Raw genomic sequence first — 72089 nt, 5'->3', positions numbered from 1 at the left:
AGCCAGATTCACTTGTCTGTTGCCTATTGTTTCCAATCAATCCTAACCCACTACTTATAGCTCCATTTGAGTATGCAAAAGATTTTTGCTGTAACCCAGATCTCATTCCACTACCCATTTGGCTGCCAAGGTTCTGCATCACATTATTGTTTTGGCCCCCAACATGCTGTTTCTGCTGCTGAGGCTGTGAGACCATTGAGGATTCAACACTGGAAAAGACACCACTATTATCAGAAGATTCTACATTCATGTATGGGTTATTGCTGCTAGTAAATCCAGGAGTGGGAATCATCTGGCTTCCAGCTCTCTGCGCACCCATTGATGACATGGTTCCCCCAGAACCAATTGAATAGCTGGTTGATGATGGCTGATAGCCATTAGACAAAGCTGCAAAAGTAGATCCCATGATGAAAAAAGGTTTCAAAAAAAAAAAAAAAGGAAAAGAAAAGTAAAGCGAAAGGCTAGGTGAAGATTACAACACTTGTACTTACCATCAGATCTACTTAAAGAATTCCCATGCAAACCACCTGTGGGAAACATGCTTCCACTATTGACAGATGGAGATGCCATGCTATTACATCCAGGGGTAACAATCATTGAGGCATCTACAGAAGATGTAGCTGTCATGTTTGAATTCACAACATGTGGCATACCAGGTGTTGGTATCATTGTACCTACTGGAGAAGAGCCAACATGCTGGGGATATTGCTGGCTATGATTATTCATAGATGGCCGTCTGATGCAATTAAGAAGACGGCTCTCTAGGGTATCCAAGTTCAAGTACTCCTCCTGAAAAGGAAAGTCCAGAGATTATCATCCACTAGAAAAACAAGTACATAATTTAAAAATAAATAAATAAAGATGCTGAATAAAAAAAACAATTATTCTTTGTTTTTTGGTGAAATTCAAAAAAACAATTATTTGGAGAAAAGTGCGAATAAGCGGGAGGATCAGATATCCTCTAAATTAGTTAGAGCAACCTTAATATTTGGATCACTAGAAAAGAGTGTATAGGAAAATAAACAGAGAGCAAGACAGAAACCTTGGATGTGGCAGTTTTTAACATGGCTTCCTCCAAGCGTTTAGCAAAATCCTTGTACCTTCTTTTCTGTAATTCTGTTACAGGATGTTGTTGCCGCTGCAGTAAGATCTCATAGCTGGAAGGTAAAGAGCAGCATGTTTATAAGGTGTTCAATGATCTAAAACATACACGCACAGAGTTAAGAGTAGACCAGGGACAGAGCAAGACCAGCATGGCAAGAGATAGGAGGACGTGTGGGAAAATGAGTGGGATTAGATCATTACAATACTGCGGGGAAATACTTGACTTTAGTATTACTTTTTCAAAACTTTTACTCAACCACAGTGGCATTTATTTTTATAATTTTGGGAAGCCATGCAAGTCAGTGTATCCCAATGAGTAACGGGGATGTCAAAAAATTTGCCTCCCACTACAGGAAAAGAAGAGGTAAGGATACCTCATAAAAAACTTTGAATAAGTACCCTAGTTTATGGAAAGTTTTTGTATTCAAATTTAAAATCATGTTGTTTTCATCTATAAAGTTTGAGTTAATTTCCATAAAATTTAGTAAATTTGGGAATCTACATGAGTCATCTCATCCACATGGGAATGTTAGGGGAAAATATGCCTCTGGCAGCAAGAATTGTGGAAGCAAGGAGCCTCTCATCAACAAATGGGATAACATAACCAAGTTAATACAAAGTACAATATTATGAAATATACAATAGAACTGTGAAAGACTAGGTGGTTGCAATCAAATTACATGTATTTCTAGGAACACTATGAAGATGATAATGACGCAAACATGTCAAGACTTATTAAACCACACACGTTATCTTCAGGCTAAAACCTTAACTACGCAGTAAGGCACAATGCAGCATTCCAAACATGGAAGAATATGTAACATCATTTAATGCCCAGAATAACTAAGTCACTTTTCCCATCGTTTTGCGTTGCATAAGTTTAAAGAATCCATTATGAGATCATCTATAGCATCCACGGGCTTTCATGATCAACTTTCCGATGCTTTTGTTCAGAAATTCATTATGATTACCAAAAAAGTTAGCGATTACCCCTATTGATAAAAGTTCCTCACGAGTCAATGGAATCAAGTCACTTGCTGATTGAATACACATAGACGATACACCAAATTTTTAAACAAACAAACAAACAAAACACAAAAAAGAAAGTCTTACATCTTCTCTTGCATAATCGTGCGCGCTCTAAGAAATTCAGGGTCCATATTAATGGTGGAGCGCGGAACACCAGCTAAATTTGGTGTCTGAGGGAGGGCATTTCGATTTGGCTGGGTCAGTCCAGGCAACTGGGATCCTGACTGATTAGGTACCTGACCTGACATCTGCCCGGGAATTGGCGCCTGTAGTTTCATCTACTTTATTCTTCACACTCGCTTTATGAAACAAATATTTCATAACTCAAGATGATCCAGCATTCCAAAATCAGCTAGTAGTTCAGCTGCAGCAAAGCCATCTTATCAGTCCACAACACTAAATAGCCAGGTATCCTAAGTGAACTTCGACAAAGGTAAATATAGTTCTTTGACATTATCCATTGAGCATCATTCATAATGCTTTCTTACATTCAATACCTTATTGGAAGAAACTTCAAATCAACTAGGTTTCATCCGAGTACTTCGCTGACGGAACATAGTTGATTAGAAGTTACACACACAAGAAAGGAATGACAAAGCAAGAAACCATTATGAACTTCAATGCCTATTGAAAACACAAGCGCCATTGAATGGGGAGCTAAGAAGATCCCCAGCTCCTGTGATCTGTAATTGAGTGGTTATATTACGATAATATGAACTCAATTAACAAAAACTACAGCACATAACCCTAGGTGGATGAAAAATCAGACCAGAAATTTGCATTTCAGGAACCAGAAATCCTTTCAAAATTGACAAAATCAACGAGCCTAAACCGGTGAAGAGTCAAGTAGAAGCACAACAGTAGTTCGAAATTTCGAAATGAAATCGAATACGACCTCAAAGCATCGACGACCACCCCGACGACGATCAACGATTCGTTTGCCGTGCAGAAAGAATGAAGGTCGGTGACGCGTCGCGATTCTCTGCTCCGGGGAAAAAGAAGCAGGCGTGTTTTGGTGTTGGAGCCCAGCCGTCCAAGAGATCCTTCGATATCGAATTCGCCACGTGGCAACTTGCCTTACTAACATGCAAGCGAATCCGTACCGTTCATCTTAAAATACTCTCGGCAATCCGTTAATAACCCTTTGACCAAAAAAAATCCGTTGGTATCCCAAACAATGCATCTCCTTTTCAAGATTCCTATTAATTAAAACCCAATGTCCAAAACAACGAAGCCTGGTATTAGAGCCTATAAAAGAACTTACCAAAAAAAATCAGATATGGGGTATGTTTCCCGGAACATTAGAGTTCTTTTTTCTTTTTCTTTTTTTTTTGGTTGGAAGTAAGAGTCAAGTACAGTAAGTGAAATGCATGGACGAAGAAACAAAAGCATGAAGGACTAAAAGGCAAGGAAAGTGATTTGCAACATACACCACGGGATGATTTGTGTGGACCGTGTGACAATAGACCTGAGGATCCCAAGAGCTTTTTGTGGAAGTGAAAATGAAAGTAAAAGTGAGATAATGGAAATGGGATATAATTGTTTGTTAAAATATATATATTTATAGTATGAAAAATATCAAAATGCCCTTCAACCAAAAAAATCCCTTCCACTTCTCCTGCCAACAGATCGCCATCCATGGCCCACCACCACTGTCTCCCAAAAAAAAAACCAAAAAGTGGTAGGACTAAAAGATAATTCATCAATCAAAAACTTATCATTAATCATCCTTGTAAACAATCGAAGAGGGAGAAGGAGAAGATGAAGTGGGAGAAGATCGCAGATCAAAGAGGGAAAAGGGGAAGATGAAGTGGGAGAAGGTCGCAGATCGAAGAGGGAGAAGGAGAAGACAAAGAAGCTGAGTCGCAGCACCCTCAGCAACTCAATCTCCCTCAACGAAGTGTTCTAACGTGACGAGAGGACATTTGCTAAGACATTGATGATGCCATAGCTAAGCAAAGTTGAAATCGAAGATCAAGATGGAGTACATTTAAGAAGCTTTTGAGATCTAGCTCTACAGAGACATTCGTTGGTTAAAGAAGAAGATGGGATGGGGATGACAGAGGTAGGAAGTGATGGAGGTTGGCAGCGATAAAGGTTGAGGGGGAGGACGAAGGATATAGATGTTAGCGGTAGCACCTGCAGCACATGCGGAAAATGATTTATTCGAGTCATGTCCCATGAACACTGTCCTTAAGAGTTATTCTATGACCACTAGTAGATGAGAAAGCAGTATTTTTCAAAATTAAACGAACTCTTTCTGCAACAACAAGGCAAACAGGACAACAGAAGATAAAAACATAAACCCAACTAGGCAGTAAAAGTTTAAGAGGAGGGAGGACGCATGCATGAAAACTCAAGTGCAAGATGCTTAAACCTCATGCAGACTCTACCTTTTATAGGCCATAAACTCAAGAGTCATTGGGCCCTGAATTAATCACATTAAGTGTGATTAAAGTCTTAGTTATGAACGTTTTAGTACTAAATCCGAATAACACATACATTTTGAGTGTTAATGGTAATTAACTGATATGTTTGCAATTAAAAAATCCGTTCTAACGTATCAAAGGAGTGTAAATAACTTAATGGTAAGGCTTTCAAAATTCAAATGTAATAAAATCATGGTTCTCATATGAGCTTTTTTTTTTTTGTTATAAATCATTTTCAGATTTTGCAAAAAGCCTTTGATTAAAAGGTATCCAATTCGCCCTTAACTCGTGCACAGAGGGGGAGTCGCTAGATTTCCACTGCATTTGCCTCCGGTGGCCTATAGTCATGCACGTAAGATCATCCTTCTCCTCTAGACCCATTTACTAGTCCAAGAACACAAGCTAGTATTTATAGACTTGTGCTTCCAAACTCTTGAGTAATATGGGACTTATTCTTTTTGACATATCCACATTATATCTCCAACAATCTCTCATATGTGTCAAAAGGAACACCATTGGATGAGTTACACACACGGATATAGCCATTGTATCTAGTAATCCTTTGGACTATGAACTAGACCTAGACCAATAACGCTTAGTACATTGAAATATCAGTGGTCCTATGGACTATGAACTCACACCTTTTGGGCGTATACTAGAGGCATCATTAGTCAGGTTATACCCCCATATTTTTGCTATTAACAGCGTTTTTGCATTTTAGGACGGCCATGCACATGCCTGGTGCATAACGAATACTCTAGAGATTTTGTCACGATCTCATAGGAGCGGCCCCACTCCACATTCGTGGAGGTCATTTCATTAAGTATACCTGCAATGAGCACATCATCCTATAGGACTATGAAATCATTAAGAGCTTCCGCTTAGCTACACCAAAATATATTCTAACACTTTCTCACACACTATAAGAAGGGACTAACAGTTTATTTAGTACTAGGAAAACTAATAAACAACTTGTTCTTACCCATTAAATCTTCTTCATGGGATCACAATCACAAAGGTTGGGTTGTCATTGTTGTTAATTTTGAAGTGGCTTCAGTCCCATTCCTCTCAATGTTTCATAAATTTGTTTACTCCCCAAAGTTTTCGTTAACGAATCTGCTAGGTTCACTTTTGACTTCACATAATCAATTGAGATTACTCTATCTTTTAGCAGCTACTTTATAATATTATGTCTCAATCGGGTATGTCTACTTTTATCATTGAAGGTTTTATTTTTAGCAGTAGCTATCGCCAATTATCACAGTGTAAAGACACTAATGGTGTTGGTTTTTCACCCAATGGAATATTTGCTAAGAAGTTTTTCAACCACTCAGCCTCAGAACCAGCCAACTCCATTGCAATAAACTCAGAATCCCTTGAGGATTTTGTGAGTATAGTTTGTTTAGCTAACTTAATACACCCCCACCAAGACTGAAAATACAATCATTAGTGGATTTTGTCTCATTTGAGTTTGGAACCCAGCTAGCATCACTGTATCCTTTTAATATAGTAGGAAATCTACTAGATAGTATACCTTAGCTCATGGTACCCCTCAAGTAACTCAACACCCTCAGCAGAGCCTCCCAATGCTTACTGCTCAAGCAATGAGTATACCAACTCAACCTACACATAGCATAAGCTAAGTCCGGCTTGGTATAGTTTATTAAATGTAGCAGACTCCCAATAATCTGTGCATATCTATATTGAGCAACTGGATCTCCTTCATGTTTTGTTAAATGCACGTTGGAATCATAAGGAGTGCTAACAGGAGAAACATCATGATGTTCAAACTTTCTCAAGATTTTCTCAACATAGTGTTCTTGAGAAAGTAGGATACCACGTTCGTTCCTTATGATTTTAACACCCAATATCACATTTGCTTCACCCAGATCTTTCATGTCAAAATTTAAAGTAAGAAAACATTTTGTCTCATGCACAACATTCGTGCTAGTACCAAAAATAAGCATGTCATCCACATGTAAGCAAATAATCACATAATCACCATTTACAAGTTTGGTAGAAACACAACGTTCTACCTCAACAATAGAGAAGCCACCACTCAACAAAACTTGGTCTAGCTTTTTATGCCATTGTTTAGGCACTTGTTTCAAACCATACAAAGACTTAACAAGTTTTGTAAACTTTGTTTCTTGCCCAAGAACTATACACTCCTCAGGTTAGGTCATATAAATTTCTTCTTCTAAATCAACTATTTAAAAAAAGCTGTTTTAACATTCATTTGGTGAAAAAAAAGCTTGTGGATCGAAGCTAAAGGAATCATGATTCTAATAGAAGAAATCCTTTTCATGAGAGAAAATGTATCAAAATAGTCAACGTTTTCTCTTTGAGTAAAACATTTGACTACTAATCTAGCCTCGTATTTATCAATTAACCCGTCTGAAAATTATTTTTTCCTAAAAACCCATTTGCACCCAATAGGTTTTGCTCCTGGAGGCAAATCAACCAAAATACATGTTTTATTTTGATTTAAAGAATATATTCCAACTTTAATAGCTTCTTTCCAAAACTAAAAATCTGGAGAAGAAATGACTTCATAAAAATTTTTGGTTCACCTTATGCCATATAAGTATAGAAATCATCTCCAAAAGAAGTTTCTTTTCTCTACCTTTTACTTCTTCTTAAATTCTCATTCAAACCATTATTTGAAATTTGTTCTAAAGAAGAAGAGTTTCAGTTCTTTTAAGAACACGCTCAACTTTCAAAAGAAATATATTTTCAAAAAATTCTACATCTTTTGTTTCAACAATTGTATTGGGATCCAAAAAATCACTTTTCAAAACCAAAAAATGATAAACAGCACTTTGTTGAGCATAACCAATAAATGTGCAATTAGAAGTTTTGGAACCTATTTTTCTCTTTTTAGAATCAGGCAATAAAACTTTTGCAACACACCCCCACACTTTTAAATATTTGAGATTAGGCACAAATCCTTTCCACAACTCATAGGGTGTCTTTAATTTTCTTATGAGGTATTCTATTTTGCAAAAAACAAGTAGACAATAAAGCCTCTCCTCACAAGCTATCAAGTGTAGCAGAACTCATAAGCATAGCATTTATCATCTCTTTTAGAGTTTTATTTTTCCTTTGTGCAACACCATTAGATTTAGGTGAATAAGGAGGAGTTACTTTAGGGATTATTCCCTCTTTTTCACAAAACTCATTTAAACCTAAATATTCCCCTCCTTTATCTGACATGACCCTTTTAATCCTTTTATTAAGTTGATTTTCTACATCTGATTTATATAGAAGAAACTTTTCAAACGTTTCATCTTTATTCCTCAATAAATATAGCTTACTATATCTTGAAAATCTATAAAGGTAATATAGTATCTTTTACCTCCTCTAGTTTCAACTTGTTTTAAATCTTCTAAATCAGTATAAATTAAGGACAGTAGTTCAGTTTCCCTTTGTATAGAAAAATGTGCCCTCTTGGTTAATTTAGTCTCTACACATACTTCACATTTGTTTTCAGTATCACTTTTCAATTCAAAAATTAGACCAAGGTTCTGCAAACTTTTAATATATGATTTATTAACATGTCCTAATCTAGCATGCCACAAATCAAAAGAGTTACCCAAGTAAGCAGAAAAAGATGCATTTTCATTAATTTCAGCAACACTTAAAACAAATTACAATATCCCTTCCTAATGAGAACATTATTCTTAGTCATGACAACCTTGTCAGACTCAAAGGACAATCTAACTCTAACTTTCCCAAACAGTGCCACGGAGACTAAGTTTGTCCTAACATCAGGACATATAGCACATTGTTCAATGCTAGGTTTTTTGGTGATGTGAGTTTCAGCACCACTTTCCCTTTTCCCTAAAACAAATTACAATATTCCTTCCTGATGAGAACATTATTCTTAGTCATGACAACCTTGTCAAACTCAAAGGACACTCTAACTCTAACTTTCCCAAGCAGCGCCACGGAGACTAAGTTTGCCTTAACATCAGGACATATAGCACATCGTTCAATGCTAGGGTTTTTGGTGATGTGAGTTTCAGCACCACTTTCCCTTTTCCCTAAAACAAATTACAATATTCCTTCCTGATGAGAACATTATTCTTAGTCATGACAACCTTGTCAAACTCAAAGGACACTCTAACTCTAACTTTCCCAAGCAGCGCCACGGAGACTAAGTTTGCCTTAACATCAGGACATATAGCACATCGTTCAATGCTAGGGTTTTTGGTGATGTGAGTTTTAGCACCACTTTCCCTTTTCCCTCAACCTTGGCAATTTGGGAGTTAGCAAGGTAGATTTGGTCTTCCCCTTCTTCAAAGGAGGTAAACACCTCTTTATTTGCACAGATGTGCTTAGTGGCTCCTGAAACCACTACCCATTTCTTCACATCAATCATAATAAGGGCTTGAGAAACCACTGCAACTATGACTTCACCATCACTGCCATCATCTCCTTCAACCAAATTCACATTTGGCTTAAGAAGATTATTACCCTTTTGAGTAGCCCTTTTCCTGCATTGCGCTGCATGGTGTCCTAGCTTGCCACAAACAAAGCAATTGCCTTTCTTTTTGAACTTAAGGTTAGAGTCCTTGGATTTGTAATCAGATTTATTTTTTTTATTATTTTTGTTTTTGGGATCATACCTCTTGGAGCGCAGTTTTACTTCCACCAAGTTTGCTTTGACAGCTATTTCCTTTCCTTTCGCAACTTGTATAGCTTTTTTATTTGTGTCTTTAATTATTATATGGGTAAGTGGATCTGACAAGGACAACTGCTTCTGTTTGTGCTTTAATTATTGTTTGCAGTCACTCCATGTTTCCGATAGCTTTTCGATCAGTATGCTAGCTACGAATTCATCTGGCAGGTTAATCTTCTCAGCACGAAGTTCCTCCAACAATTTGTGGTACTCGTTGATTTAAAGCTTGATATCTTTCTCCTCGGTCATCTCCCATTTATAAGAAGTTCCCCACCATAAATTTCTGCTTCCCAACATCCATAGTAGTGTACCTGAGGATAACTGATTCCCATATCTTGTGTGCTTCCTTATAGACATAGTACACATCAAACAGATCATTAGATAAAGTGCTAATAAGAGTATGTCTACAAACCTTATTAACATGTGTCCAAATATCTCTCTAGGACTGATCGGCATCCAAGGTTGGTTCGAATTGAGTGAGTGCTGCACTACCCCGTGCATGTCAAGGACAGAATAAACTCAATCTTGCATGGCCTGAAGTTCCTTCTGTCAAATGTCTCTATTTTCAAATTGTTAAGGAACAGCCTAGGAATAGGAACTACCATCGGGACAACAGTGATTAGAATAGCATCATTATCATTTTGACCAGCAACATTGCGAGGTTGCTCCATGATGGCAATAGCTCTTAAGATTGTTAGCGGCAACTAGGGCTGCACATGGGCAGGGCTGGGCAGGGCAAGCCCCTTGCCCGATGCCCAGCACGAAAGATGAGCGGGCTGCGTTTTGCAGCCCGTTGCCCGGCCCTGCCCAGTAGAAGCCCTAACCATTTTGGGCAGGGCAAGGGCGGGCTGGGCAGGGCGGGCTTTTCTGCCCAGCGTAATGACACAATGCCCTATGTCATATGTAAAAAAAAAAAATCAATTATCATGTTTTGAGACAAATGAGAGGAAAAAAATTATCACGAATGAGTCTATCACTCATATATATATATATAAGGCCTATGTAGTCTTATTCTTTAGCTTTTGATTTCTTATGGGAGGTAAAAAAAATATATTTAATAATTAGAATATTTAATAATTAAGCTAAATCAGTATTTCAATTTCTTAGTTTATCCATATAGTTGGTGGATTCTTATAATCATGTGAAAGCACAAAATTTGAAAGGTGGTTTTATTTTTTTTTTGTTTTAAAAAATTGGATGTAAGAGAAAAAGAAGAACATTTGACTTGGAGTAATTTAGCATATTGAATCTTATATTTTGATATTTAGCTCTTTTATATAATTATAATTTTTATGTTCCTTTCATTTTTTCTAATTTTACCTATTTTTTTTAGCTAAAATAAAAGAGATAATTGCTTGAAATAATATTATCTTATATATATAATTATATATTTTTTCGGGCAGGGCCAAATGGGCAGGGCAGCATACCCTGCCCGTGGCCCTGCCCTGCCCGTGAATCAGCCCGGCCCGAAGATGCCCATTTTTGCTTGGGCAGCTTTTTACTGGGTTGGGCTGGGCATTTTTCTTGTGGGCTCGGGCGGGCTTATTGGGCATGCGGGCCTCATGCACACCCCTAGCGGCAACACCTATAGAAAATGATTAATCCGAGTCATGTCCTATTGATGCTGTCCTTAAAAGTTATTCCATGACCACCAACAGATAAGGAAGTGGCACTCCCCAGGATTAAATAGACTCTTCCTGCAAACAGGGCGAATAGAATAGCAAAAGATAAAAACATAAACCTAGCTAGGCAGTAGAAGTTTGAGAGAAGGGAGGAGGCATGCACGAAAACTCAAGTGCGAGACGCTTAAACCTCATGCAAACTCTGCCTTTTATAAGCCACAGACTCAAGAGACATTAGGCCCTGAATTAATCACATTAAATGTGATTAAAGTCTTGGTTACAAATGTTGAAGTAATAAATCCGAATAACACACATGTTTTGAGCATTAATGGTAATTAACTCATACATTTTGTAATTAAAAAATCCGTTCTGGCATATCAATGGAGTGTAAATAACTTAATGATAAGGCTTTCAAAATTCAAATGTAATAAAAATCATGGTTCTCATATAGGCTTTTTTTTTTTGGTTATAAGTCATTTCCGGATCTTGCAAAAAGCCTCTGATTAAAAGGTGCCCAATTTGCCCTTAACTCCCGTGCAACGGGGAAGTCGTCAGATTTCCACTGTGTTTGCCTCTAGTGGCCCATGGTCATGGGTGCGAGATCCTCCTTCTCCTATAGGCCCATGTACTAGCCCAAAAACACAAGCTAGTATTTATGGACTTGTGCTACCACACTCTTGAGTAATGTGGGACTTGTTCTTTTTGACACACCTACATTATATCTCCAACAATAGAAGAGGGAAGGGCATAGGGGGAAATATGACTATGGAACTAGAATTGAAACCCAATTCCATAGGGTAGTTGATGGAACCTAGTTCCATCAATTTTTATGGAATTGAGAGTTTCATAGAACCTGATTCCAGCCTACCAAACGTGTCAAAATACTGATTCCATTTCCAATTCTAATTCTTTGCCTCTAGTTACAGCGTACCAAATAGGGCATTAGGAGGTGTCATTTTGCATCTCTATGTTTGCAGCTCGTCACCCCACACTAATGCCGCACAAGCTCTTTCATTCAGTTGAGAATCTCCATCTAAATAAGAGAAATCTGAAGTAGCACATCAGTTGCGGTATCAACTATCAATCAACTACCTTCTTCAACTATCAACCATTAACTAACTTTTCTAAATCTCATAGTATGATTATTGCATTGGACCATCTATATGCATATGTCATCATTGAAAATAACCAGAATTGGTTTATTCGAGTGACTGTTTTCATTTTCCCTCCATTGTCGTCGTCTTGGTGGAGTAATTAATTGAGAATCTCCACCTCAAAAAGAAAAATCTTAAATTAGCATATTACTTATGGCATCAACTATTAATCAACTAGCAATTATCTTCTCTAAATCTAACAGTAACGATCTTGTTGGGCCATCTATGTGCCTATATCGTCATCAAAAACGGTAAGGATTGGTTCATTTAGTTGGCTGTTTTCATTTTCTCTGTAATCATTTTGGTGGAGTAATCAATTGACAATCTCCATCTAAACAAGAGAAATTAGTTGAAGGCGAACTTGCTCCTTTGGATGGAACGAAGTACTTCTTGATGCAATAGACTTGTAGCTTACCATTCTAGCACTTGAAAAAACAAAAAAATTGAGTTCGTGATCCAAATTAAGGAAGCTCTGAAGCAAGATAATTCGAAATTAAGATGATTCCTTGAAGCTTTCTTCTATAAGATATATTGAATGGATTGGCCTTGAAAACAAATCCCTTTGCATCTTGCCTTTAACCATAATAATCGTCCAACCTTCTGGATATAATGAGGGAAGGAATTGACTTGCCCGTGGAGAGTTCGAGACAATCAAAGATCTTTTTGGATGACATGATTGCTCAGCAAGACAAGAAGAAAGAAATTGCATTATGTATCTCTCTTATCACCGCAGATTGAGAAGGGCATAACCCTCTCTGCTGAGTCAAATCGCTTAATTTCCAAATGCCATTAAGGAGGATGATAATGCTTTTCGAGATAAACAAGTGACTATCTTTGTGGAGAGATGGCAACATCTCTTTGAACCAGGGTTGGAAATCCTGGGGAAAAAACACCCATGGGCAGTCTAATGCTCAAGTGATCAATTATATCTACGGCATCAATTATCAACTAGCAATTATCTTCTTCAAATCTCATGCTGACAATTTCATTGGACCATCTATATGCCTATATAATCATTTCATTTCCCCCTCCATGACATTGTTTTAGTGGATTGATTAATAAGTAATAGTAGTACTAAGTCATATTTGGTTAAACATTTGATTTAATAATTTTCTAGGTCCATACATGTAGCATTTCGCCTTATGCTAAGAAATGAATGAATCCAGCTCCCTTCGATGATTATTTCTTCTCTTTATTCTATGTTCCTTCCAAATTTTCAGACACGAGAGAAATTTTCAAATTCCAAGCTCCAACATGTAAGCAGGATCTTAAATTTTTGTCAAGATACAAAAGTTTAAGGATAATATACTATTGATATCAACCGAGGTTACTAGTTGGTCATATCAATTTATTATTTAGCACAGTTTTTTAGATTTTTAGCTCAATTTTATAAAAACATATCTTGACCATAGTAGATTTATAAATGCTAAATTACTGTATATAAATAAAAGTTTATAACTTCATCAACTATTATCTTTATTACTAAATCAAAAAATTATACAAGAGGGGAAAAAGAAACAGTATCATATATTTCAATTTGAAATGAAACATAAATCATATTTCAAAATGTTCAATTGAAATACATCATTATAAATTAAAAATAGTACTAACAAGTAGATGAATTTGACATAGTCAAATGGTCACTAAGACCAAGACTTATTAGTGACGTAATTGGAGCTGACAATACTTAAATCTGACATAATATCTGAAAAAAAATTTAAAAACCGTATAGCATTTTAACATAAACGTTAAACCATATCACTAACTAATGTTAATTTTTTCATAACAACTTAAATTGTTAATTATTTAATATATACATATGAAAAAGGCCTATGAAAGTAATCTTACGCACAGACATAGAGTGATGACTGGACCCAACTCATGGGCATTGGATGACTATCGGGTTTTGAGTTTTATTTTTAGTCCATGGGCTTGCAAGCTCTTACCCGTTTTCACAGATAATCATTGAGAGATTAATTAGGCCAGGCCCAATACTATGTAGCTGTAACATAGATAATGAAAAGAGAAAGGGTACCCGAAAATAGAGACGCGGAGCTACCTCACGCGGAGCTAACTTGCTTCCCCTTGATTTGTGTGTAAAGCGTAACAATTATTGTAAGTTCATTTTAGTAACACCTAAATGAAATATTATGATCTCAGCAAGAAAAGTTTGCCATAGTTTCTACAGAAAAAACAAAAGAAGTACTACATCCGGTTCTTAATATAAGAGCTAGTTTGACATTCAATTTAGTTCTAAATATAAGACACAGCTCACTTTATCTCTCATATTTATTTATTTTTTTCCAAGATAGTTCTTGTAGTAGCTGCACATATTAAAAGTTTTATTAAATGGTAGTTCTAACTAATATACATGATTAGTAAAGGTATTTTAGGAAAGAAATACATATTTATTACAAATAACTAATTTAGCTAATTTTCTTAATCTGCTTAAATTAGTTAACTAGCCCTTATATTAAAGACCAGAGGTAGTAAAATCCAACTTTGCATGCCACTTATTTTGCTTGGTTAATTTTAGACAATAAATCTCTTTAGTTAATAGATGATTGATTTTTCTTATTCCTATTTGCTCGGACAAGTCTTATCATTATACATTTTATCATTCTTCTTACTAAACTCTTATATTACAAGTAAGAATAGATTTTAAACTTTCAAGAAGGTATAGTTTTTTAAATAGGTTTAAAGAGTGATACATTACATAGAAATTTAAACTTATTTAAATGTTTATATTTTAAGTAGGATTTTAAAAAGACTTCAAGTTTTTTTTTTTTTGAAAGCTCAGGCTCAACCCTAAAAAAAAGAAAAAACTGAGTACAAGTTTGGGCTTAAAACAAAAGTTCAAACCTAGGCCTATTAAGTGTGTTTGGATGTAGCCAAACTATAGTTTGGAGAATAGCTTCTAGAGAATAGATTTTGAAAGAATAGATTTTCTGAAAAAGTGAGAGTATTTGGATAGTTATTGTCAGAAATGATTTTTTATATGTGAAAATTACTAAAAAGAACATAAGTTTAAATGATAATTACATATAAGATATATTTCATAATATATGTTTATTTGAAGTAATAAATTTGTTAATAATATATATTTTGGCAACATAATAAATAAGACATAAATAATATAAATAATAAAAAATTAATGTGTATATATATTAATAAAATAATTAAATGTGTTTTTAGGTAAATGATTTATTTTGCCAACAAAAAAATATTATTATTTCACTGTTGGAGAAGAGGCAGAATGAAAGAAGAGGCACTGGTTTCAAATGGCACTGAATGTTTTTCACTATTAGTGATTCTGACACAAATAATGATGACTCTAACTCTTCAAAAGCAAAAATAGGGATGCTTATACGAAAACCATGGTTTGGTTGGCCAAAACCATGATTTTCTCTGAAACCTGGGTTTTAAAAAAAAAAAAAAAAATAGGGGTGTTTGGCAATCAGTTCAAAACTTCCGTAACTCTATTTCCATCCCTACTCCCCCTTCCATGCAGCGGTCATTTTAGATGGTCAGTAATCTGTGGGTAAGTTGGCACCTGCTCTTTGACCCACAAAAAAAAACAAAAAGGTTGGCACGTGCTCCTCCTCGGTGAACCCGACAAGTGAGTTTGATCCTCCCTGGTGAGCCCGACAAGTGGGTTTGATCCCGCCAAGCCTGTTACAGTGTTTCACTTTTCTTTGCAATAAAAATAAATCATCATTTATATTACATAAAATGATAAAATTAGAATGATTATGCATTGTTATTTTATTATATTTAACTCATTATTAATGGAATTTTCCTGTGTACATGCGTTATTAAAGGGTTAGTTGACTGATTTTTGAATTTCGTGTAATTTCAATTAAAAAATTCTAAATTTTTGTCAAGGTACAAAGGGTTAAGGATGATTATTGACATTAAGTGTGTTACTAGATGGTCACACCACTTTATTGTTTAGCAGAATATTTTAAGTTTTAGTTCAATTATATAAAAAAATCTTCACACATTTTATTTCAATAGTAGATTTAATGAGCACTAATACTATTTTCTGGTCAACTTTAAATTATTATTTTTAGAAGTTTGAAACTACTTCAACTACTATCATTATTAGTAAACTGAAAATAAAAATAGTGAAAACTATTTTGGAGGTGCTTGTACTTTTTTCAATTTTCAATTTGGTACTTGCGTATTTTTTTCTCTTAATTAAATCTTCAATTTTGTTCTATTCACATCACACCCTTGACAAAAATTAAAAATGCTAATTCAACAAAGTTACAAGAACTAATATTTCTAAAAAAAAGTAAAATTAAATTATTTAAGAGTTAAGAGTCAAAAATACTCGTGAACTTATACCAAAAGTTCACCCAGCATCATGAATTTTTCTTGGGCTCAAATTTATCCAGCAAAGTTTAAAAAGGCCTCAAAATGTCAGCACCGTTATCAATGGTGATCTGCTATTAATGGGTCTCACTTGTTGACAAAAAATGCTAATGTGGAAGATGATATGGCCATGGTAACATCCTAGAGGGAAAATTTTTTTAAAAAAATTGGTTCTTCCATTCTTGTTGTTAATGGCTCTACCTCCACCCCTCTTCTCTGCTTTTCAAATTAACGAAACCAAGGACAATCCTCATAAGAGGAAGACCATCCTCTCAGTTTTACATTTATTACCAAAATTGCATAAGCTCATTCAATGAGGCCCAAATCGGAAGATCAAACAACTATTAATTGAGCTATTGCTTTTGTTTATGGCACATTGCTTCTGCTACGTCAATAAATTTGAAAGATTTGGATTTTCTCCACTACCCTTTCCATCCTTTTCTTCTCTCCTACCCTCCTTTTTTCTTCACAACCATTGGATCAAAACTCCAATAGTCCAGATTTAATATTTTATAACATTTTCTAAAAATAAATATTATTATTAATAAAATATATAAATAAATTTAAGCTGTTAAAATTCAATTTGAACAGTTCATAGCTGCAGACTGTTATTATAGAGCAAATTTTTTTCAATTTTTTTATTACAGATATGAACTGTTGAGACTAGATTTTAACAGTTTAAATTTATTTGTTTTTTTAATAACATTATTTTTATAAGATGTTAAATCTAGACCATTAGAATTTTGATCCAATGATTGTGAAGAGAAAGATAGGGTAATAGTGACTCTCTTGTGGGTCCCATCGTGCTCTCTGTTAGGGCTTGTCGTCTCTCCCTATGAGAGCCCTTTCCGCCACCCACTGTGTTGGACAAAAAATTCATCTCCTCTTTATCGCCCATTGCGGCATTGGTTCACACAATATCTTTGGCTTTGGCTTTAGCATCAGTGAGTATTTTATTTTGAGAGGTCTATCTTAAGTTACTTTACTTCAAATCCTATCTTTCTCTCTTCTTTTTCCCCTTTCTCTGGTCTGTTTTCTACAGTGTAGAATAGGAGGTTTTTCGAAGGTTGTGGTGGTAAAACGAGAAAATGAAGGCAGCTCCAGCTCCTGTAACAGACTAAACAACTTAATATGGAAAAAGAAGGTTAACGAGAAGACCTCTGAAGGTGCTCTAATGGGTCATATCCTCACTGAAAAAAACATCAATCAAAATGCTACCATTAGTCTAGTGCAAAATGGCTGGGGTCTAAAGGACGGAGTAAATGTTGTTGATACTGGTCTAAATACATTCATCTTCAATTTCAAAGAGGAATCAGAGAAGATGAGAGTTCTAAGAGGAAGACCATGGGCTTTGTAAGGCCATATTTTGAGTTTGCAGTTTTGGGATGACTTCATGGTTATGGAGGAGGTCTCCTTCCACTTAGTACCTTTTTGGGTACAATTCCATAATCTCCCTCAAGGGCTTTTTTGTGACGAGAATGTGTTGAATATGGGCTCTATTGTTAGGGATATGGTTTGGTATGAAAAATCAAAATTGGAGGGAAGGATAACAAGAAACTTCATGCATGCTCGCATACTTGTTAATGTTAAAAAGCCTCTTATCTCTAGCTTCTGGGTCCCAAGGCCAAAATTATCTGACATTTGGGCCTATGTTAAATATGAAAGGCTATCAAATTTTTGCTATGGTTGTGGGATTCTGGGTCATGAAAACAGGGCATGTAAAAATCCAAAAATCTTAGCAAAAGATAATTAGAAGAAGCATGGTTTTGTACCTTAGATGATAAGACAAGCAGTTAAGCACGGGGACAAAGCTCTAGTTAAGAGTAATTCCCAATGGGTGGAGGAGGACTCTTTGCTCAATGCAGTAGCTCGTGGAAAGCATAAAGACAACTCGAAGGAACAAAGTAAATCCAAAAATCATTATGAGAATAGTGGTATCAAAACAACAGTGTCGAGTAAGCACATCATTGATGGGGCAAAATCTGATATAAGAGAAAATCTACGTGGCACGGGTGATCTATCTGATAATGCTTTTTTTTGTTTTTTCTTTGACATCTGGCCCTACCGCATCCTCTACTCAGCATCATTTGAACTTAACAATCCAGAAACCACATATGGCTAGCCCACGAGGTCCTAAACATTTTCATCGCCTTAGAAAGCCCACAATACTTGTTCCCACTTCAAGCCCAGCAGATGTAGTGAATTCTTTAATTCACATAACTGAATCTGCAACAAGTAATGATGGTACTTCACAGGCTCTTATTCCATATTCCCCTCTTTCTCCCACATGGGAGGTCTCTCTCCATTTGAAAAAGTTAATCTGAAATGAGACTTGCTGGGAAATGAGTCACCTCCTGTATCTAAAAGAAGAAAGTTATTTACTTAGAATAAAGCTACAGACACTCTTATATAGTCCTCTGATGCAAATCTCATTACTTCGAGAAGAAAAAGTATGCGCATGGTAAAATACTCTGCTAAATTGAAGGGCAATAATGGGAAAACTACTTGTGCTCATGAATCAAAAGCTTTAGATGAATCTCTTATTGACATCCCAATCTGCTTAGGGATTGACTTCCCAGAGGAATGGTTCATCTTTAACTCTAATCACTACCAAAAAACATCTGATTAGCGACGGAATTTTTATTTAGCGACGGAATCAAATTACCAACAGAATTTACCGACGAAATTGAAATTCCGTAAATTGAAATTCTATCGATAGTTACCAACAAAATTAGTGACGGAATGGAATTCTGTCGGTAGTTACCGACAGAATTGGAATTTCGTCGCTAGTTACTGACGGAACTTTTCTGTCTCTAATTACTGACAGAATTTCAATTCCATCGCTAATATATTTTTTTAAAAAAATTAAAATGCCACCTCACCTTGGCCGCCACATGTCACCACCTCATCTCCACGTGTCGCTGCCACCTCACCTTTGCCACCACGTGTCATTGCCACCTCACCTCCCCCACCATGTGTGAGTGCCACCTCACCACCTTTGCCACGTTTCAGTGCCACTCAACTTCGTTGCCACATTTCACTATCTCACATGCCACCTTGTATTGCCACATGTCGCCACCATATAATTCCTCCTCAAAATGACTTCTCCACGGCTTGAACTAAAGACCTCGTTTGTGCACGCGCGCAACTCTACCAGTTGAGCTGCAATGAACTTACTAACTTATTATGCAAAATTATATATATATATATAATATTCTCTTACACAAATAAAAATATATACACATATATATTATTAGAAACTAAAAATAAACTATATGATAATTTTAATCATAACTATTTTTATAACAAAATAATTTTTAGATATTTGTTTTACTATTTATTTTATAATGCTTTATTTTTTTAAAATTATTTTAAATATAATATTAATTTCCAATGACACTAATTTTGAATTTTAAATAGTAAATAATTTTTTCATAAATATATTTTTTAAATTTAATTCTTTTATTTAATATTCATAAGATATATAATTTAATTATATATTTATTATATTATTATATTATATTATATTTTAGCCACAGAATTTTCTGACAGAAAAAATTCCATGGCTAATTTTAATTATAAAATTTTAGCCACGGAATTTTTTGACGGAAAAAATTCCGTGGGTAATTTTAATTATAAAAGTTTAGTCATGGAATTAGCCACAGAATTGTCTGACAGAAAAAATTCTGTGGCTAATTAGCGATGGATTATATTTCGTCACTAATTCCGTGGCTAAGTTTAGCGACAAAATTTTTGTGGGTAATCTGTTAGAAATTAGCGACGAAAATTATTCTGTTACTAATTCCGTCGGTAATTAGCTTTTTTTTTTGTAGTGAATGGGCAATCTTCCTCTAATGGTAAAACTAAGGGTGCAAGGGGCTGGCCGCAAACATACACCAAGGCACCATGAGTCTCCTTTCTTGGAACTATCATGGAATTAGACTAGCCTTGATAGTTCACAACCTTATTGATGTAGTGTCCAAGAATAAGCCAACCATCATATTCCTTACAGAGACTAGACAAACACTAGTAAGGTTGGATAAAATCAAAAGAAGACGTGGTATGTTGCATTCTTATTATATAAACCCAATTGGTCGATCTAGAGGGTTAGCTCTTTGATGGAATGATGACTTGCAGGTGCATATTCTTTTCTCTTCAAAAAATTTCATTCATACAAAATTGAACTCCTCTGTTTGGGAAGTGCCAGAATATGCTACCTCTATTTATGGCCCTATTGATGAAAATATGGAAGGAAATTGCAAGCTTTGCAAGGCATATTCAACAGTCTTTGATTTGCCTAGGAGACTTCAATGATCTCTCATCCCAATCTAAAATAGTTAGTGGAAGACCAAGATCTATTAGGAAAATTCTCAATTTCCAATCATTTATTACTAATTGTGATCTCTTGGATTTGGAATCAAAAGGCTCTAGTTTCACTTGGTGTAATAACAGACTTGATGAGGAATGTATTAAAGAGAGAATTGATTGGGCTTTTGCAAATAACATGTTCAAAGAATCTTTCCCTAAAGCTTTAACCATCCATATTGACTCTGTGGCTTCTGATCATCATTTTCTTATGGTTTTTTCCTACTACCATGACCCTAAATCACCCCGATCTTTTAAATTTAAAGTAAATTGGGCCTGCCACCCGGATTTCTTGGATATTGTCAAAAGCTCTGGGTTCGTAGAACATCCTTCTGCTACAGAAAGTGTACCACAGTTTGTAGACTACACTCATCGTTGCAACAAGGCCCTCATTACTTGGAGCAAGAAAAACTTTTCCCAACTTTAGAATGTCAACTAAACACACTTTGAATCAGATTGAAACTTGCAAAGCTAGAATTTATACTAAATACAGTCACAAGCTTGTTTGTAATTTATCACAAGAGCTTGAGCATTTGTGGAAATGTGAAGACATGTATTGGAAGCAAAGATCTCGAACTAATTGGCTTTCTGGTAGGCACCTGAACACGAAGTTCTTTCATGCTGTTACAGTTACTATGAGGCAAAAAAATAAAGTTGTGAAATTGAAAGTTGCTAATAATGAATGTGTAGAATCTGAATCTAAGATAGCTAGAGCTGTTACTGAATTTTACTCTAGTCTTTTTGCTGAAGGCTCTACTACTGATTTGAATTTGGCGCTAAGTTAGGTCAATCCTTGTATAACTGATGACCAAAATAGGTGGCTTACTGCTCCTATCACTCAGGAAGAAACTAAACAAGCTACCTTTCAGTTGGAATCTTTGAAGGCTTCAAGCCCCGATGGCTACAACAGATATTTCTATCAAAAAGCATGGGCTAAGGTTAGTGACTCTCTTTTCTGTTTGGTCCCTCTTGGTCACTTGAATGAAACTAATTTGATACTCATTCCAAAAGTGGAAAGACCTAAATCTATTAATCAATTCAAACCTATCAATCTTTGCAACTTTGCTTACAAAGTTATCTAAAAAATTCTAGCTAATCGACTGAAAGTGGTTCTTGATAGTTGTATTACTCCTAATCAGCGTGCCTTCATTCCGGGGTGTTTGACTCATGATAATATCTTTCTTGTCCATGAAGTTTTTCATTATTTGAAAAGGCAAAAGACTGGAAATTGTTATGAGCTTGCTTTCAAACTTGATATGAATAAGGCTTTTGATAGACTAGAATGGAGCTTTATTGAAGGGGTTCTGAGAAGGCTTGGTTTTTGTGATATTCGGGTTAAGTGGATTATGGGGTGTGTTAAATGTCCAAAGTTAATATTCAGATCTCTGGCAAAACTATTGCTTCTATTAACCCTGGTAGAGGAGTAAAGCAAGGAGATCCTCTGTCTCCTTACCTCTTTATTATTGCTTCAGATGTCCTCTCTTTGATGTTAAATCATCATGCCACCAATAGTGACATCCAACACATCTGGTTAACTGATAACTATTCTGTGCTTACAAATTGCCTATTTGCAAATGATATAATGCTTTTCTTAATGCTAATATGAGTAATTGTGCAGTTGTTAAGGAGATCTTGCAATCTTATTGCAATGCTTTTGGTAAAAAAGATTAATATGGATAAATCTTCACTCTTCTTTTCTGCTAACACTCCCCAAAGAATTAAAGATGATGCTTTTAGTTTCTTATATGTTACTGCCATGGATGATCCTGGTTTGTATCTTGGCCTTCCTATCATCTGAGGGAGGTTCAAGTCAACTACTCTTGCTTTTGTTATTGATAAGGTTGGTAAAAAAATTGGAAGCAAGAAAAGAAAATTGCTTTTTTTTACTAGAAGGGAGGTGGTGATCAAATCTATAGTCAATGCTATTCCTACCTACTCCATGTTTTGTTTTAAATTCCCTAAAAGAACTTGTGTGCAGCTTGATAGTATAATATCTAACTTTTACTGGGGATAAAAGGAGGAAAGAAGTAGCATTCACTAGAGAGCTTGGGGTGAACTGTGTAACCCAAAAAATATAGAAGGCCTTTGATTTAAAGATTTTATGAGCTTCAATGATGCTTACTTGCTAAATCTGCTTGGCGTGTTCTTAACAATCTGGATGACTTATGGGTTAAGATTCTCAAATGTGTTTACTTTCTAAACTGCTCCTTTACGCCTCTTGGGCTTGGAGTAGCCTTCTTACAGGAAGGGATTTTCTTGTTAAGGACATTTGCTAGAGGGTAGGCTCAAACTCTGATGTTAAGGTATGGAAAGATCCTTGGATTCCAGGGCTTAAAGAGTTTAAAGCTAAAAAGGTAGAAGGTGCTTCTATCAACTTTGAGTTGCAAGTCTCAAATTTAATTCTTAATGAATCATGGGGTCTATACCATATTGCTAATAGTATCTCTGCTGACATAGCCTCTTGCCTTATGCAAATTCCAATTCCCTCAACCATACAGAGGGATAAGCTGATTTGGACTGTAGCAAATGATGGGCATTACTATACCAAACTTTGCTATAAGAAATTGATTTCTAATCCCAAAGCCTATATGTGATAAAACTCCAACCTCATCTTATGTAATCCCACAAGATTTATGGAGTAATATATGGCGTCTTAAAATCCCACCCAAGGCTAAGCAATTTTTATAGAGATCTCTAACTCAGTCTCTTGCTACAAGGCAGTCTCTCTTTCTACAGAAATGCTCTACCTCTCCTTTATGCTCAGTTTGTCAAGAGGTAACAGAAACAATAGAGCACTTGATTCTCCTTTGTAATTGGCTTCAAAGAGTATGGTACGACAATCCACTCTCCCAAAGATTCCATCATGCTTCAGTTTCTTCTTTTGAAAGATGGTGTGAGAATATTTTTCTTAAAGACAACCTTTTTGATAATTTTGAAAAAGCTTACATAGCTATGCTTTGTTGGAATATTTGGAAGATGATATCAGCTTCTATTTTTACTACAACAGAAATAAATCCTCTTTTTGTTATACAAACCACCATTGCTACTGTTCGTGAATTTTGGATGGCAAATTATCCTAAAAATGCTGTTAAGGATGCTCAAGTGCCTTTTCCTCATAGTTGGAGCCCACCACCACATGGATATTTAAAAATTAACTATGATGGATCTTTTATCCTGGTAATGTCGGTATTGGAATTATCTGTAGAGATCATAATTGTAATTTTATAAGAGGATGTAGTGAAAAAGTCTCTACTTCTTCTAGCTTAATGGTGAAAATTTTAGCCTGTAAACATGCTCTGTCTTTGGCCTTTGAATTGAAGGATTACTTGGTCATTATTGAACTTGACTGCCTTGAACTCTTTAACTCCATCTCTAGGAAGAATTCAAGTCGTTGCAACTAGATGTAGCAAGGACTTATTGATGAGCTTTTGTCAAGTATAGAATCCCTCAACAATGTATGTTTCTCTTTCACTAAGTGTTCAGGAAATGCTGCTGTAGACTGGCTTGTTGCCATAGCCTCAAAGGGGATAGACTTTCTTGGTTGGTTTCACAACCCCCCATCCTCTCTTCATCCTATTCTTGTGAAGGATTCTCATAAAGATCATGCTCATAGTCAAGGCCTTGAGATTAAGGAAGATCGAGAAGGGATAGGTTAATGTCTAATATGTTTCTTAGTTCTTTTGTGTATGCCTTTGCTACCTGACTTATGGCCTTTGTGAACCTTGCTATTGCTACTTTATGTTTTGTTGAATGAAAGTTATCTTTTCAAGCCAAAAAAGAAAAAGAAAAAAAGAAAAGGAGTGTAGTGGAGGGAAACAAGATAGGAAGGGTAGTGAAAAGAATCCAAGTCCAAATTTGAAACCATCATAAAGGAAAAGCAAGAGGCCCCATTTACTCCCATGCCTCTTCTTGTTCTTATACTTGACCGGCTCACTTTTCCATTACATGCAAGGTGCTCGACAAAAGATCCACTATTCCCATTCGTCATCTTCCCCTGATGGTGTTGCCAAATCCATGATGGCAATCAGCAAAGGATTAAGTAATAGGATTCAACCACCTAATACTGGACAATTCAAATTTGGAGTTTTGGAGAGTACGGGAGCACTTTTGTCATCGTTGCTCACAAATTTGAGTTTGATGCCTCCTCTCATTCTCAACTTCATAGCAAACAATTGTCTGGTATTTGAAAAATGATAGAGGTTAAAGATGGAGATCCATTGCCAAAAAAGGAAACCCCCGGCAAGGGCTAATGCCCCAAAAACTAGACCAAGCTGATCAAGCCTAAATTAAATCAAATCAAATGCATTTTTCAGTATTGTGTGGTTGAACTCAATGGGTGTTTGGGAAGAAGTGAAAGACGCTAGCTTTGATGGGTCTAGGTTGAATTACTATTCTGACGAGTTGACTAAGAACACAAAGACGGAGGAGAACAACAAGAATAAAGGAAGCATTTTTCTTAATTTTTTCCCCTCCATTGCTACTTAAGATGTTACCTGGCCATGTCATCTTCCAAGCCATAATTTTTAGTCAACTAGTGAGACCATTAAGCGCAGTTTGTCATAGATAACAATGCTAATATTTTTGGGTTGTTTTGAAGCTTTGCTCAGTAAATTTGAGTCAAAAGAAGTTTATGATATTGTGTAAACTTTTGGCATGAGTTTAGAGGTATTTTTGACCCTTAACTCATTATTTCAGTAGAAAATTAAAAATTGAGGGGGAAAAATATAGGTACTCTAATATGGTTTTTTCATAAAAATATAAACTGGGAAAAAAGAAATAGTACTCAAATCTGATTTAGTCATCCATGTTTTTTTTTAAAATTAAAAAAAAAAAGTAATCTTACGCATGCACACATAGTGATGAGCAGATCAACTTATGGATATGGATAGATTATTGGGCTTCGAGGTTTTTTACACCCAGGGGCTTACAAGCTCTTCTCCTTTTTCATAAATAATGATTTGGAGGGTATTGGTCCAGGCCCAATAGTAATTACTTCGAACAGGGATTATAAAAGGACACACTGTTTTGGGCCAAAAATACAGATATGGGTCCTCACACAAAGAGTCACACTAGAGCCTCGGCCTGCAAATAGTTATTCTGGGGGGGTCTTAAAGTTGACAAAAATGAATCGGTCATTAAATCAGCTAAGGTCGTGATTCAATGATTAGTAATTTAACCCTAGTTAAATTAAAGTCAAACAAAACATGATCAAAAATAATATAATTTAATTAAAATATGTAAAAGTATCCATATATAATCAGTTACGCAGATGTTAAAGTATGAAACTAATGGACTGTCAGTATTTCCTTTTTTCAACTCAAGATGATATCATTTTAGTCCAAGGGGAGGAAAAATATGCAATCCAACCCGGTCGACATGTTCAAACCTTTTGACCTAATCTAGTCGACTCATTTAGGTTGGGTTTTAATACTATATCTCAGCAACTATAATCCACCATCAACCGAGCCTTGAATCAAACATCACACACACACACACACACAGAGATTGATAAAAATAGAGGAAGAAAAAAATGGTAAATTGATGGGAATGGAAAGGTTCCAAAGTATGGTGTCATTATCAGAGGACATGTTGTTTTTTCAAAGTATGTGGGGCCCATGAGCATGTGTAATGAATGAAGGAGGAGGAGATAAATAAGGGAGAAAATTAAAGGGGTCGTCGTCCTTCATTGTTTCGGATAGCCTTTCCTTTTCGTAGACTTTATTGCCTTCGTCCTCACCTCTTTCATCCTCACGTGTGACTTTGAGTCCATGCACAAAATCTCAGTCTCAATCTCAAATTCGGTGCTATTATTTCAGACACATAAATTCTTCCTTTTTTTTATATGGCTATTTTATTTTTTTTCTAAACACAAGTATTCTCTTATTTGAGATAATTATTCGAATATTAAATATACACACCTCTATCAATAAAGATTTGAATATTAATTCATCATGTTATGAGAGATTAGTTCTTACTAATAATATTATTATTCTCTTATTTGTTGGATCTAATTAGAGATAAGTCTCCTAAAGATGTCTTTCAGATTCACACGAACTCAACAGGAGATCTCATATTTAAACGGCCAAAATCCTTCTTACTAGGATCAACATTATTGGTTATTTTGATCATTTAAATTGAATCACTTTTAAAAAAATGTAATATTTCCTTACCTCTATTTTTTCAAACGAACTACTTGGTATATGATATTCGTATTGATCTAAACTCGAGTCAAGTTTCACTTCAAGTAAGGGTGTGTTTGGATAAAACCAAACCATGGTTTGGAGAATAGCTTTTGGAGAATAGATTCTGGAGGGAATAGATTTTATGAAAAAGTGATTCTGAGAAGTGAGAGTGTTTGGATAGTTGTTACCAGAAACACTTTTTATATGTGCAAATTACTAAAAAGGGCATAAATTAATATTATAATTATATAAGGGATAGATTTTATAATATATTTTGATTTGAAGAAATAAAATTGTTGATAAAATAATTTTTACTAACATAATTAATAATATATAAGATAATATAACTAATAAATAATTAATATGTGTATATATATTTATAAATTATAAGATTAAATAATGAAGAACCAAGTGTGGAATGAAGAGTGAGGCATCAATTATGGGGGCTACTTTGTCATATGCTGTTGGGCCCACACCAATGTCTAGAAAATTTGACCCATAAACAATTTCAAACTACTTCTGCCCAAACCATGGTTTTGGGGTTCAAAACCATGATTTGACCCCAAACCATGGTTTCATATTTTCTGTCCCTATTTGGCTGGTTTCTTCCCCAAACCATAGTTTGGAGGGATATCCAAACAGGGCCTTAAGAGAAGTTTTCTCTCATTGTAATTTTGTTCAAATACAAAAATTCAAAATTTTGCTTAAACGGTGTCATTTTATTATGACAGAAATAAAGTGCAAAATAGAAAAGAAATTTCAACCAATATTTTGAAATTTTATAACAAGCCATCAAATATTCAATATTTATTTTCTTTTTAAAGAAGTAAAAATAAGATTTCAATTGCTGATTTAAAAGCAATAATATATTAAAAAAATATAAGTTACAGTGCAACTTAAATCTGAAAATCTAGAGAGACAAGAATGATGTTATCATGTTGGATCATCAAAATTTGGAAGTACAATATGTGTAAAGGGTCAAACATTATAATAAATGTGGTTAAAAACAAGAAGAAATAGATGTCCATGTCCCTTAACCAACATTGAATCCAGCTAATTTCTTAAAATGGACTTGTGATTCATTTTAAAGGGCATATTTCATGTTTATCCAATGTAAGAATACATAAATTGACTATTATCAAAATAAATTTTAATATCTAATTTTTAAAAAAAATATTAGTGGATCATAATTGTTTTGAGTGGGATCAGACTATTGACAATGAAAGAAATTTCAAGGACGAACAGAGACAAGAAAGAGGAGGGAAATGGGGACAGTACGGTCATTTATTAAGATATGGCACCTAATGTAACATTTCTTTCTATCGTAATTTGTATAGACTTAAAACATTATTTTTAAGTTAATTATTTCAAAAATATATGTTGGTTTTCTTAAAATCTTGCTTTTATCAGGAAAATTACAAAAAAAGACCTTGGAATTAAAAAACGCATATAGGATCCTTGCCAATTTCACTTTGGGTTTTGACAATAATAATATATCATGAAGTTGTCAAGGGTCCCTATCTGCGTTTTGCAATTCCAAAGTTTTTTTTTTTGCAATTTCCCCTTAGTTATTTATAACGGAAACTACATTAAAAACTCCGCTTATCACAATTAATGGAGACAAATTAGGGGGAAGATTAAAAATTTGAAAGGCAAAATAAATTAAAATTTTATATTTATAATTTGAAAGGAAAATTAAATTAATACCGGAAGGATCACAGGAAATACAAGAATCACGTTCAAAGTTTATACTCACCAAGTGGATGGTTTATTGTATAATAATAATGGGCCATTCAATTAAATTTGATGGATTACATTTCATACTCTTTTAACATATAAATAATTAACTCATACTATTAAAATTTCACGTAATTGATTTAAAAATTTCAATGGAGATATAGTGAAGGGAAAAAGTACAATAAATAAGTAGCTATGCATGCAGCATGCTTAAAGGTGATATGAAATGGACAGAGTGTATCAAAAAAATATGAAATGGACAAAAGACAATATCTTAGTAGATATTATATGAATGTAGTGAAAATATAAATGATGACTTGTATTGTTTTGATAATGATAATTAATCACTCAGCAAGTTCATATGAGTTATGACCAAAGATCTCAATCTCTCTCTCTCTATTTACTGCTGCCCACTAATAAATACAGTACTACTTTCGGTTGTTACTATAAAAGTTAATTGATTAATTTGAGTACATTAAGAAAATTAGTTAAGTTAGTTATTTGTAATAAATATGTGTTATTTTTTCTAAAATACCCTTACTAATTATGTGCATTAACTATAACTACCATTTGATAGAATCTTTAACATGTGCTCTACTATAAGAACTACTTTGAAAAAAATAGATAAATATAAGAGACAAAGTAGATTAAATTTTTATATTTAGTACCAAATTAAAAGTCAAACTAGCTCTCTTATTAAGGACCGTAGGTAGTACCTATTAACAATTGTACTGGTTTATAATAATTTCTGTAATTCTTTATATGAATAAGTAATTTACCAAGACCACTTTGGCAAGGAATATGGTAATTAAAATCAATAAATATGTCAAAAATGTAAATTCCACTTCAAAAATATTCTCAATTAATTGGTTCCTAATAAATGCTCCTCTTGTTTTATTTATGTGTGACTTTCAACATGTTCTATTTAAATTAAGAAAAATTTTAAATTTTCTTAACTCTAATTTTAAATTTAATAAATTTTTATTTTTACCCTTATTTATTATATTTTTTAAGGAAAATAACAGTATAAAAACCAGTAAATTAGGGGTAAAAATGTGTGTTGAAATAATTCATCAAAATTCTAATATAAGAACTAGATAACTAATTTATCGATATCAGAAAAATTGATTTAGTTATTTATAACAAATGGTTGTCATTTTTCTAATAGCAATACTCTTTCTAATCGTATCTATTATGACTGATCATTCATGAAACCTCCTTACTATGGGTAACAAAAGAGATATTTTGAGGAAAAAATTATAAAATTTGAAGACAAAGTAAATTAAAATCTTATGTTTAAGACCAAAACAAACACTTTTGTCTATCTCATTTATTTAGGATTGAAGATAGTAATAAATTTCATGAGGTGACTTTTAATGGGTCCAAAAGATACTGTTTCCATCCTATAATAAATAGAACTATAAGAATACTTTGTTGTTTCTTATATTAAATACCCTTATTTTAAGAAAAATTATATGATAAATACTCTAAACAAGATATTGTTGTTTTTTTAAAATAAATAGAATCAAGAGGACCCTCCAAAATTCTCTAATAAAATAAACCGAGGAGTATTTGATAGAATAAAAGATATTTTCATCTATATAATGTAAATTACATTATCTTCTATTTTATTTTGCATAATGAATATTATTTCCAATTTTTAATATAAGATCCATTTTAATGAAAAAACTGAACTACAAAATCGATTTAATATTAAAAATCAGATGTAGCAGCATTCTATGTTATCAAACAGTACTCCTTCAGGAAAAAAACAGTTCTCCTTTGTAATTCGTTTTATAAGACAAAATTAAATATTTTGCACAAATAAAAGTAAATTATATAGTGCCTTTAAATTTGCATGATCCTTCCATGACTTATTTTTCCATAGTAAGATTTAGTGCGAAGGTAATGGCTATTTTTTTCACTGAAAAAACTCTATACTGCTTAATAATTTTGTATCAATACATAGATGGATTTCATTATGTAGTCATCAATCAGTAAGAGGATAGTATTAAGGTTCAATTTAAATTATTTGTATGTAATTATTAGAGATAAATATTAAAATTTAATATATACTTTAACTTTGTATTAGTGATTACAAAAATATCTTGCACATCACAAGGTGCAGTTTGACATAAATAAACATTAGTTATTACGTGATATAGTATCTTTTTTAAGCAAATCTATTTGTGTTGTAAAATCAAAAATTGTCACTGTATCTCCAATTTTTTTTTACTAGAAAATATAAAACATAGTTATTTTGGATTTTTATCAATTTGATATTGTGATTTTATCAATGAATTTGAACAGAAAAAATTTAATGTAATTTTTAAAGTTTAATATAAATTTTTTTTCCTAGAGCTAGAGGTTTGTTTAAAATGAATAAAAACAATTTTGACAAAATTTAAATTAAGAAAATTAAAAGTTAACATCAAAAAATTCTTTTCGAAGATATCATCAACTGGGATTCAAATTCATTATTGGTTGGTCTTCATAAAATCCCAAGAGCGTTTTCAAATAGATATAGATACTACCAATGATTAAGTATCAAACATATAACTATTTCATTTTAAAATTTTATGATCAATTAAATTACACAAATTAAATGATGAGCATAACATATCCTTAATTTTGCAAAGTGCTTTATTTCTTTATATAACCACAACTAATTCAAGTTAAAATCATTAGGCAAAATTACTAGTAAATGCAATTATTAAGAAATTCCCTAACTAGTAAATGAAAAATTCTTTTTTGTTTAAGTAAAAAACAGGACAGATTAACTATATAATACTAGTTCCAGTTCTAATTATAAGACATTATTTGTAATATACAAACGAAGTCTTTATAATTAGAACTGGAGGCAGTGGAACACCTTATAGGCACATAATTTGCCCTAATAGCATCGATCACAAACACCAGAGGCGAAAGATACTGAGTGACCACCAATTGTTAGCAGGTGGATATGACAAATTCTAATGCAAGAAATTATAAGAAATAATCATACAAATTCTAAACGTAATAATTAATAGAGGAATATATTTTAATTTTAGATATAAAATTTTAATCTATTTTGTCTTGTAAATTTATAATTTCTTTTTCTGACTATTCATATTGATTGCATATAGTAAGAAAATTTTCCATAAAAGGGAATAATATACCATGCAATCGGTTAAATGAGTGCCTTAAGAAAACTAGCTAGTATTTTTTTCACAAATAGCTAATTTAAATAATTTTTTTAATAAAAATTATTTATCTAGCTGGTATATTTAACATTGAAAAGAATGTATGTTACTGCCTTCAATGCTTAATTAATATAAGAATTGGCTAATTAATATTTATATATTAAGAAAATTAATTTTGATAATTATTTGTAATAAATAAGTGTTAATATTCCTAAAATATCCTTTCTAATCATATACATTGTAACTATCTCTTGATATGAACTCCTTACTATGAGCAATCAACGGAGATACTTTGAAAAACAATGATAAATTTGGAAGACAAATTTAACTGATTTTATATTTATAATCATAATCAAAGTAAATCTCTTATACAATTCTTATATTTATGGTTGGAAATCAAATTTCATAGTGTGAGATATCTGTTATATTATAATTATTCACATATTAATAAGGTTAATAAAATAAATATCTTGAGTGTAGCCTGTAGTTATTTTTAGCTCAATCCAAGATAGATATTAGACTCAATTAATTAAAAGTTATTTTCTCTAATGGTAATTGGTGAGTAATAGATAACATACGGTAAATTGAGTCCAGAGCGAGTAATCCTAATTTTCATCTATGCTCACTTTTGGAGGGTTCCACTAGTGATAGCTACTTTCTGGTTACTACCACTCAGTACAAAAAAAAAGTGATTTAGCAACAGCACATTTCTAGCGGTTAAATAAAACCGCTACAAATTAAGAAATTTCTAGTGGTTTTCACACAAACCGCAAGAAATTTGTAGCGCTTTGACCAGAAACAGAGTGGGCTCCGCATATTTCTAGCAATTAGGAGTCAACCGCTAGAAAGTGACCGCCACAACTGTTCACGCGCTTTGGCGCGAAGTTGGCCCCATATTTCTAGCGTTTCATTTCTAGCGGTTTTGATGCTGGAACCGCTAAAGAATGCAAATCGTCATTGCATTTTCTAGCAATTACAAAACCGCTACTACTACAACTAACTTTCTGAAACCGCTAGAAATTTTTTTATTTTTCCCGAGGAGTTGTGACGCATAGCTGAATACAGGTGGCGGCGGATGTGAACCACTAGAAATGTCTAGCGGTTTTATTTAAACAACTAGAAGTTTCTAGCCGTTTCCATGGAAACCGCTAGAAAATCACGACCTATATATACCCCCCACCATGTCATTTTCACTGTTTGGTTGAATTTTGAAGCAAAGCTCCACTAAATTTTTTCCACGAAGTATATCCAGATCCATATTTTCAGGTATGAACAGAAATGTATTTATAAATAATTTTTGTTTTTATTTATTTTATTATATTTTTTTATATTAAGTTTGATAGACTAGCTTAATTTAGTTAGAGTTAATAGAAATTTTTTTATAGTAGGCTAGTTTTTATAGAGTTAATAGAAGTAGTTACTTTTTTTAATGAGTTAATGGAAAATTTAAACATAGAAATATCTGTTTTTCAAATAATATTATTTGATATTATTATTTAGAGTTAATAGAAATAATTATTATTTGATATAATTATTTGTTTTAATAATTGTTAGTTGTAAAATATAGTTTTTATTACAATTGCTATTTGCTATTGGATGAGTCGTCGATCAGGGAAGGAGCCGATTGATCCTCAAAGAGCAGGACCCAGTGAGGATCATGGTGGTGGGGGTCATAATGCTGGTGAGCCATTCCTGAGCATTCATGACTACAATCTGAACGAGGAGGATATCCTGAACTTCATGGAGCATGATGATATCCAGCGGACTGAGGAGGCTCATTTTTCGGGGGATGAACAACCCTATGGTGATGCTGGTGAGGAGAAGAAGGAGGAGAAGCAGGTTCAGGGGAATGAGAATCCCTATAATGAGCAGCGTCCTGCTACCAAACGCCAGACCGGTTTTGAATAGAATTTGAGGGTAAGTATTTATTTAACTTTTTTAAATTTGACAACTATTTAATTTATATAGAAATTGCTTTAATTAATTAATATATAATTAATTTTTTAATTAAATTTTGCAGACTCTGAGAGAAACAAATCCTACAAGAGGCTGAAAGCTAGAGAGCTGTCTATAACGACAGGCAGACGGGTGGTTGTGCAGTTGAATGAATTGGGCCAACCAACCAAGAAAGGTAGCTAGCTGTATATTAAATATGTACGCCTTCTTGGTCAGTACTAGATCCTGTTCCCCATTTATGTGAAGGATTGGAAGAAAATCACGCTGGAGAAGAAGCAACAAGATTAGAAAATGATGAAGGTAATATAAAATTATTATTTATAATTTTTTAATTTAAGTAAATGAATATATATTTTGTTTTTAAATTATTTAATTGTTTGATTGTAATTATTTATTTAATTAATTTGTTATTTATAATATTTTAAATTAGTTAAATGAATATATATATTTTATTTAAATTACTTAATTGTTTGATTATTATTTGTTATTGATGTAATTTATTTTTATTTATAATATTTTGAAATTAGTTAAATGAATATATATATTTTATTTAAATTGCTTAATTGTTTGATTATAATTTGTTATTTATTTAATTTATTTTTTATTTATATTAGGGAAATGAATATAATTCTTTATTTTTTAATTACAAAGTAAATTTATACTAGGAGAGGAGTTGATGGTGGATACGATCAAGAGACTTGGAGTGACATAGAAGAACAGGAGGGCCGACCTGTGGCAAGAGAAGGAAGGTGATGGGATGAGGCCCTTGCAGGAGATACTGGTAGATATACCTGGTGGAGTCCCAGAGCAAAACTGGTCGAGTTATGTTTATTTTAGGATGTCGGCTAACCAAATGGTATGATAGTATTGTATTAATTATAATTTTTTTTATTTTTTGTCCAATTTGACTAATTTAATTCTTTACATTTTGTTTCAGGCTCTTTCCCAGAGAAATACTATAAGCGTCAGGCAGCAGACAATACGTCATAGGGTTAGATCCAGGAGCTTTGCTATCACCCATGACGAGATTATAAGTACCTGAAAAGAATTTGTTAAATGTGTATATGTATTTAATTTGTAATTAATAATTTTTTTCATTTCATTTACAAAGGGAAAAGACGCGGCAGGGGCGGGGATACACGCCCACCTCTAGCGAGATGTGGCCGATTCTGTACAGGCCTCGAGATGGGTCTCCTTCGTCGAATGAGGTTGAGGAGATGGCGGTAAGTAATCAATTATATATTAATATCATATCGAATGCAGTATAAATATTATTTCATACTAATTAATATTTTTATATTAATTTTGATAGGCACGGATGACTTAGGTCGATACCGAGCTACGTGAGTCTCAAGGGTCTGTCTTGGATCCCGTTGCTTCACTTTTAGCGGGTCGTGGCCGAGCACAACACCCTGGTCGAGTTAGCGGGCTCGGTCTTGGACCCACACCGACTAGGTTGTCCCGCTCAGGTTGCGCTGGCACTTCATACACTGTAGGGAGCTCTCAAGCGAGCGCAGGAGCGAAGTGGCCGGGTTCCTCGTCCTCAGACAAGCTCCAACAGGAGATCAGGCAAGAGATGGAGGCCAGGATGGAGGAGCGTGATCGCCAGTTCCAGTTGCAGCTTGACCAGTTGAAGGCAGTTGCTATGGCAATGCGTGATGTGGTGATCACTTTCGCTCCAAACATCTTGATTCCCGAGATCCCTGCCATACATCTCGATTCCCGAGATCACCTTCGTCAGGCTTCATGGGGTTCCGTCGAGTATAGTCTCGGACCGAGATCCATGCTTTACTTCTAACTTTTGGAAAGCGGTGAATGCGGCTTTGGGTACTAAGTTGAAGTTCAGTACGGCATATCACCCACAGACCGATGGACAGACCGAGCGAACAATTCAGACGCTAGAGGATATGTTGATAGCTTGTGCCATTGAATTCAAGGGGAGTTGGATTGATCACCTACCTTTGGCTGAGTTTGCCTACAACAACAGCTACCATGCCAGCATCCAGATGGCCCCTTATGAAGTGTTGATCGCCTCTCTGTTGGACGGAACTGAGTGAAAGAACAGTTTTAGGACCAGACTTGGTAGATGCCACCACAGAGAAGATTGAGGTCATCAAGCAAAAGTTGCTGACAGCTCAGAGCCAGCAAAAGAGTTATGCTGATAGGAGGAGGAGACCATTGGAATTATGTGAGGGTGACCATGTGTTTTTTAGGGTCACGCCGACTACCGGTATTGGGAGGTCCATTAAAGTGAAGAAGTTATCTCCTAGATTTCTTGGACCCTTTGAAATTCTAGAGAGAATTGGAGAAGTAGCCTATCGAGTTGCTTTGCCACCACACCTATCCAACGTACATGATGTGCTTCATGTGTCCTAACTAAAGAAGTACCACCCTGATCCGTCTCATATCTTAGAGCCTGAGGAGGTGGAACTGGATGACAATCTAACTTACCAAGCTGAACTGGAAAGAATCCTTGATGTGAAGGACAAACAGTTCAGGAATAAGACCATTCAATTGGTGAAAGTTTTCTGGAAGGGCATGAGTCCTGGTGATGCCACCTGGGAGACAGAGGAAAGGATGCTACGCGATTACCCTCGCTTGTTTTCTTAGTAAGTGTTTTGTGTTTGTTTGTGTGGGGTATTGTGTGATTGCTTGAATTTTGGGGACAAAATTCCTTAGTTGGGGAGAATTGTAATGTCATGAGTTTTATCGGGTTTTAATAGCCTCTTTTTGGTTGATTTTGAGGATAGATTATGATTTAACCTTGATCTTGGTGTTTGGCTTGGGATTGAGGTAGGTTGAAGGAATAGGTGAACAATCCCTCTCAGGGTTTGTTCGCCGCGACGAAGTTTTACTTCGCTACGACGAACCGGGAGTTCCAGGGGGGAGTGTCCTTTCGGGAAGGTTTCGTCGCGGCGAAGTTAGGGGTACGTCTCTGCGAAGGTTTTCTGGGCGAGCGAGAGTTTCCTCTCGGGAAGCTTTCGCCGCGGCGAAGTCAGGTTTTCAGGTGAGTAATCCCTTTCGGGATTAGTTCGCCGCGACGAAGTCAGGTTTTCAGGCGAGTAATCCCTTTTGGGATTAGTTCGCCGCAGCGAAAGGAGTCGAATCTATATAGTCACGGGAGGGGTCAGATGTGTGAAAAAATAGAAAATCTGAAGGAAGAGAGAGAGGCTCTGCTAGGGTTTTGAATTTTTGGCTTAGAGGGGGCATTTCTAAGGATCCATTACCTCAAGAAAGTAATTTTAACCTCTAATCTACTTTCTTTCTTGAAATTTCTAAGGATTTATGGTGAAACCCTAGAGTTCTCTAGGTTGTAATGGAATTGAGGTTTTTGACCGATTGTTTTGAGTTTAATGATTGCTTTGGGTTAGTCTAAGTATTTAATCGGTGTAGTTTTCTTGGATTTAAAGAACTTGGAGTTTTTGAAGTTAGGGTTTATGAGAATGGGAGGTTTGTGATTGAGGATGATAATGTGGAGGTTGATTTTGAGTTTTGTGATTTGGGTTATGTTAAGGAGGGTTAAATTGGATGTTTAATTGGTTTAGAATGTTGTTAAGACTTCAATTGTTCAAATGGGATGTTTGGGTGTTGAATTCCTATAGTGGGTCCTTGAGGTTATGAGTTTTAATTGATGTTTGGAAAGGAATTAAGGTTTTAATGGATATTTTATGACCTTGGAGTGTTGCCTTGATGGTTATACCCTTTTTAGATGGGTAGAGTTGTGGCTGGAGCTAGGAATTTTATGTCCCCAAGTGTTTTTTTGGCCACATTATTAGTTGAAAGCTAATACATGATGGTTGTGTGCTTGTGTAGACCGGTTGTAAGCCTTGTTGGTGCACAGGCCGTATTGTTGGTTTGTTATTCCTTGCTCAGGCGAGAGGTAACCATTTTCCAATCCTTTGTACATGCTTTTGTGGTATTGTGAGTGGATTTATGTTTTGTGCTCCGAGTAACAACTATGTTCAAAGTGTATGTTGTATATTGAAAAGGAAAACCGTCTTGTGGGATTTAAATTGATATTGATTGAATCTGAAACTTGTGAAAGATAGGCCACTGAAAGAAGTTAATTGTGAAATGATCATTTACTCTTTGATTATGGTTTGAGCATGATGCATGAATTGGGAATTGGTAAGAGTTTTGATTGTTACTACCACGTGGTAAAGCCTCCATTAATGCATGATGGTTGGCTCTTTACATCCCTCATAGTGAGGGACAAGCCTTTTGGCTCCCTACGTCCCCCAGAGTGAGGGATAGGCCTTTTATAGTTCCTTATGTCCCCCATAGTGAGGGATAGGCCGGGTTCGGCTCTTGAAAATCCTCCAAAGTGAGGGATATGATTGATGGGATTGCACTATTGCACTTACATGACATGTTGTGGCTATCATTTATCATATTACTTGTGAACTGACCCACTTGACACCTCACGAGCACCTATTTAGTTGTACCTTGAATTGGAAAGGCTGGTTACTGGGACGTTGTCTCACCCCGTGGTTTACAATGTTTTCAGGTGAAGGTTCTAGGCATGTGCCATCGGGAAGAGACGCAGAGGCTTGAGCTTGGTTAGCTTTAGGCCTCTAGCCCTTGTATATGTATGGCTAGTTGTATATTACCACATTTAGGGCCCCTTTTGAAATATTTTGATTGTTGGTCTTATTGTAAACTGGAGGAAATGTTATCTCCTTATTTTTGGTTGGCCGAAGGCCATTTCTAGTGTTTTGTGAAACTTTGATACACATTATTGGAAACTAATCGTATGGGCTGATGTTGATGTCTTTTGTTACCTGGGCCGGAGGCTCGGAGGCCTAGTGGATGTTAATGAATTATTTTAGTTGCGTGCAACGGAGTTTGAGTTTGAACCGAATTTAAATGTTAATTTCTAAAATTATGCAAATTTATTTCTACTATGGTAGTAAGTTGCAACATCTTTCCTTTTCTACCATAGTAGTGTTTTATGACGAGTTTATAATGTTTTGTGGGTTAAGGGCTTTACAGCTTCTACCCCTCACACCTGATTTCCCTTGTTTTCCTTGTGTAGAATTTTATTTGGATTTAAATTTTATTATCTTATGCTTTATGTTTATATTTATTTAAATTTTATGTTTATTTGTTTACTTTTTTTTTATTTATTTCTATAATTTTATTTATATCAAGTATTAATTAATATATTGTTGCACTATATAAAACATGCTGAACATATATCCTTTTAACATTAAAATTCTTTCTTGTAATACGTATTTTAATATTTAACATATAATGGAATTTTTTTAATTTTATGCATAGATATATTATTTATACCTTTTAATACCTATTTATTATTTTATTATTTTTGTAAAATTTAATTTAATAAATATCAATTTATACTAACTGACACTTTCTAGTGGTTATAAACCGCTACAAAACCTGGAAAAATGTTAACAATTTCTAGCTGTTAATAACCACTAAAAAAGTCACACCGTTATAGTAAAATTCAAATTTTCCTCTTCCCTCAAAATTTCTAACGGTTATAAACGGCTAGAACATAAAGAACCGTTACCAAAAACATTTCTAGCGGTTAGAAACCGCTAGAAAATAGATAATCATTGGTAAATTCAAATTTCCCTCCCGGCTTGAAACTTCTAGCAGTCATAAACTACTAGAAAATCCATAACCACTAGAAAATGCTTGTGAATTCAAATTTCTAGCTGTTATAACCGCTAGAAAATTCTAGCGGTTTAGAACTGCTACAAAAAATTGACTATTATCTATCCATTGGTAGTCTCCTTTATAAGTTGAAGAACTCCATCTAAAATTTATTTTAACTTCTCTTTGAGCTTCCCCTATCATATGTTCATGAAATTTGATCAACATCAGTGATGGATAGGTCGTGGATCAACTTGTATCGGCCGACTCCGCAATACTTGGCTGGTCTAAACTATTTCTTGGATTTTACTTTTGCCAATACCGCTGTAAATGGTAAGATTCAATATCCATGTCCTAAATGTAATTTCAAGAAGTGGCATCCCAGAGATATTGTTAGAGAACATTTGATCTTTAAGCCCTTCCCGCAAGAGTATGTATTTTGGCAACTACATGGCAACGACTAGATATGGTTGCTGAGTCAGTTCCAATAGTTTCACGGATGGGAGCTCGAGTGTAAGAAGCTGATGCCGTGAAAGATGCTGTGTGTGATGCTTTTGGCGTTCACGAAAGTGAGGATCCCAATGAAGATGAAGTAGAGGGGCCTCAACATTTAATTACTTATTATTTATCGCAAAATTCAAATATATAACATGTAATACATTGGTAAATATACATATTAACAAATATTCTCTAATATAATCTACTTAATGGTTTTTAAATTTATAATATTATATTTTTTAATAATCAAACATCTCAATTTATTTATTTTTTTGGCCTGGAATAAACTTTCTAGTGGTTCCCAAACCGCTAGAAAATGAAAAAAGAGGGATGAATTTTGCAAAATTTAAATTTGCCGCCACATTTCTAGCGGTTTCTAACCTCTAGAAATTATTGGCAGCAATTCCAAAATTTCATTTCCTGGCAAAATTTGATTTCCTCCAAATAGAAATATTTGGCGCCAAAATGAAAATTTTTGTTTCCTGGCAAAATAAAATTTCGCTCACAACTTTTTAGCGATTAATAAATTGCTACAAATTTTCAATAATTTCCTACAAATTTCATCTCATTACTGTGGGAATCCTGGTTTTTTCTAGCGGTTGTGTTAACCGCTAGAAAGTTTTTGGTATTTTGACCATACTATGTAGCGGTTCTCATAACCATTAGAAGTGTGTTTCTTGCACTTGATTTTCTAGCGGTTTGTGTAACCACTACAAATGTTGTTTGTTACGGTTAAAACCGCTAGAAATTTCATATTTTAACCGCTACAAAATACATGGTTTTTTGTAGTGATTGTGCCTAATCACTAGGTAAAAGATTCCCTATACTACTTTTTTCTAACGGTGCTATTGACTTTACGGTTTTCTATTATTCAGATTGAATCTTCATCAAGTCTATTGAGCTAATGTCGAGAGGTAATTATATGTGTTTCGCTGTAATTTTTTTGAGCATCATATATATATATATATATGTAATATGGATTGATTATTTTGAGTGTCTGTGTGTGTGTGTGTGTATATCCTGTTTTTCTTACACGTAGAAATCATCCATCTCTCTTAGGCGACTCATTCGAGTGGCTAAAATGTTAGAATCTCATTAAAGAGCCAAGTTAGTCGTAGTTCACAGAGAATCAAACCTCTCAACTTTTTCCTCAGTCATATGCTGAAATATTTCAAATGTACGTGTCCAAATCATATAAATGCGCATTTAAAAAATTTTATGGATGCAAAAGAGGGGCGTTCAATGATTTCGATTTGAGAACTCGTTTCAAACCAAAAAAAATCTTAATTATTATATGATTGAAAAGGAGTTGTTGTTGTTGTTGTTCTTATTATTAGGGTTTAAAGTTCAAAAAGCAGATAAGAGAGTTTTGTGGGGAGGGCCCCATACGTGGATTGTGCGAGCAACATCGTGAACTGTCGTTAATAAAAATGACAATGTGTCTGGATTATTATGAACCTTTCATTTATTTTTGGGTTGAAATATTTCTTCCAATTGAAAACCAATTGATTGGAACTTTTGGATAAGTTATATTATCTCTGATTTTAATTATAAAAACCTTATTTATAGTTTATAAATAAGGTTTTATAATTAGGACTGGATGTAGTAAAATTTATCACGCATGATACAAACAAACAATTGTTCCCCAAAAAAAAACGGAATGACCATAATTAAATTTCAAAATAAAAAAAAAGCTAGAAAAAAAAGGTATCTTTGAGTTTGCATTACTTTGAAAATAGATTGGATTTGCCCAGAGCAGGTTAAGTGAAAGGAAGTTGATTTTGTTTAAGAAGTGCTTTGATTAGCTTTTTAGAGGTGATTTTAGTGTGTACAAAATAAGTATGTGAGAAAAGTTTTATCTTAGAACTTACGTGAAAGCAATTTTTTTAGGTACTTATAGTGTTTTTCAAAACACCCTCTGATAAAAGAAGTCATGTAATACATTGTGAACTTAAAAGCAATAAAGATCAAGCTGGAAAAAAAATTATTACTTCAGATCTTAAACGTAAGAACTAGTAGAAAAGTTTACTTTGATTTTATATGCAAAACTTCAATTTATTTTGTTTTTCAAATTCATAATTTTTTTTAAAAAATCTCTTAATTAACTGCACATGCTAAGGAGAATTTTCATCAATCGAGTAGTTTACAATATAAATGATTAAAATGGACTTTTTTGGCAAAATAACAGACATTTTTTCACAACTATCTAGTTTAATTAATTTTTCAATATCTATATATTAGTTAGCGAAAGCTTGTAAAAAAAATAATTCATTAGAAATTTCATTGATGAAAAGAACTTGATAAATTTTTATACGCAAAAACTACCGGTGCTGTGCAAATATTATATATATATATAGAGGGTACCAGACTACCAACACTTTTTTGACTTTCATCTTTCTCATTAATAAAATTTTAATGAAGGATTTTTTCCCCCAATCTTCTCTACTAGTTATAGGCAGCTCTTTCATATAAGATCAGACGAAGTATCTTTATTAATGACTTGATGATATGAAGTAATTAATTAATAATGCCGATATTTGTGAAGGAGTGGATTAAATATTATAAAATAAATTAAGAGCCTATTCAATGTATAATGGGTGCCAATGTCGTGAGATATTGAGTTGCCTCAATGTCTCAGTGACAATCTTCTTTTGGGATTTGCCTCCAGAATGTATCTGCAGGATGATTCCTGACGCGTGTTGGAGCGTGCAACGAAATCCTTCATGGAGAAGGGAAGGAGGGAATAGATAGGGATGCATGCTCTGCGCTATACCACAAGTCCACAATCCCTTACTAGAAGACCTCAAACCTACTTCCTAACACAGTTTACTCCATCATGCATGTGGCTCTACTGTTGCATGTAGGGTGCGCCCGCAGATGGATCCATGTTATTCTCTATGGCGTCCTATGCTAGAGTCATATTCAATACTAATTCCTGTTCTAATTATAAGATTTTATTTATAAACTATAAACAGGATCTTATAATTAAAATTAAAGATAGTACCGTATGGGGTATAGTTGTCTTGAATCACCGGCTTTAATTGTTTGCTTTCTAGTCTGTTTTGTCTCTTTATAATTTGGACTTTTAGTTGTTGTGATGACTTTCTTCTCAATGCGAAATTTCCTTTTTCATTAAAAAAAAAGGCTATGCATTACAAATGAAATACTACCTTCGGTTCTTAATATAAGATCTTATTTAACTTTTATTTTGATTATAAATATAAGACTCCAATCCATTTTGTTTATCATATTTATGTATTCTTTTCTCAAATTAATCTTTCTAACAATGATAGTTCTAACCAATATACTTAATTAGTACGGATATTTTAGGAAAGACAATACCTATTTATTACAAATAACTATCTTAACTTCTTTCCTTAATCTTCTCAAATTAGTTAATTAGATCTTATAATTAAGATCAGAGGTAGTATATACCATTTGAATTGTTGAGTTCACTAGTTGAGATCTCATGATGAGTTGGTATTGTCCAGAGAAGAAATGAATTTTATGCATAATTTTCTTTCTTAATTTCTTTTGTCTTTTTTTAACAAACATATAATAATGTCAGTGTCCATGTCCATATTTCTCTTATTATTTCTAAAATATTACATTATTTTAATTCTCCTACAATTATCTCTTATTATTATTTAATCTATAGATTTGGTTAAGGTTGTAAATTTATGTCTTTTTTTGACAAACATATAATACTCTCACTGTCCATGTATTCACTACTTACAATTGAATGAGAAATACTCTTATCATCTTCTCTTCTTTTAAATTCTCTGCTATTTTTTTCCTATTCTTTCTTTAGTTTTATAATAACAATATTTTTTTGGTATAAGTATTTTTTATTAAAGATAATTATATTAAAACACTATCAGAGAATTTATTAATTGCGAGTCACTTCTCTGAATGGAATGGAGATTCAAACCTGTTTGCATGAGTAGCTAGTCCCTTCTCTATTAGACCTGACTTCGAATTCATTGACACTATATATGTCTTAATTGCAAGATTGGACAAGAGACGTGTTGATGGTTTTGCAGGAACGGCCCCATCGGGAGACTTTATCACTTACTGGCATCTATTATTGACACAGCTTTTACTCTTTTGTCATATTTCACATGAATAAAAAAATTTAAATTATATTAACTTTTTTAGTTTCATATAAATCAATAAATAAAGAAAAATTTTAAACTATATTAATTTTTTTATAAAATATAATAATTTTTTAATTTTACTCATATTTAATATGTATACTTTTTTAAAAAATAACTATCCAAATTATAATAAATTAAAGTTAAAATAGTACATTATATTAACAATTTAATAAGGTGATTTATAAATAGGATTAAAAAAGTATTTTCTCCGCCTTATAAATAAATAGGACCATAAGAGTAAGCATTGGACATAATGATGTGTCACATTGTATTTAATATAAGTTTTGAAAATTAAATGTAACTAAGCTTCAATGTATTTTGTTTATATATACTCTTCTGATCTTATTTATAATGCACTTTCAATATGTTTTATACAGTATTTTTACATAGACAAAAAAAAAATCTTAAACTTTATTAACTCTAAATTAAAATTTAATAACTTTTCAACTTTATCCCTATTTAATATACATTATATCTCGTATAAACAAAATCAATACAATAATAAATTAAGAGTAAAATTATACATCCATACAAAAAATTCTCTCAGTGCCTTATAAATAAGATCAAAAAATGTCTTCTCTATCTGTCATATAGATATAACCAAAAGAGTAGTTAACTACAACTATTAAACAAATGCTTTTAAAGAGTTCCATATTATGTATATGTATATTGTGAAAAGTAATTTAATAGCATAAAATTTTGGGTTAATTCAATTTTCAGTCCCTGAAATTTGCTCTAATTTTGGTTTTGATTCCTCAAATTTCCAATCATAAGTTTTACTCCCTCAAATTTTTTTTATTTAAAATGTTATCCTTCCAATTTAATAAAATGTGAACGATTTTGCTTTTTGAGGTAAAACCTATGATTTAAAATTTAAAGAACTAAAACTAAAATGAAATAAATTTAAGGAGCTAAAAATTATATTAACCTTAAAATTTTTTTTATACTTTATTAAATCATAGGTTCCCTTTAAAATCTTGATATTAAAATATTTATGTATAAATAGGTATTTAAGGTGTGCATCTACATGCATTATAAGTCTTTTCATATGCAGAACACAATAATATTTTTATTTATCATCTTTTAATATGCGTAACACAATAATAATTTTATCTATCAGTCTCATGTATATTGATATTTCGCCAAACCACTTAATTTATATGGATAATATTTTTTTGCCAACACATGGATAATATATTATTGAAGATTGTCCATGTTAAAAGGAAGAGCGAGAATCAAATAGAAAAGCGGAAGATATTCTCGGCATGACAGGCTGAAAGACTAAAAAATGTAAAGATAAAAAGCCGATGCTTCAATAACTTATGAAAATAATATAAATTTAAAGTATATTTTTATGCTGAAAGCTTTCAAAAGTTTTATTTGAAGCAAATATCATAGCAATATCATCTTGAAAGTTCACAAAATATAGTAATGTTAGTTGAATTTAACTGATCCAAGCTTATAGTCTAGGCTCACTTTGAGTAACAATTCATGAATAGTTTGCACTTTTATTCTTATAAGAAACATTTACAAGATATCTAAAAGTTTTTTAACTAGTTTTCTATTTTATCCTAATTAATCACTTATTTTAACACTCAATATATTTATTATTTTATTTTTTGAAATATATTTTTTTTTTTTTTATTCTCCATCTCATACTCTCTTTTCCCGTAAACAAGGATATATTTTGACAAGCTATTTAAAAGAAAATGACAAAAAATACGTATTGTATCTTAAAAAAACAAATAGGTCATGAACGGTTCTTGTTATAGTTTCGAAAAGTTAAAATCTGTAAAAAGCATTTTCTATTTTTTTTAGAAGATTACAGTTTGTACATGTTTATTTTTTTGGAACTAATTTTAACTAATTAATTATTCTTACATAAAGAGACTCAGAGATTAGTGGAGGGAAATTTTTCTTTACTTTTCCAAATTTTTGAATCTCCATTCTTCAAGTTTCATCCAAAAAGAATGAGACGTGTCCAGCTAAGCATATGAACTGAAGCACCATCTTGTTCATGAAGGTAGCAATTTTTTCCAATAACATCTCACCACGTGTCCTAGTATAATTGGCAAAATGACGTTAACAGGGCCAGCGCCATACTCGTAGCATTAAATGATGGCAACGCTACCCACAGCTTCTGCCCCCTCATTTAATTCATGAGCAGACTCCTCACATCAGATGACACATATATCCCCACCCTCACCAGCGAGCGCGTGAATCACACCGATTGAAAGAAAATACAGGGAACACCATTCACACTTCCGTTTATTTTATATTATAATTTATCTTAGATTTCATCAAAATATTAAACCAAAAAAAGAAGCAATTTTCTGTCACTAATTGAGAATGCAAGGGTTGACCTGAGTCAATACCCGAACCACCACCCTTGCCTTGCGCTAAAGATCCGGATCATATGAGTTTCGGATCCTTACCACCATGCAAGGACTTTGTTCTCTTTCTTGTTGATTCCTGTGCGGTTCGTTCTTGACTCAACACCCCACATGAAACCCAAACTCGCGTCTTCTACACGCGCCACCCTGACAAATTAACTAAACTGAGCTTTCAAGAAATTAAATAAGCACAAGCGCCCCTACGAAAAGCATATCAGCGAAACCCCAAAAAAAAAATTCAACTAGGTCACGTGACCTACGATGCACCACGTGAGAGTCAGCTTTCACAGCGAAGAGCGGCCTTTATTTTCTGAACCGTGCACGAGATGAGATTGTTCACCGTCTCCACCGATTCCACCGTGAGCTTGGCCGTAGGAAGGCTATTCACGAGGATTTGAAAAGCCACCGTCAGGAGGGACCCACTCACCCTCTCATTCACGCCACCGCCGTTCACATTGCCGTTGCTCGCCGGCGTTTGTGACCCCCGCGACCCTGGCCCATCCGGGACTATAGCGAACCCGGATGGCAACAACGCCACATACGCCGAGTCGCCGCCGTTCATCACCACGTGCATGGCCGGGATATCTACCGGCGCGTACACCACAAGAGATCCCGCCGCGTCTATGCATGTCTCCTGCAGTATCAGCATGCTACTCTGGTTTGCATTCATCGCCTGCGCAAGAAAATAAAACAAATTAAATTGCTTTTGTCTCCATCGTTAAAGTTCACAACGAGCCATAGTCAAACCCCGGGACCATATTTTTATTTCGATTATTTATTTATTTCTCCTTTATTTTGGGGGGGGTTAAAAAGGTTAATTCACAAATTATAGTATTTTTTTTTCAAGCAAACAGGTCAGAGAGTTGCTCAGAAATTCAGAAAGTTGACAACCGTCCTATATTTTGACTTTTTTCATCAAACCTTGCTCCGAAACAAACACCGCTGCCCTATTTCTGTTCCCCTCCTTGTCCACACAGATACTTCCAAATTTCCCAACCTGCCCTTCCCGATTTCACCTTTTTAACCAAACACCATTACACTAAACGACAACGCCCTATTGACCTTGCCTCACATCGCAGGGTATTTTCGTCAATAAAAAAAATTCCACATGCAAGAGTGAGAAGAATGAGAGAGAAGGTCGTACACTCGCTCGTAGGAGAGAGACGCAATTGCCGTGGTCTTGGCCTTTGGCGATGTGGGCCATCTCTTGCATGGGCCCACCGTTTGAGAGTATGTCCCATTCACTTCGGAGATGCTCATCACGTAGGAAATCGAACAGTCTCTGGGGCGAAACCGGGAGCCAAACGGAGGTGGCTGCGCTTAAAACTATCCCCGGCGGCTCGCCGGGATCGTCCACGCTCTTTCGAGTCATCACCCGGACGTCCTCGTCCACGTTGCCGGCGTTCAGTTTATTCCACTTGTGCACGGTGGAAGCGCAAACTCCGGCGCAGAAATTGTTGGTCATTCGCTGGGCTAGCTTCAGCATGCTCCGCCGGCCGCCGGCAGTTATGGCAGCTAGAAACAACCCAAGAAAACTCAAGCAGTTCAGAGAAAAATACAACACTTGTGAACACTAATACAAGGAATTATTTTTAATAATAGATGAGATAATTATTAATATACGCCGGCGTTGAAACTTACCGGAGTGATCTCGAGAGGGGACGGAGGAGGACATTAAGATGGCGAGGCACTCGCATTGGCGTTGCAGGGTGGCGACCCACCGTTGAGCACCGAAGCCCATGCCGGAGGTCAGCAAGGGTCTATACAATTGGTGGACTTGGCTTTCATCGTATTCTGCATGCTCCACCCATGTCACCTGTAAAATCATGCAAAACCAGTTAACTCCATTAATGGCGTAAGTTTTCAGAATGTGAAGTTTTTATCGTATTTGTAATATCCAATTAAGAATTTATTATGAATTCCTCACAGGATCGTGTTTTAGTAGAGAAAGTTTGGACTTTTCTGATAGAGCACTAATTTCACGATGATCTTGTACAATACGTACACTGAATTCACATGGGGTTCTCCAGATCAAGTACATCAAGAGGATTACAGGAAATAAAATAATCGATTTTCAAAATATTATAGGAAAAACTAAAAAGGAAGAGAAAGCAGATTTTTCTTCCTGGTATTACGATTGGCTCAGATGCGTCCAAAGGATTAAAAAGAAAAAGAATTGAAGCTATTTCTTCAAGGTTCAAGCTAGCTTAAGCCGTCTCACGAGGGATGGAGGAAGAAGATGACAGAAAAATACAAAAAAAAAAAAAAAAAAAAAGCAAAAGAAATCTGGGAAATGTGCCTGAGGATTGGGTTCAATGAAACTAGAGCAACAAACACATAAAATATTTGCTACGTCATGCGAAAAAAGGAGAGGATTTAGAGGAGCAGCGAGCACTGTGAAGAGAAAGAAGCGACATCGAGATTTGCTCTAAAGAAATGAACAAAATAGCCAGTCTTCGACTTTGACTTCAAGGCTCTCTTACAATATTAATTATATATATATATATATATTACACACACACACATGCAACAGAGCTGCGGATTATAGGGGCTAGCTAGCTTAGAAAAAGATGAATAAAATATTGCTTCAAAGAAGACCACTGATTCAGCCAGCATCAAAAACTAGAATAGAAACATCATATTCATTGTTTATAGAATCAAGGATTAAGTAACGGGATTAATAATTAATGTGTTCAGGGTTCAGAAATTTAAGTAAAAGATTAGGCTCTTAGTAAGGAGAAAATAATAGATTAATAATTAATCTCGATTCTGCCCCTCATGAGAGCATATTATTATTATAATACTATTATTCAAGTACAATTATATATTATATAGGATCACAATCGCAATCCATTGCTGAAAATCCAAGTTAGGAATATATTAATGAGACCAAAAGAAGCATCCTACTCAGGTGCAGATGCTTTGACTGTCTAAAATATAAAATAATATATATATTTGGGAATTATCACTGACAGAGTGGTTATGTGGTGAGTAGTCACTAGACAAATTAAGCTAGGTTCCTTCGAACCATGAGCTCCTTAAATAGCTTCGAAAAGCAAAAGGAAGAAACCCCATGATTCCTTCGCCTGGTGTTTTGCCTCTCTTATTTCAAAACTAAAAAACAAGGCTATATATTATTCACAATTTATTTATTAATATAAAATATAAAAATTTATTAACAATGTACTGAATTCATTTCAGTCTCCAGATAATAAACGGAGCACTGGGTTTTGTTATGCATTTAATTATTAATCATTAAACAATGTAAATATATGTGCATGGTTTGATCCTAGGTCATTAAAGAGAACACCGAGATAAAGAATAAACACATGGGATACACAAATACTACCTCATTTCCTTAGCATGATAAGCATTTGATTAATTTGAGAAAGATAAATAAATTACTTAATCATAACATATGTTACTAGATTTTTCTTGCATATTTTATATATCATTTATAAGCTAGACAAATTAATTTAAAAAATAAATATAAATATTTTAAAGTATTTTTTTAAAAACTAAGTCTTGTATCCCAAGAAAACATCAAAGCGGGTGAAAAGGGAGGTTCAATTTGGTAAATTCACTCATGTCCAAAACAGATATGACCCAATGTGGTACAGAGATGAGGTGACATTCATGCGTCAAACCCACCAGAAGGAAACACAAGTTCAATCAATAGGAAACTTAGAGGATCAAAATATGAAAAAGATACTAACTGGGAAAATTCTACTACTACTGACCTTGGAATAACCATTTGGCATATCTTCAACAACGCACCCAGAAGGAAGCCTTCTACAGTTCATAAAAGACGCAGCTCCAGAAGGTTCTCGAATGGTATCAATGGAGACATCAACCACAGCCCAAACCCCCTCTGCGTGTTGCTTGCAGAAACGAAGAAAATTCACCTCGCGAACTGGCACCAACGGCGAAAGAACCTGGAGCTCAGCATGCATCTGCGAATTCCAAGTTTTTTTTCCGTATAAAACACTCAAATCAGTAACATTCTTTACATGTTAATCTTCTGAAAAAAGACGAGTTTCTTTTCAAGTTTTACCAGTTGGAGGGCACCATTTCTAGTTCCATTTATTCCACCGGAGATTACTTCAGCGGTGGAGGTTCTGGCAATTAAACAAGGAAACATTTCTGCCCATCGATTCTATAGAAAAATAAAGCAAATGGGTTTGGTTCAGACTTTGATTTCACCGTAAAATGTGAAAAGAAAAAAAAAAGGGAATTTGAAGGTGATGAATATATAAATATATCTATATATTATAAACTTACTGAATCCATTAGAGTTTCAACGAGGGCCAAGCTGTTTATTATGACCATTCCAGTTTCTCTAGAAGCTTCGGAGACGAAGCCATTGGGTCTCATTCCAATGCAAGGATTACTGAATGTTCTCATGTACTCTTCTTGGTTCAGAATCTCTCTTCCTCCTTCTTCTAAGCTTCTTAACCAGAGAGGTTCATCTGTATGCACCATCTTCACCAACTCGTCCATGGCCGCCAAAGCTAGTTCCAGAAACATAGACCTCTCTATGGACCTGTCAAGCCCACCGCCGACGACCAAAGTGCCCGATGGTCTGGTCAAAGTCGTCCCCGACGTTGTTGTCGCCGGAGGAACCATGGCTAGTTGGCTCGATATCCCAAAACCAGGCCCTAAAGGCAAAGTTGAAGGCACTGTGCTCATACCATCAAACCCGTTGATGCCAACTCCGAGTTCTAAGCTTGAGTTTGGCAATGGAGGACCAATCGGACTGGTCAATGAAGAAATGGGTCGGCCGAGAAACTTTCCGGCGAGAGCACAAACTCGGTCTAGTTCGTCCTTCAATCGAGCGTTTTCAATCCTTAGGTGTTGTTCTTCGAGGGAAATCTCACCTATAATGGCTGGGCCTCCACAATTTGAACATATAGGATTCCTCATGGCTTCTCTTATCGACATGTTCTCTGCTCTCAGTTTATCGTTCTCTTGTCTCAGCAAAGTGTTTTCATGGCGCTCCAATTGGGTCTGAGACGAAACAGAAACATAAGTATCGCATATACCTCGTTGAACCCGAACACGAAAAACATGTCCAAGAGGATATTAGTCGTTACCTTCATCTGGGTTCTTCGATTTTGGAACCAAAATTTCACTTGTCTGGTTTCCAAGCAAAGCCTTCTGCTCAGTTCTAGTCTTTGCTTCTCATCTGGGTGTGGACACTCCTTGAATAAACTAAACCCAAGGGGAAAAAAGGACAGTAAGGATTGAACAAGAACCCAGAAAATTCTGTGATAAAATTAGAGAGAGAGAGAGAGAGAGAGAGGAACTGGGAGGGAGATCATACGCTTCGAGCTCTTGTATTTGCTGAGGGGTATGTCGGTGATAACGTTTTTTCCTCGGACGGTTGTCGGCGGCGTCCTGATCGTCGCCGGAAGTGGGGCCTTCCATATTATCACTGCCAGATCTGCTATCGTGTTCTTCTTCTCGGCTTCTTCTTGCCCCAACATTTGGCTCGTAGCTCTCAGGCATTCTATTCGCATCCCCTTGTTGCTCGTCAAGACTCGTTTGCTTTATCCAAAAGAGAATCCAAAAAATCAAATAAATAAACAAACAAACATACAAACAATATATAGTACAACCCCCAAAAAGTGAGGGAATAATTAACGAAGGAGATCTCACCAGTGCTAGAGAAAGCCCAGGAGAGTTGAACATGGATTTGGCCATTGTTGGCGGTGTGACGAGACGAGGCTGTGAGATTGAACCACTCGACGGCATTCTATTATCGTTGGTGCCGTTGCTGTAAGGAATATCGGCGACGATTCCGGCACCGCCGCCGCCCCCTCCTCCGCCGCCGCCAGCACCACCACCACCCCAGTTATTGTCGAGAAAACCCCCAAAACTCATCAAAGAAGCCACTTTTTTCTTCTTCTTCTCTTTCCTCTCAATCCGAAACTCAGTATGAACCGCTCAGTCTTCCGTACATGAGATTCGATGCAAATTCAGCAACCCCAGAAGTTTTAAACCTCTAAGATGAAATGGGGTTTCGAGAAATCAGAATCGACCTCGAGTGCGTGTGGGGGGTGTGTGTATATTAAATTTATCTATATAAAAATATATGTTAAACTATGTATTCGCTCTCGCTTGACAAGACTGAGAAAAACGAAGGATATGAAGCTCCGAAAATATAAGGGAGAGAGATAGAGGAGACAAAAGGATAAAGCCCCCCAATGTCTCACCTTTCTCTCTCTCTGTAGCTTGAAATAAAATGTCTTCCTTTGTGTGTATATATAATTCACCTTCTATATTGAGAGAGGAAGAAAGAGAGAGAAGACAAGCTGAGAAGAAGGAGAAGAAAAAAGCCCTCTGATTCGGCTAGCTCGCCTCTTCCTTCCCTATCCCCCTCTCTCTCTCTCTCTACATATGCATATGAACATGACCCTATCCTTCACAGTACAGCAATTTCTGATAATACCCAGAAGAGAGAAGAAGGGAAGAAGGAAAATATATAAATAAGAACCCTAGTCTTCAGTGTGGTTTTATCTCGCTCTATGCATGCTTGAGGGGAGAGAGAGAGAGAATATAAAAATTATGAATAAATTAAACAAAAATAGGGGTAGAAAAGGGAGGCTCATAGATTTGCGAGCAGAAGAGAGAGAAAGGGGGGGAGAGGAGAGAGGGGAGGGAGGGGGAAAAGATAAAACGTAATATGTGGAGTCTTCGAAGCCTTACAAATACATATGAATCCAAAAAGGGCCGGTTGACTTACACCCTCGTCAATCTCGTTTTAACTTTCCCTCCCCACACCCACTCTGAGCCCTCTTCCCTCACAGTTTGATTTTCTTCCCGCAGAGAGTCCTTTGAAGAAAAAGCCTGTGAATGACTGTGAAAATTGCAATCGACCTTTTTGATGACTTTTGGGAGAAAAATAACAAGGAAAACGAAGTTTCAATGACGAAGAATATGCTTTGTTAGAGATCCATGGAGCTGGATCTTAATTTGGGATTCTCAATAATAATAATAATAATATGTTATATTAATATTAATATTATTTATTACATTATATGATGTACTAATTACTCCCAACAAAATTGTTGGATAATTTAGATTGTTTTTTGGTCTTAAATGGCAGTTCTTCATCGTAAGGGAAAAAATTGTATTCTGTCACCAAACTGGATACTAAACTGGAGTAGGAATTTAAGGGTCAGTTAATTAAAAATAACAAAATATAATAATATAATAATTATTAAAAACAAAATAAAAGAAAATATAATAAGAATTTCATTGTAACAATAACAAGTACAATAACATTGATGATTTTAATCTTTATGATTCACAATAACTAAAATTAAATAATTATTAATACCAAAATTATCATTCAAATTCATTCAAATCTACAATAACTAAAATATTAAGAATGGTAACATAATCATTCAAACCGATTCATACCGATTTTTACTAGTTCAACCCTTGCTTGGCTTAAAAATCTAACAAAACTAAACCACTGGTTACTTTATCAGTTTTTTAGTAAACTGATTGCTTCGGTCTGATTTTTTTTTTTTTTCTTGCTCTTGTCACAATTCAAACCCAACTAGTAAAACTTACTATTTTATAAAACTATTGTTAAAAATATAGAATCTACATACATAAAATTAAATCATCAGAATTTGAATAGGATATAACTACAAGAGAAAATATGAAATAAAAAATTGAAAAATGAAACAATTGATGTAAGAAGTTTCTTTTAGGAAGGGTTATAATAGTTTTAAAAAAGTTATTATTTTTAGCATCTTTACTGATTTTTGAGAATCGAGTACAAATTGTCAGAATTGAACGGCAAGATATGGATACATCTTACAATTTTAAGAAAGACTAGGGTGTAATTTTAATCTTAAACTTGTATCTTAAGCGTAATTTTGTTCTTGATTTTTTTAGGGGTTCAATTTTGATTCTGATCTTCTTTTTGGTGCATCCAAAAATCAGAAGCAAAATTGTACTAGAAAATAAAAAGACCAGGAATAAAATTATACCTGAAAAATAAAATCAGGGGTCAAATTATATCACTAAAAATTAGGAGTAAAATTTTACCTAAAAAATAAATCAAAATCAAAATTGCACTTTGACCTTTTTAAGAAAGTTCAAAGTGATCATTATTTTTAAATATATTATGAAAATTCAATATAGAATATTCAATACACACACAAAAACAAAAACCCAGAATCCAGCTTTTATTTTTAAACATTTAATATAACTTTTTTTTCGAGCTCCATTTTGATGGATAAATTTTAAATGTCATAAATGATAAAGGCATATTGTCTCAAAAGTATTATTTGTATACTGATGTGTAAATAAGAACAATTTAACAACAACAAAATAAACTATGAATTTTAATCAGTTAAAAAATACAACTTGGTAAAAACGTTTAATTTGGAAAAAAAAACTTATTGTGCTTTAATAAGGAAAACTTCGGAAGGAAGAAGGTCAAATTTAAAATCTCGAGAATCATTTGTTCAATGGTTGAACGGCAGCGTAACATTAACAAGTGTAGATAATATTTTTAATTATTGTTTTTTAACCTTTTTTGAATATTTTAATTATTGAAAAACTAAAACAAATATCAGTAACATTTTTGTTTCTACAATAATAGGATTAGAAAGAAATAAAGCCCCTGATGTCATACTTCTCATATGTAATGTTAAATTCACATTTGAAGCTATCGTCGTTGAGTATAAAAAAAGAGTAACTATCATTCAACGTCGTGATGTGAAAATTCCGCCAAAATACCTTCTAACTTTCAAAAACCAAAAAGCTAACACCCAATTTTCAAATTTCAAATTAATTCATCTGATTAAAATAAAATTTTGAAATGTTGGTGATTTTATAGTATTAACCCTTGCTTTAAAAAAAAAAAAAAACCAAGTCATCCTCGTCAATCGCCTTGTTTATGTTCTTTTCTTTTCTTCTTTTTGTTTTTCGTTTTTTTTTTCCCCGACTATGGTCAACGTCCGGTGGGCCACCCCTTGAATGCTGTTGAAGTGATAAAACACCATAGTATTACTACTGCAGTTGGTAGTGAGGTAAATGATTTAAGATGACACTCTCTTGCATTTTTTTCATGGAATTGTTATGAATATTGACAATTGTCGCAAATTGCATTGATGAAGCGATGAAACCGGGTACTAGTGTTGCGAGTACTCATGCTAGTAAATATTTTTTAGGTTAAAGTATATTTTTAACCTTTTAATTTTATATTAGATTTTAATTTGGTTATTTAACATTGAAAAACATTTTTTTAATCTTTTAATTCTAAAAAATCATTTCCAAAAAATGATGATATTGAGATATTGAATACTGACAAAACATTCTCAAATACTGACATATTAAGTTTAATTTTAAAAACAATTATAATTGTTACAAAAAATTATAATTTAAGACTAACAGTTTTAGAGTTAAAGAACTAAAAATGTATTTTTTAAAGTTAAGAGACTAAATTAAAACATGATATAAACTAAAAAGACCATAAATATATTTTAGCCTATTTTTTAACATGATCATTTTTTTATAGTTATCTTATATATAATTTTGCATTATATTAACAAAGAGGCTTGTTGTTTCAATGGACATTAAACCATTCGGGATTCAATGGGGGACCTTGACCACCGTGGCTCCGGCCAAAAATAAAAAGTTATTGGTGTTAGAGCTCGGTTCTGATCTTTTTTCTTTCCATTCTTCCATTCTTTTTGCTTTTTTTTTTTAACTCTTAGATTAATGTTTCAATAGTTTAGATTTAAATCTTTTTAAAATTATTATTAAAATATTAAATTATAAAAATAAATAATAAATTACAAAGTATACTAAAATTTAATTTTAATGATTTAGCAAATATACTAAATATTTTTAAAAAAAATTTTATAAGCAGTTTATAAAAAAACTAAAATCTGAACCTTTAAAATATGTTGATCCAATAGCTGGGAAAAAAAAAAGAATAGGAAGGGAGAGAGGTTTGGTGGCCAGTCGATAGTGGGGCTGTTGGCAATGATGATTTGATTTTTTTTTTTTAAATAAGAGGTAATTTCAAAATTATATTTTAGTCATGAGTATTAATTTTGGAATTTTGAAAATTGGAAGCACCATTTTAGGTTTTAGAAACTCACAAGATATTTTATTGGAATTTTCTAAACATAGAAATAGAATAATTTTAAGTAACTTAATAAAAAATTTAAAATTAAAATTATATAAAACTTCTTTAAATTTTTAATCATTATAAATAACTGCCGTAAGTATGCGCTGATAACTCTCATTAATCAATTACAATTACTATATTAAATTATAATTTTGTGCACATTTATTACCTGCTCAGATTTTGAATTATATGTGGATAACTTCTTTAAATTAACTTTAAATTATGTGCCAACGAGTAATAAACAAAATTATTATTGTATAAAACTTACATATATAAATGTAAGAGTTTAGGAGTTCATTATAGAGTAGTTTCTTTTTTTTTTGTTTTTGCCAATTATGGAGTAGCCTCAAAAGTCAAGGAAATTATCTATATATGTGTGACATAAAGTTTAGGCACATTGCGTATAATTTAGCCACAACAAAGTTAAAATTAAATAACTTAAGAGGGGTATTATGAAGCATTAGAGAGACTGTAGAATCTCATATTATTTTTTTTTTTCACATTTCAAATGATAATTAAAATCCCTTTTCTTTTCAATTCCCACGCAAATTCATGTAGCCCATCCAATCTTTCAAGAAATTAATGTGTTGAACAAGCTGGCCAACAAAAAAATAGTGTGCTGAACAAGAAAATGAATGTTGAACAACAACTCTTTTCATCTATATATGAAATAAATTATTGTAATGTCATAATCATATTTAATTTGATTCTTAATGTATCCATGTGATTCCATCAAACCTTTTTATTGCTACTTCTTCCATATGTTTTCACATTTTACTTAATATATCCCAAATAACCACATAATTTCTTACCCATACACATACTTTTGTAAAATTAAAGATAAAAGTTTGTCTTAGTTTTCCCTTGCAAAATCCATCGCTAATTAATTGTCGTCTTGGATGAATTGGTTGCTAATAATTCTGTTTTCTTGTTGTGGTATATTAATGAATGTTGAAATATCAAAAATCAAAATTTCAATATGAAAGTTTTTGTGTAAAAATATACTCATCTGATCTAAATGCATGAGCCAGATAACCAAAATTTGTAAGATTAGTAAAATTAGTAAATTATTTATTTGTTAAAAATATTTGTTGGTTTGTTGGAATATCTCTTTTTATTTATTTACATTGGAAACTACTTTGACTATGTGTAAATTAATAAAGAGAATTTATAAAAAATTATAAATTTAAAAGATAAGTGGATTAATATTTCATATTTATTAGGATCAAAAGTAACTCTTGTTAATTTTTATATTTAGGGCCAGACGAAGCATATGGAAACAATTATTGAAAAGGCCTTTTCTTATTACATAAAACATAAATCAATTTAAAGAAGTGAACCATGGTAGGAAAGATTCAATCGTGACACGAAGGCTATCACGGCTAAAAGAGGCCATTTCTCAAATATTATATTTTTCATAAAATCATGCTTTCTCAAACCCATAAACATCACATAAGATTCAAGGCTCCTAAAAACACCCACAAGTCCAACAACAAAAACAATAAGGCACAAGGCACATTAATCGCCTACAACTTATTAAAATCATCAATCACAAGACTTAAGGCACAAGACCCAAAGGGCTAAGCATAGCTCATAAGTCATACACGTGCTTACTCCAAATAATCACAACACATTAACAATTATCAACACATAGAAGTTTTCCAAAATAAGTCGATTGTGAATCCACAAGATAGTCACATGCAATAATATCCTATAGCCTCTAGCCATTCTAACAGCATTCTACTAGATACAATTATCCAACAATCAGATAAAAAGTAAGTATATGTCATAAAACATAAGCCCTAAAATGGCAATATATATATAAGTACAATCCCAAGCCATAAAAAACCTATTAGGCTATGCATGCCTATACCTTTAGCTACCTCCTAAAAACAATGAAGAACAATGAGATAAGACATTAAGTCCTAGTAACTAGTAATCAATGCACAAGATATACAAGCAGAATAGTAAGCCAATGATGCAATGCCATACATAAAATATTTTTAAGTTATAAACGTGCAACCACATATGTAATATTTACAAAGTAGTTTCTGCTCTCTAATTCACTGTCTTCCTCCTTATGACTCCTTTACATGTACCTAAACCATCCGTGCTGAGTACCCTAACCAAAGCTCATCCCACTCATGTCTGTTCAATAGGTCCCCATTTGCTCTATAGTTCAACCAGCACCAAAGAGGTGTCTACCCAAGAGCTTAACTCAAATCTAGGCATGTCACATGGGCTTAAAGAACAATTATCCTCCACATAACAAACCCCAATATCTACATATGAGCCCCATGCATGAATGAATACAATATAATAATCTTAACAATGCAGTAATCAACATAACATAGAGTATAACCGTATCATTCCTACTTATAGCCACCTCAAGCACAACATGATGCAATTCTATACCAACATAAGTCCATATGGTAGCATAAACATACGTCCTACTTCACTATGGTTTGGGATACCAGGAGAGCACATATTTATTCAAAACACATTTTCATAAAGTAGCTACATAGTAAGATCAAGAAAACCTTACGGTCCACAATATGCATATAATGTAAATTAATCCTGGTTACCTCAACTTCAAGCTTAAGACTAACTCAAACACAGAGGTATCATTCCACTAAGCTTGAACATAAACTAATCCATATCACATTGTAGATTATAGTCAAACTAAAACAAACAATTAATACAAAGTAACCTACAAGGCTCAAAACCTCAAATCTCACATCCCACAACAACTCCTATAGTCAACTCTCAATCCCATGTTAAATTCCTCACTTCAAACTTATAATTATTTCCTCGAGTCAAATAACTCTTAAACTCATTGATCAATCTCAGTAACAACCATTTATAACAATCTTCAATTCATACACTTAGAATTCCAACCTCCAACATATCCAATATTGAAATCCAATCAATATCAACAACCAAAATTGATTAAAACTTTTATCTAACCCAAATAGATATACCCTATCCTTAAACCACAATTTAAATTATTGCAATATCTATTTTCATTAAAACCCCTCTACTAACAACAAACCCTAACCTTTGACCAAAAAAAAAAACAACAACAACAAACCCTAACCCCAAATCACATATAATCCTAAATCCAACAAACCAAAATGATTAAACTTTTTATATCTAACCCAAACAACTCATTTAAATCCAAAAGATTCAGTGAAAATCTCAAGAGATTCGAAATCCCAAAGAACCATGAAGTCCCAAACTCCCCAAATATGGAAAAACTAAGAGAAAGAGGTAGAAAATAAGTTAGGATCACTTAATAGAAGGTTTGAAAGCTAAAAAATGCTCCTAGAAGTTGAAATATATGAACCTTAGCAAAGAAAAGTAGTTTCCCATTCGAAATCCCTTCTATTTTGTGTTTTGATGCTGTTATTTATTAATATTTTTGGTTGTTTATCCTTTCACCGTGATGAAGTACACAAAGGGAAAATTTCAAATTTTGACAAGTTCGCTGCAGCCAACATGGCAAGATTGGCTTAATTTCAAAATTCGTAATTAATTTTACAGACCTCTAAAAATTACAAATTATAACTTTCTGAAAAGCTTGAGATATTTAATTTCTAATGCAAAAGGAATCATTCAAAAATAGTATCATTTGTTACTTGAAAATTATGATTTACCAAAACTATTGAAGAGTTTATAGGTAAAAAGGTGTCCTAACTTCAAAAATTCGTAATTAGTTTTATACATTTTCAAAATTTGCGAGTTAGGATTCATTGGAAAGGTTGAAGTGTCTAATTTCAAATACAAAATGATTCATTGAAAAATATTATTGTGGGTACCTTTAAAAATCCCCAAATTCCAAGATTGTTTCGACGAGTGTAAGAAATATGGCTTTCAATCATCATTCTCTGTCTTAATTAACCTCAATCAACAACATTAACCTTTAATTTTCACACCAATTTAAAGCTTAAACACTCTAATTCTTAGAATTAAAAGCCATGATGCTATAGTTACACACTTTAATAATTTATATCATCACTAAAGTATATTTTTAATCATCTAATTCTAAAATTGTCAATATTAAATGATGATTTTTTTTGTAACAATCATGATTGTTTTGAATAATAAACTCAACATATTAGTATTTGAGAATGTTTTATCAATATTCAAGATCTTAATATCATTCTTTTTTTTCTTTTTGCTAATAATGTTAAGGTTAAAGAACTAAAAATATTTTTTAAAAAAAGTTAAGGGATCTAAATAAAACTTTTTATAAAATTAAAGGACTAAAAGTATATTTTCACCTTATATCCTTAAAGGAAACACACAAAGAAGGAGGTAATTCCTTATAAATTTGGAGGAGGTGACAAAAACATTAATAAGAAAAAAAGAACCAAAGAAATAGACTGCTTTTTCCAATTGAGCATTGAGCGGAGAAGAATGAGGAGAGAATATAGAAATGTTGGAAGAATAATTATGAAAAATCTGTGTTTTTTATTCATCGAATTCAAACGTTACGTTATCAAGTCAATGATTATAGATTGTATTATATCTGTGGCTTAGTCAGGTTCTTTTAATTACAGCCACATCATTACACTTGATATTTATTTTCTTTTCAACCATATTTCAATGTTAGTTTCAATTTTCAAGATTTATTTTTCATTTTTTGAAAAAAGGACGCTTGTTTTTGTCTAGAAGCCAGTCCATAACTTAGCTGGATTTTTTTTGTCAATTAATTAGATAAGATATACTACCTTCAATTTTTAATATAAGACTCAATTAATTAATTTAAAAAAATTAAAAAAACTGTTTAATTACTTTAAAATATTTATGCTTATTGTTTTTCTTCAAACTAATTTTTCTTATTTATAAATTAATGTATAATTTAACATATTTTAAAGAGATCTTGTAACATATGCTATAATTAAATAATTTTGTAATTTTTTTAATCTTTTTAAATTAGTCAACTTGTTCTTTTATTAAGGAGTGAAAGTATCAAGTATGTATATGTTAATATATATATATATATATACACACACAAAAATTGTAACAAATCATATTATCATTTATGAGACATGAATTGTATGGCTCATTTATCAATGAATCCCCTTAATTTTATTCAATAAATCTCCAGTATGTATCAGCGTTACCTTGTACTTTAATTGACTACTATATTATTTTTATATAGTGAGGAGATGCGAATCAGATGGGACATGAGTGGAGTTGACAAAGTCTCCGCAAGACTGGGGGCATGATTCTTCAATGATACTCTCCATTGGGACCTTCCTCTTTGCAGATAATGGTCTAGATCCGTCTCCCTCAACGCTACTCTGAAACCGACTATTTTCCCTTCTTTTTATTTTTATTTTCCATCTAGTTTAATTTTCATGTCCTTTTCCCCATCCCATACCCTCTTATTTTGTTATTAATTTTTCAGAAGTAATTTTTTAATATAAAAAGTAAGTATACAAGAAAAATTTTATCTTGATTTACATAAAAACAATAAATGCTTTTAGTGATTCCCAGATATCCTCGAGTGAAGTGACGGGATCATACCACTGATTAGATTGACAGCGGTTTGGTTTGGATTCAAAAATCATTTTTATGGTTGAACTAGAAAGTCGAGTCACCATTGAGTCGGATCCTTCATATATTTTCCCATCATACGTAGCCACGTGTATTATTTTCATGAAACTTCATGTATTGTTGTATTATTATATTCACAATTGGATTTATTATGGATTTATTTCTTATATATGTGCATGTAATTATGTTTTATTAAATTTTTATTTAATTATTATGTTATGGGTTCGACCAATAATCTAGTTTAACCAATAAAACAATGAATTACTAGCTTTTTTGTTTGGATATGGGATCCTACTTTTAAAACATTGCTGCCATCATATTATTGTAATATTCCACTTTTCTTTTTAATTTCTGTCAATTATTCAATCATAAAAGAGGGAAAAAATGATTTCGAAGTTTATGAATATTTATATAAGAATCTCACTTGTGTATCAAATATATATATATATATATAAGAACCTCACTTTCATTGCTTAATTCCTTGACCGGATATAAATCCTACTGCTCATAAATCATAATTAATATAAGTTGTACTCCATTTTTTTATAAGGGATATATATTTTGGTATGGCTTATTCCTATTTAATGTATAAAGTAGTTCTCTTAATATCCTACCATTTTTTATAATTGTATTTGTAGAGTTTAAATTTTCATGATGGTGGTAGCAGTAACAATAGTAATAATAAAAACAACAAAAGAAAGAAACTAACAGATCCGGAAGACATTTATATTATAATTTTATATTATGATATATATACACAGTGAGAGGATAGGATGAGTAAATATTGTGACTCTAATTATTGTCTTTATTATGTTGTTATTTTTATATCAAGCAATAAATCTAGGTTCTTAAATTTTGAATTAATTCAAAATAATTTGTATATTCATTATTAGGCTGAATTGATATAGTTCAGGATTAAGTTAGAAAATTTTTCATTATTATGTCATCCATCCATAGTTGTATAATATAATAATGTTACATATTTAAGCATAGTTACTCCTAATTGAAGTCATTAATGTCTGATCCTAAATATAAAAAGTAAAAAATTAATCATAGTTATAGTTAAATGTATAACCTAAATAAGTATGTCTTGATTTTCCTAAAATGTCCATTTTAATCATTTAATTGGAAACTTCTCATTATATAAAACCTCTTATAATATGTGTAATGAATCGAAAGACTGTAAAAAAAATTGTAAATTTGACAAGCATAGCAAATTAGAGTTTTACATTTAATGTTAAAACAAACTTGTCCACAATAACTCTTATATTTAAAGTCGGAGGGAGTAATTATTTAAAAAAAAAAACCTATTCATTAAATCAAGCTTGGAAGTGAAGAAAAGTCAGCCGCTTATTGAGTTTTAATTAATTACTCGCATTACATATACTACATGATATGCGTATTTATGAAATAATGACACAAAGAAATATGTAAATGTGTATGGATGGATTGAATTGACTTAATTTTTGTTAAATATAAATAGATTCATGATGCTCATAATTTTCGTACTAGATCCGCACATTTAAACCAGAAAAAATTCCAAAAATATGATTGTTGAATTTTAAAATTCCAAACTATATTCAAAAAGTAAATGACAACGTATTTTTGTAGTAATTTATGATTTAAATTTTAAATTCAACAGTCTTTTTTTTTGGGGATTTTCCCTTTAAACAAAACTATGTGTATCATATATATTCTGTCTGTTTTTATTTGAAATTAACAATAAATGAAGTTAGAAAGAAGGACACATTCTAACTTGCGCACACATATATATGAGATTAAAACTTCATATCTCGTCATTTGTTCTTTATCTTTTTGTTTTAAAAAAAATTACAAATGCACTGTTTTTACTACCTATGATTCGACTTTTCTTTTTTGACCTGAACCTATGATTCCACTTTAACTTCTTGTTCAAGGGCAGTAAAAAACTTTTAACCTGTTTATACTTTTCTTACAAGTCATGATGTTATTTAAAACCTCTTTAATAATGGCAATGACATCGTAACACGGTACTGCTGCGACAATTATAGATCTGTGCCGTTCTTGCCACAATCATAGAGCAAATTACACACATATACGCGCGAGAAAATTTTAATATTTGTTTAATTAAAGGGCAATAAGGCCAATAGCAGTACTATGACAATAAACCCTGGGCTTTAAAAAAACAATAGAGTATAAAATTGAAATAACAGACATGAGAATGTTGAGATGGATATTTGGTGATACAGCAAAAGATCAGAATGGTAATAAACATATATGAAGAATAAAAAAGTTAGTATAACGTCTATTGAAAAGGAAATTATAAAAAAAATCATTTAAAGTGGTTTGGACATGTTTAAAAATGGTTGTTAAGGAAGGTACATCAAATAATACAAGGTACTCAAACTAAAGATTTAGTTTTTGATAGAATATATAATAATTGCATTCCATTTATGTAACCCACCCTCCAGTGGGTTAAAGTTTATTCTTGTTATTTATCTTTAAAATAATATAAAAATAAAAATAACTTTCTTTGAAAAATTTATTTATTAATTGCCAATCTTAGTATTTGTAAATTGCTTCAAAGCGCTAGCTAGACAAATTAAACCATGCAAGTTTGGTATCTCTTGCTTCCTTTCTACGCATGTTTAATTTGTGAATAATAAATAAGTGAGGATTACGTATTTGAACAGTCAAACGACAACAAAATAATGTTGAAACAAAAGTCAAATGAAGAACACAGAAATCACATGTTCATGGGGCTGGCATTTACAGAGAATACGTAGGGAATTTGAATATCGACATTTTGGACTTTTTTACTTCCAGAAATCTTAATTGTTCCATTGTATTCATACTTCAATGTCTCTCCTATGAACTCCCAACCATTTAGCTTTACAAATTTATGAGCCACCTTTCAAGTTAACAACAACAACTTCTGAACCCACATGAATCCTCTCACCTAAGTCTACTGTTTGCGACAACCAAGAGCTAAAACAAAAACATCATGCATAGCTGTCTTAGCATGCACGTACATATATATACTATCACAATTGGAGTGAAAGAGGTTCGATATCTTTAAGTATAAGGTTGAGGATTTGAATATTGCAAATGAAAAAAGAGATAAGAGTCCAATTTTGTCTCAATAAAAATTATTGAGGAGCAGTGTTATGCTCCAATTTCTTTGTTTTTTTTTTGATTCAATGTTGTCCCGACCATCAACAAAGTTAATTTTGATTATTTATGCTGATGTGATAAGGTGGTTTTAACAGTCAAAATTAACTTTGTTAAGGGATCGGGACGGCATTGTTATGTTTTTAAACTTTCGTGAGAACATTGAACCCAAAATATTTTAGGGACAACATTGCTTTTGAGCAAAAAATTTTGGACAAAATTGTACTTTAACCTGAAAAAATCACATTAATAGGACTACACACTTCTATTTAAACTAAAAAAAAAAATCGAATTTGAGTTAATTTTTATGCCTCATGTGTTAATAGTTTGCATCAATCAATATATAAACGATTTGTCGATTTTTTTTTCTTTATTTCTATTTCATATGGAAATTGATATACAAGTTTCAAATTTATAACAAAAATTAAGGAGAAAAACCAAACTCACCAACCAAAATTCAGAGAGGAAAATCGTCTCTAACCAGCTTAAAGCCAGATTGTACATTTAGGATTTTTGCCTTTTCCGTTGCATATAGTGAATTTGACTATCTACTTGCATTAAATTGGCACATGATATGTCTGGTGACTGGCAAATCCATCAATCAATTAATCTGAAAACTACACCGTAATTTCTTGTGATTTTGATTAGCTGATAATTTTTTTCTTGGAGGGGGGTGTTTGCGTGTGGAGTGTGGTGGTTTAATTATGCCAAGTTTTACGGCATTTAAATACATAACAATAATTATACCTTCCTTCCCAAAACAATGAAGACTTTATTATAGGGATAAGATGCAAATTTGTCTAGAAAGTTTTCATTAAGGAATAATAGGCACTTGAAAAAATTTTTAGGTACAAATTTGTCCTAAAAATTTAAAATCATGACAATATTATTTTTTACTATTAAAAATGTTAATGGTTAAAGTTATTATTAAGAGTAGAAGGAAACATTGCTACGGTTATAAACTTCTGGGGCAATTTGCTCCAAGTCCCAGCATTCCTCAGTGAAAACTTCATAAGTAAATTTACACTTTAATCCTTTATTTTATTGCAGCTGGGGTGTACAAAAATTATGGCTATCATACAAGTACAGCAATTGCTTTTCTTTATGAGGATTATGGGGTCCGGTTTCGGTGCTCATCAACTGATGAGCACCAACGCTCATCAGTTGATGAGCAATCTGGACTGTCCAAATTTAATATTTTTAAATAATTATTTTAAAATAAAAAATATTTTTTAAAGAATAATAGTTAAGAGATTAACTTTATTTTTTATTCTATACCTATTAAAATAATTATTTTAAAAAATAAAAATAAAATAAAAATTAAATTTGAACCGTCCAGATCAGATCTGGACGGTCCAGATCCTATGAGTACTGTTTTGATGAGCACCCAAACTCATTCTGAGGATTATGTTGCCATACTGTTTCATTTCAAAAATAATTCATTAGAAAAGGATTAATAAATAACATTTTGTGGGCAACGATTCATACATAACATAATGTATCAAGTTTCTCCTATAGCATATATAAATCAGTTTTGAATTAATAATATTTTATCAAAAATTTGTTAATGGTTGAAGATGTAAATCTACACATGAAGTATTCGCAAATGCACACTTGACCATGATATTTTTGCACCCAAAAAAGTTATATGGTGTCAAGTTTGTATTTGCAAATATTTTGAGAGGATATTTGCACCTTAACCCTTTATTAGTTTAAGTATTTTGATGCTTGTTCTCCTTAAATAACGTTTCAAATTTGAGTCTTACGTATAAACAAAATCCTTATTTTGAGAGTTTTATACCGTTGTAGACTAAACCAATTATATCTAAATTAATCATGGCTCAATGTAGCTTCTAAAGAGTAGCTAGTATTATTAGAAAACAATAGTACGTAGTAATAATGTTTTGGCGCTAAAAAATCATAAAATACTCCCTCTTTCAAAAGTTTCTATTGGTATAATCCAAAATTTAAAGCATTGATTGAGGTTTTAATTAATTTGGAAGCAGAATTTTTCCAATTCCTCTACAGTAATGCAAACTATTTGTCATACATAATTTCTTATGGTCACTGGAGATCAAGGCATAGAATGGGGCTATTGAATCTAGGTATAGGGCAACTAATTGTCAACTCAATAAATTAGTAGTTTTTTTTTTTTTCAATTTATGTGTTTGTAAGTCGATATTGATGGGAAAGATTTTCAACAATGTAACACAGCCATCGCTTTATGACTTTATTACTCTCAATCAATGAATTTTGTCTCCGATCGTGATCCATCACACCATGCAATGACACGAATAACCCTGCCCAAACCACTGTTATTACAAAATATAGAAAGCTGCATGATTTTTGTACCCTAGCGGGAAAACCCTTTCCCAACTAAGAAGCTGTGAATCCAATTCTACTTATAATTTCAAATTGTTAGTATACTCTATCAATTTTTAAATAACATAAGAATCTACTGCGAAATAGTGGAGGAACCAGGTAAATAACTTTCTTAATCAGGCAAGAACTAGTTAAGTAGTTTTTTTAATAAAAAACGTACATTGATCCTTTTTAATTACTTGCATTAGGAGTTGTTAAATTAGTGTGATCAATAAAGACAGTTTAACAAAAAAAATTATAAATTTAAGAAATAATGTGCATTAATATTCTTATATTAGGACCAAAATGAATTACTTAACTAGTTTTATATTTAAGACTGAATGGAGTATCACTATATTTTTTTTTTGCCAAAATACCATTGCAATTTTCTTAATAAATTGGACAATATTGTAAATAGCTTCAATATAATTTTGAATTTTTTTCTTGTTTCAATCATAAAAGTTTTTGAAATATAACCTATGGTAAAGACATTATGTTTTTGGTAGTAAGAAACAAGACAACCTAAACCAACCAAAGAATCCTAATTTCCACCATGAACCTTTGCCTCTAAATTGGGAGATAGTTGATTTAGAATACAAATATCATCTTTCAAAGAATGGAAGAGTTTAGCTAGATGATTTACATTCGACAAAACTTTCTCAGTAAATGAGATGGAACAATGGACCAATTTCTGTGACATAAAAGTCTAGTTTCATCAATAATCTCTCCCAAGCAAAATATGACCAAAAAAATTAACATCACTGTGATGCCATAGTTTTTCCACGTAATGAATCTTTCCAATTGTATCTTTTATCTTTTAATGGTTATTCTGCAAGAATATTTACTTCTAAAGAAGAATTGTGTCTCTGGCATTAAGGATCGATCAGATGCATTTACGCGGGCTATCATTTTTTCTGGGTATTGAATTTACTCATCTCAGTGCAGGGTTGAAAAAAAATTACAAGGAAATTTTAATCCTTAAATTTTGTTTCTGAATGATGGCTTTAATACCTGAATTTTTATTTGCAATAACTTAATTCCTATAATTTCTTGATTTGGAATAACCCAATCCTTATAATTTTTCGATGCCACATAACTCATTCTCCATAATTTCTTGACTTAATAAACTATAAGGATTAAGTTTTTAAGCCAAAATTTTAGGAAGTGACTTGACAATTGAAATAAATTTCAAAGACTAAAAGTTATATTTTTCTCAAAATACAAACACAAAATTGTTGGATGGATGACGCATGTTAACAACCATTTGTAAGAATCAGCACATGTATGAGGGTTATACAATAAGAATATATAGGTGAGACATCAATAAATGTAAAATCAATATTTACACTTAATGTCAATAATGATAATAAAGATAATAAATGTGTGATGTGTCAACCTAAACAAAATTTAAACAAAAAAGCTATAATACTAAATAGGAAATTACATATGGCTGGATCATAAACAAACTACATTTGATTATATATATTACCACAATACTGACTCACACGTACTCTGGAGGCTTTTGCCAATATGGAAAGGGGGGAGTAACATTGATGATAAACAAAGTCTTAGTGGTCAATCAATGCAGTTTTTGGCTTAAATGCACGTTCTTAGCTTAAGTACCCTTTTTTGGCTTAAAAAATTATATACTTTTATGTTGTATAAAAATAATTATATGAGAAGAGTTTTATTTCGTAAAGTATAAAAGTAATTATTTTAAGAGATCTCACATTTGGATTTTCTCAATTTAGTGTCAATGGAGAGGTCTCAATTGAAAGAATCCAAACCCTAATCCTGTTACCTTCACTTCAAGGAAAACTACAGGTTGTCTAGGTGAACTTTACAAAGCCTGAGTACACAAGTCTGGCAGATGCAGTAATAATTGTTGATGTAATGTGTTCGATGGCACACTTATTTTATTTATTTTATTTTTATTTTGGTGTGGTAATGATATATAATAATTCTGGATTTCAAGCACTATTAGCAGATAAGTAAGTTTGTCTCACATTATGAGGACAAAACATGTGGAATTAGATTTACACTGTATTCTACAGACGCTATACATATATATATATATATATATATATATATTTATGAAGTACTCCAAAGTCAAACTATGTGTTCCCTTGGCATATCAGAGACCTCATCTTTTGGTTTGAGTTTTGACAAAGCTACCTCCCTATATCCGCCTATCTATTATAGAGCTTGTGCTTTTGGTGATTCATCGCATTATTTGTTTGATAAAGAGTAATTCCTTTTGGTATTAATTAATTTGTATTTTTCTGGTTTTTTTTCTTTGCTGTGTGTGTGTGTGTTTATATATTATTCAGTTTGTCGTATAGTGCATATATTGACTATATATTAGCATGCTGGTGTACATACAGGAGACTGTTTGCCGATCAATAATGACACTTCTGCAATAGTCAATAACTAATTAAATATATTGTCTATTCAGTAATTAATCAAGAGAAATCTTGTTAGAGACATTAGAAACTTTATAGTTATCAATTGGATCATTCGCTTCTTGATTTATGTTTACAGGGAAAATACTGAAGTAATGTGTGAATGGACACTATTGACAAATCGATTCATGACAGTGTTGAACATTTTTTTGCCCTTCATCCGTTTATATTTTTTTCAAAAAAATTAAAACGGAAAAGGATCAACTGAAAAAGCTGAGTTCACGTTGCGCATAGCTTCAAAGTTCAAACTGGGATTTGAAAATTCAACGTTGAAATAAATATACAAATCATGATCATATGGAGTGTCACACAAGCAGGAGACTGAGAGAAGTGGGGGATAGAGAGAGCCTAGAAAAGCTGACTGTGTTTAGGTTTTTCAAAGACTTTTTTTTTGGCCAAAAGATTTTTCAAAGACTTACAATTTAATATTTCGATTCATGGAAGCTTACTCAACTGCCATATGAAAATGTATGTCGTACATATTTTAGGGAAAACTGATCTCAAAAACGGAGAAAATGCGAGGGATCGTATATATTTTTTGTTATAGCCCTCGTGGATCTGGTATGTATGCAAAGAATACTGTTCAAGGCGTTGGTGATAAGGGCAGATTGGACAAACTAATGTCTTGTAAAGGAAAACAAGGATAATACTCATAAGAGCTATATTGAACATGATCTTTTGATAAACCATATATCTTAAGTATCGATATCAGTTCTTAAATTTTGACCTCATTTTAATTTTGATTTTCTGAAATTTGAAATAAATGGTTTTAGTCCCTGAAACAAGTTGGAGGGACCAAAAATATTTAAACATCAAACCAAACAAGATCAAATTTTAGAGATCAAAATCATTAATTTCAAACTTTAAGGACCAAAATCAATAATGACGTCAAACTCTAGAGACTAATAAAGATGGTATTAAACCAATATCTAAATATTAAGTAATTGATAACAAAGCACAATAATACTATGTGATCCATATAGCCAATCCTACTTGATTGCATATGATTTGCTGTTAGTTGTATATTTTTGGAAGCTTGTATAACAGCTTTCTTATAAACAGTGTCAAAGAGAAAGGGTTTTCTCATTCTTTTTCTTGTTCAGTCCCATTTTAAACCAAACGATCAAACTGTAAGGTGAGCTGTGCTATGTGGTAAATAAGATGAAGAATAGATGTGACTGCATTAAATAATGTATGGAACATTCACAGCCTATTATGGTGGATTTGTTTGGGTGTTTTAGGGTTTTAAGGTGAAGTAGGGCACAACACAACAAAACCCTAAATACTGCTAACCCTAACCCGACCCCACATCATGTTGTCCCATCTTTCTCTGCTTCGAGATCTTTTATTTTCTTTCAAACATATATCGAAGATACAGCTAATGTATATACTGTGTTTCCTCATCTGGACAAGAAAGGCAGCTATATCAGCGCAAATTTCTCATTGGAATACGTTCAAGCTTGCCCCATTCTCTTTGACACTACCAAAATTACTTCCAGCCACACAACTTAAAATACTTCTTTATCCTATATATAGGAGAATTTTTATAAGAATGTCTTGCTCTTATTTATAAAAGATTCTTTTTTTGAAATCATTTTTTATTAGTTAATTTCATTGTATCAATTTTCCATTCATTTACCCTATTCTTTTTATATATTTATTGTCTTTAATGAACATTTTAATGTACTTAGGTTGATTAATTGTATCTTATGAAAAGGGTAGGAGGAAGTATGGGTTTTAGGTATCTATTACCTTCGATTCTTAATATAAGAGTTAAATAATCAATTTGTGAATTTTACGTAAATTAGTTGCATGCAATAAATGAGTATTATTTTCTTTAAAATACTTTTTATTATAATTGTGTATTTAAATGGAAGCCATTAACATTTGCAATTATCAGTATT

General features: G+C 33.0%; 1 protein-coding gene and 1 pseudogene across 2 annotated transcripts; both read right to left on the bottom strand.

Moving 5' to 3' along the window:
* The window catches only part of LOC114718074 (histone acetyltransferase HAC1-like), a 20335-nt pseudogene extending 17177 nt beyond the window's left edge, over positions 1-3158 (bottom strand).
* Positions 3159-46708: 43550 nt separating this feature from the next.
* LOC114718073 (homeobox-leucine zipper protein ANTHOCYANINLESS 2-like) lies at positions 46709-59694 on the bottom strand. 2 transcript variants are annotated; one of them, XM_028903316.1, is made up of 10 exons: positions 59689-59694; positions 52147-52389; positions 51812-52035; positions 51582-51699; positions 50770-51495; positions 50543-50644; positions 50229-50441; positions 48130-48304; positions 47633-48003; positions 46709-47161 (listed from the first exon to the last, which is right to left on the bottom strand). In XM_028903316.1, exons 2-10 carry the CDS (start codon positions 52369-52371, stop codon positions 46766-46768), a joined length of 2550 nt encoding a protein of 849 aa, XP_028759149.1. In that variant the 5' UTR covers positions 52372-52389; positions 59689-59694; the 3' UTR covers positions 46709-46765. The 2 variants fall into 2 exon arrangements, with proteins under 2 accessions (XP_028759149.1, XP_028759150.1); XM_028903317.1 differs by lacking the exon at positions 59689-59694 and having other exon boundaries at positions 52147-52405.
* Between the last annotated feature and the right edge of the window lie 12395 nt (positions 59695-72089).

The sequence above is a fragment of the Neltuma alba genome, unplaced genomic scaffold (assembly GCF_004799145.2).
Source record: "Neltuma alba isolate B1F8T4 unplaced genomic scaffold, ASM479914v2 tig00011798_pilon, whole genome shotgun sequence".
Taxonomy (NCBI): Eukaryota; Viridiplantae; Streptophyta; class Magnoliopsida; order Fabales; family Fabaceae; genus Neltuma; species Neltuma alba.
The sequence above is the reverse complement of the archived record's forward strand: the minus strand, read 5'-3'. Positions and strand labels throughout refer to the sequence as shown.

Excerpts from the sequence above, each read along its gene's own strand:
- LOC114718073 (XM_028903316.1), bottom strand. The coding sequence starts at position 52,371 with ATGAGTTTTGGGGGTTTTCTCGACAATAACTGGGGTGGTGGTGGTGCT. Across the intron at positions 51,700-51,811 it reads CAAATACAAGAGCTCGAAGC|TTTATTCAAGGAGTGTCCAC; the intron begins GTATGATCTCCC and ends CCTTGGGTTTAG. Across the intron at positions 47,162-47,632 it reads TCTCTCTCCTACGAGCGAGT|GCGATGAATGCAAACCAGAG; the intron begins GTACGACCTTCT and ends TTTCTTGCGCAG.